Below are 72089 nucleotides of genomic sequence, written 5' to 3' on the forward strand. Positions count from 1 at the left end.
CTACTTAATGCCTTAATAGTGAGGAGGATATTAAACTTACCTCAAAGCATGGTTTTAAGGCTTAAATGAATTAAAAATGTGTACATATGGGACACTTAGAACACTAATTGATGCATGGTAACTACTTGATAAATACCAGTTATCATTATGTATGTGAGTTGGGAAGGCAGATCACTGACATACTTTTGACATTAAAAGAAATTCATTGTGGGTTATTTCTGAAAAACGTGGGGCTTACTAGTCTGCAGCAGATCCTTGCTTATTCAAAGAAGCCTAACTCAGTGGATTCCTCAGGTCCTCTGTTCCTCTTCCTACTCCCTTTCCTACTAGTTTTTTTTTGGGGGGGGGGGGTGGGGGTTGGTCCTTAGTTTATACATTGGTACCTCTAACCTGTATGTATTAATTAGGAGTTTTTTCGCCTAATTAATAGTGGTGTCAGAGAGGAAGATCTTCTTGCCCTTCAAAGTCCTCCTAGCTGGAATTACAATTGAACTGAAACAGATTAACAGGAAAAAATCAAATTTAATTGGTGTACATACATGGAATCTACACAGACATGAAATTCCAAAGACAATAAAGCAACATGAAGCTTATGTGAGCTAAGGAGAAGGGTATAACTAAGGAGCTGAGGCTACAAAGGGGAGGAAGGCCAGTAGCAGGAAGGTGAAAGGAGATGGTTTGAAAAACAAAGGTCTCCCTATTATGCAGATAAGGTTCTTAGGTAAAGGGGCATCTCTGTTAATACCTCTCTTCCTGGGGTGTAGGTTAAGCATCTGCCTTCAGCTCAGGTCGTGATCTAAGGGTCTTGGCATGAGCCAGAGTTGGCCTCCTACACTCAGTGGAGAACCTGCTTCTCCTCCTTCTCCCTCTACCCCTCCCTCTGCTTGTGTGCAGGTGCTCTCTCTCTCTCTCTCTCTCTGAAATAAATAAATTATTATTATTATTTTTTTAATAGCTCTCTTCCTGGTGCAGGCTCTCCTCTCCAATAGAAATTTAGGCAGTTGAAGGGGAGGTGGAGAGATTTTCCTACATCTGCAGAGTGTTGATTACTTTTAACTCCAAATAATGTTCATGCCAAAGTGGCCTATCTTGGGGCAGCCTGCCCTCACCCCTACAGTTGCTTAACCAAGTATTTATTTATTTCCCTTATAAGACAGTCCAAGGCTGGTACAGTAGCTTAATGATGACATCAAAAACACAGGCAATTTCTACATTTTCTCTCTACCAGCCTCAGATTGGTGGCTTTTTACTCATAATTGCAAGTGGCTGTTGTAGAGATAGATCCTGTATCTGTGCTGTAAACAGAGGAATATGGTGGCTTCAACAATGTCTGCTCTTCTGTCAGAAAAGCAAATGCTTTACTAAAAGCCCTAGAGAGTTCAATTTCCACCTAGTTTTTCAGGCCTTCTGATTGTATACATTTTGCTATTAAAATTGTGGGCTATGGGCCACTATATTGGCATCATATAGGAGTTTGTTAGAAATGCAGAATCACAGGCACTATCCCAGACCTACTAACTCAGAATCTGACATTTTAACAAGATTTCCAGGTGATATGTATGCACATTAAATTTTGAGAACTGGTTGTTCATCATATTGACCAGAGTTGGCACATTTTTACTTTGTGGGTCTGATTTTGATGCAAATGCATTATTATTAATCACCTCTCTGATAAGGTAAAATAGGCTTATTGTGGCATTCCTGGCACCCACATAATCCTTCATGCTTAACCTGGTTTCTTTGCTAGATTACACTTTGCATTTCTTTGGTAGGCATGGCCTTGTTCTTGGTACAGAGTCAACTTGTACCATTGATGCCTTTGTGTAACTTTCTAAATACTGTAAAACTTGCTTAAATGCTTCTGTTCTTTCTGGTTGATCCTTGCCACCTAAGGTAGAAATGGCTAGGACAGGAGTAGTTTTCTTTTATTAAACTGTTTGCCCAATTAATTACTGGTTGAGCTGCTTGTTTATCTTCTTTCTACATATATGTGCTTCAAAGTAATCAAGTTCAAAGTTACTGAGTTCCTTATTTAGTGAAATATATTGTTTTGTGCATTGGATTTTCCCTCTAGATAGAGTTCAAAATTTTAACCTACTGATATGCACTTTGAGATATTTTATTTGGAAAGTTTTCAAAAAACAGATCGATTTTAATTTTCTTTTAGGCAAAGTGCCCTTTACACTGAAAGTCAATAAAATCTGTTTCCTTTCTTTTTAAAAGTAAATTTCCTTGGGACAGTGATTAAAGCAAATGTATCTGTAACAGTAAAGTTATAATGACAACAGCATAATACCAAATGTTTTAAAATTTGCTCCTAGATTTATAAAAATGCAGTTCATAAGTAATATTTTCTTTATTAACATGCCAGTGACTCTCGGATACAGTTGCTTGGAGAGCTGGATGAACAGAATAAAGGTATAAACAAAATAGGATCAAAATGAACTATATCATTAAAGAGAGGACAAACACTAATTTAGGACTGACATGGTAGGAAAAAGCTGTGTATTGACCACAAAGTGTCAGGTATTTCAGCACCTCCATGTCACTATGCAAAAATGAAGAGAATTTTATCCTGTGGGAAATGTCCCTCATTCATATGATTTCAAGAACGTTTTCTTTCAGTTTAAGACTCACGAGTAGTTTGAGATTTAGAAGGGACTTAGAGTGAGCAGGAAAATGCACATTGGTCCAAAAACCCAAGGAATTTCACAATGAGATATCACTTTATTCTCACTGATATAGCTATTACCAAAACACACAGACACGCACACAGATACACACATGCATATATACAGAAAATAACCATCGGCAGGATGGAGAAATTGGAACCCTTCCCTGTGCATTGCCAGTGGAACTGTAAAATGATGCAGCTGCTATGGAAAACACTATGGTGACTCCTCAAAAATTAAGCACAGAATTATCATGTGATCCAGCAATTCCATTACTGGGTATATACCTTACAAAGTTAAAAGTAGGGACTTGAACAGATATTGGTACACTCATATTCACAGCAGCATTATTCACGAAAGCCAAAAGAGGAAGCAACCCAAGTGTCCATCAGTCGATGCATGGATAAACAAAATGTAGGGTATGCATACAATAGAATATTATTAGTCAGTTTTAAAGAGTAAAGAAATTCTGACCCATGCTACAACATGGATGAACCTTGAAAAATTATGCCAAGTGAAATAAACCAGCCACCAAAGGACAAATACTGTATGAGTCCACTTATGAGTCAAAATTATAGAGACAGGAAATAGAATGGTGGTTCCAGGGGCTAGGAGGAGGGGGGTATGGGCAACTATTGTTTAATGGTTATGGAGTTTTAGTTTTGGAAGATGAAAAGGCTGGATGTGGGTGTTAGTGATAGTTGCACAACAATATGAATGTAATTAATGTGGCAGTGCAGTATGTCTGAAGGTAGTTAAAATCATAAATTTTTATGTTATACATATTTTAGTACAATAAAAAATTAGGAACTTAAGAGGGTAAAGGTTTAACATTTTTATTTTATCTCACATATTTAAGTTAGTAAGTTTAGCATTTACCATAGTGTTCTTTCCTTTATTTGGCAATTTAACTGCAATTGGAGTTGCCAATAGTTCAACAAACACAAGGTGAGTCTCTACTGACTATAAACCAGGTACTGTGCAAGGCCTTAGAAATACAAAAGCAAATGAAGTATAGTCCTAAATCCAAAATGGGTTTCATTGGGCTGTTAGTAGAGCAGGTTTCTTCTGGAGGTGCTAAGAGAAAATCTGTTTAATTTCCTTTTCCAGCTTCTAGAGATTACCTGCATTCCTTGGCTCATGTCCTTCATTTTTAAGGCTCAAAATATAGAGTCTTCAAGTTTCTTTCTCTGTGTGTGTGTCTGTTTCCATCATCACATCATCTTCTCTGCCTCTCCCACTGCCCTATTTCCCTTATAAGAACTCCTGTGATTACATTGGGCCCCCTGGAAATCCAGGATAATCTCCCCATTTTGAGATCCTTAATTTAGTTACAACTGCAGAGTCCCTGTGCCATGTAAGGTAACACATTCACAACTGTGGGGACATGGACATCTTTGGGAGGCCGTTATTTTGTCTTCCACATTTACTTTTCTTTGTAGAATTCAAGTTCATTTTGAGTTTATTCACCTTTAGTATTTAGATGCCTCTACTATCTGTCATGATGGCTGCTTATCTAGCTCTACAAACTTGAACTAGTCCTTGTCCCACTTCCAGTAACATCATTAAATCTTTCTTGACCTCCTAGACCAAAGATATCTCTCTCCTCTGAACTCCTGTAATGCTGCTGTCTTGTTCATTTGCACTAATAATTCACTAGTGTAAACTCTCCATTCTAACAAATAGAAATTTTCCTCAAATAGGCTTAAAGAATTAAGTAGAAGTTATTGACTCAAGAATCCAAAAAAGGATTGGACAAGGAGTTATGGAATGGTCAAGGTGCAGCTACTTTTTAGGAGCAGTCAAAATCACGAACTAATAGATTATCTCTTCTTTCTTGCAACTTCTCTCAGTCACTTCCATTGTCTCCTATGAAGGCTGACTCTGTCCATATGACAAGAAACTAATATATATACTAATATATAATATAACACTATATGTTAATTAACTGGAATTAAAAGAAAAACAAAAATTAAAAAAGACTTGTGAAAAAGAAATATAATGCTTCAACTGCATGTTTAAGAACATATTGTTTGCTCTAGAAGATGTTTTTGTTCTTTGGTCTAAAGGGAAATACAAAATATTGGTTTTTTTTTTTTAAGATTTTATTTATTTATTTGAGAGAGAGAGAGAGAGAGAACACAAGCAGGTGGGGTAGGGCCAGAGGAAGAAGCAGACACCCACCTGAGTGGGTAGCCTGACTTGGGGCTCAATCCCAGGACCCTGGGATCATGACCTGAGCTGAAGGCAGACACTTAACCAAATGAGCCACCCAGGTGCCCCCAAAATACTGGTCTTAACTAACTTAATTCCTTAGCTATTAGCAAAAGTCTTTAACTCCAATTTCACAAAGAAAATAGAAGCTATTAGACATGAATTCCCCCAAATGCTTACCTTTACATCTACAAATATACCTTTATCTGGACTGTCCCTTTGTTCATGCCCCAGAAAACACTAGTAATTACCTTTTAATCTCCATGTACCTGTGCTCTTTGTCCTCCAATCTCACTCAGGACCTTAACAAAGCATCATTTCCCCCTCTTTTCTCTTTCTCCTTTTCTGCTGGCTTTCTGCTGATCTCTGCTCCATCTCAACAGCATTTGAAAGTGATACAAACCTTTCTCATCTTAAAAAAAAGGAACTCAGTAATGTGGGTATATTGTTTTATACAGTGAGTGAGTTGGGTATTTAATCTTACTTGACCTCTCTGTAATATTTGATGTTGCTGACCATTCCATCTTTTTTGAAACTACCTCCTGTCTTGGTTTACATGATATATTCCTGATTATATTGGCCAATCTCTGGCTATACCTTTTCAGTCTAGTTCACAATGCCTTTTTTTCTTTCTTTTTTTTTTTTAAAGATTTTATTTATTTGAGAGAGTGAGAAAGAGAGCATGAGAGAGAGCACGTGAGCAGAGGGGAGGGATACAGGGAAAGGGAGAAGCAGACTCTTTGCTAAGCAGGGAGCCTGATACAAGAACTTGATCCCAGGGAGGAGGGGGCAAGATGGCGGAAGAGTAGGGGTCCTCAACTCACCTGGTCCCACAAACTTACCCAGATAACTTTCAAAACATCCTGAACACCTATGAATTTGACCTGAGATTTAAAGAGAGAACAGCTTCTCCCTCCTCCTGTGTCTCTGCCTCTCTCTTTCTCTCTCTACATCTATCACTAATAAATAAATACATAAATCTTTAAAAATAATAATAATAAAGAGAGAGCAGCTGGAATGCTACAGAGAGAAAAGTTTTCACTTCTAACAAGTTAGGAAGGTGGAAAAAAATAAATAAAAAAGAATAAAGTGGGGGAGGGGCACGGCAAGGAGCCGGGTGAAAACAGAGCAGCAAGAGCCTCCAGAACAGGAAAGCCCAGCCCTGGAGAAATGGGAACTTTAAAAATCTGCACTGTAGTTTTCCCCAGGGCTTAGAAGGGAAATTGGGCAAAGTCCCAGGAGGGGCAATGAAGCCTCAAGATTCCCTGAGTCACTATAAGAGGAGGAGTGCCCAGGGAAAAACTCACCTCAAACCAGGGTCTGATATCGGTAAGGGGATGGAGTGCTGCAGGTCTCCGGGGCATTTGGGAAAAACCAGTCAGGTGGGCTGGCTCCAGAAGGAGGTGGCCTTCAGGAGAGGCGGCCCGTCGGAGCGTGGGTCCAGCAGCACAGGGCCCTGGATCCCAGGGCACCCAAGCGGACAAAGCTGGCAATCCTGTGTTCCCTCTGGGATGGGCAAAACCAGGGAGGGCACAGAACAGCGAGAACTCTTCTGCTGGACACCCCCAAGCTATGCAGATCAGTGCACCCGTGCAGGCCCAGGGAGCATCAAGGCCAGTGCGGACTGGGAGACTGCATTAAGTTACTAGAGTGGAGCTCGACCCCACTGCTGGAAATCTGGCTGCCTCCGTTGTTGTTTTTCCTTTTTGTTTCACTGTGTGCCTGGGAGAGGTGGGGCCACCAGGGAACAGAGGCCTCACAGGATAAACAGCTCCCACTGAGCCCGTCACCTGGCAGGGGGTAGGACATCTCCCACTCAGGCACACACACCTGAGAATCACCATAACAGACCCCTCCCCCAGAAGACCAGCTGGAAGAACAGGGGAAGACCAAGTTTATTGACCAAGCAGTGCTGGAAAGCTCCAGGACTGAGGGAAAATAGTATATAGAACCAGAGGGTCCCTTATATTTTTCTTTTCCCATTACAACTCTTTTTATATCAGACTAAAAATTTCTAATTTTTTTTCTCTTTTCCCACCTTAACTATAATATCTTAACAGTTCTTCATTTTTAAGTTTTTTTCCTCTTTGACTTTTATATTTCTACAATTACATGTCTTAGATATATTTTCCACTTCTGGATTCCCTTCAACATATTCAATTTAATTTTGGTAGATATATGAGATATGGGTTTTTGTTTTGTGTTTTTTGTTTTTTCTGCCTCATTTTGTTTTACAATAGTAGAAGTTAATACCTTCTAAAACACAACTAACATACATCCAGAACCAAGTGGAATACCATGCTGGTTCATTCTATGAGACTATATTCTCTCTTCCTTCCCATTCTGGCCCCCTCTTTTATCTTGTTTATGTTTTGGTGGTCAGTGTTGGGGCTTTCTATATGTATTGCTGGTTTATATAAATTTGGGATTGAGTATCTTCTAACATACAGAACAAAATACACTCAGAACCAAGAGGATCACCCTTTAGGACCTCTCAGGTAGACTACATTCTCTCTCCACTACCACTTCTTCACCACCACCATGCTCCAGCCCCCTCCTTTTTTTCTTCTTTCTTTTTTCTCTTTTCTTTACTTCTTTTTTCTTTTTCCTTCTTTCTTCTTTGTGGTTTTTGGCCTTTTATTTTTTACTACTTTGTTTTAAAATTTGTTTTTCACTTTAGTGGTCCTTTTGTTTTATCTTGTTCTGATCTTCTTTTTCATTTTCTGGTCTCTGACCTCTTTGAAATCATCTGGGTATATTTTACTTAGGTTGTGGTTGATATTTTTGACTCAGCCTGCTCAGACAGCCACTCTGCACTGGACAAAGGAAGAATTCACCACAAAAGAAAGAATTGGAAACAGTACTCTGCCACAAAGTTACATAATATGGATTTCAATATGATGTCAGAAAGTCAATTCAGAAGCACAATTATAAAGCTACTGGTGACTCTGAAAAAAAAAGCATAAAGGACTCTAGAGATTTTGTTACTGGAGAATTGAGATCTAATCAGGCCGAAATAAAAAAATAGATTAAATGAGATGCAATCCAAATTGGATGTCCTTACTGCTAAGGTTAATGAAGTGGAAGAGAGAGTGAGTGACATAGAGGACAAGTTGATGGTAAGGAAGGAAGTGGAGGAAAAAAGAGAAAAACAATAAAGAGACCATGGGGAAAGGTTTAAGGAAATAAATGATAGCCTGAGAAAGAATAATTTACATATAATTGGGGTTCCAGAAGAGGCTGAGAGGGAAAGAGGACCACAAAGTATATTTGAACAAATCATAGCTGAGAACTTCCCTAATTTGGGGAAGGAAGCAGGCATTAGAACTAAGAGATAGAGAGGACCCCCCCCAAAAAAATTCAATAAAAACCATTCCAACACCTGAACATTTAGTAGTGAAACTTGCAAATTCCAAAGATAAAGAGAAAATCCTTAAAGCAGTGCAAGACAAGAGATTCTTAACTTATATGGGAAGAAATATCAGATTAACAGCAGACCTCTCCACAGAGACCTGGCAGGCCAGAAAGGGCTGGTAGGATATATTTAGAGTACTAAATGAGAAGAACATGCAGCCAAGAATATTTTATCCAGTAAAGCTGTCACTTAGAATAGAAAGAGAAGTAAAGAGCTTCCAAGATAGGCAGAAACTGAAAGAATATGTGACCACCAAACCAGCTCTGCAAGAAATATTAAGGGGGACCCTGTAAAAGAAGGAGGAAACCCAAAGAAACTATCCACAAAACAGGGACTGAATAGGTATTATGATCACTAAGTTCAAATCTTTCACTAATTACTCTGAATGTGAATGGGCTAAATGATCCCATCAAAAGACACAGGATATTGGACTGGATAAAAAAGCAAGATCCATCTATATGCTGTCCACAAGGATTCATTTTAGACCTAAGGACACGTCCAGCCTGAAAATGAAAGGGTGGAGAACAATTTACCATTCAAATGATCCACAAAGAAAGCTGAGGTAGCAATCCTCATATCCGATAAATTAAAGTTTATCCCAAAAACTGTAGCACGAGATGAAGAGGGACACTATATTGTACTTAAAGGGTGTAGCCAACAAGAAGACCTAACAATCATGAATAATTATGCCGCTAATGTGGGAGCTGCAAAGTATATCAATCAATTAATAACCAAAGTAAAGAGACACTTAGATAATAATACACTAATAGTAGACTTCAACACGTCACTTCCTGCAAATGACAGATATTCTAAGCATAACATCACCAAAGAAACAAGGGTCTTAAATGATACCCTGGACCAGATGGATTTCACAGATATATACAGAACTTTCCATCTGAACACAACTAAGTACACATTCTTCTCATGTGCATGTGGAATTTTCTCCAGAATAGACCACATACTGGGTCACAAATCAGGTCTCCACTGATACCAAAAGATTGGGATTGTCCACTGCATACCACAATGTTTTGGAACTAGAACTCAATCACAAGAAGAAGATTGGAAGAAACTCAAACACATGGAGGTTAAAGGGCATCCTACTAAAAGATGAGTGGGTCAACCAGGAAATTAGAGAAGAACTAAAAAGATTCATGGAAACTAATGAAAATGAAGATACAACTGTTTGAAATCTTTGGGATACAGCAAAAGCAGTCCTAAGAGGGAAATACATCGCAATACAAGCCTCCCTCAAAAAATTGGAAAAAACCTCAAATACACAAGCTAACCTTGCACCTAAAGGAACTGGAGAAAGAACAGCAAGTAAAACATACACCAAGAAGAGAACTAATAAAGATTCGAGCAGAACTCAATGAAACAGAGACCAGAAGAACTGTAGAACAGATCAACAAAACCATAAGTTGGTTCTTTGAAAGAATTAATGAAATAGATAAACCCCTAGCCAGCCTTATTAAAAAGAAAAGAGAAAAGACTCAAATTAATAAAATCACAAATGAAAGAGGAGAGATCACAACCAATACCAAGGAATAAAAACAATTTTAAAAACATATAATGAACAGCTATATGCCAACAAATTAGGCAATCTAGAAGAAATGGATGCATTTCTGTAAAACCACAAATTATTAAAACCGGGGGATCTCTGGGTGGCTCAGCGGTTTAGCACCTACCTTCAGCCCAGGGTGTGATCCTGGAGTCCCGGGATCAAGTCCCACATCGGGCTCCCTGCATGGAGCCTGCTTCTCCCTTTGCCTGCGACTCTGCCTCTGTCTCTCTCTCTCAACCTCTCTCTCTCTCTCTCTCTCTCTCTCTGTGTGTGTGTGTGTCTCATGAATAAATAAATAAAATCTTTAAAAAATTATTAAAACTGGAACAGGAAGAAATAGAAAACTTGAACAGACCAATAACCAGTGAGGAAATTGAAGCAGTCATCAAAAACATCCCAAGACACAAAAGTCCAGGGCCAGATGGCTTCCCAGGGGAATTCTATCAAATGTTTAAAGAAGAAACAATACCTATTCTACTAAAGCTGTTCCAAAAGATAGAAAAGGACAGAATACTTCCAAACTCCTTTTATGAGGCCAGCATCACCTTAATTCCAAAACCAAAGACCCCACCAAAAAGGAGAACAAGAACCATATGATCCTCTCAGTAAGCAGAGGGGGAAGCAGGCTCCCTGAAGGGAGCCTGATGTGGGACTTGACCCCAGCACCCTGGGATCACAACCTGAGCTAAAGGCAGACGCTCAACCACTGAGCCACCCAGGCATCCCTATGATCCTCTCAATCAATAGATGCAGAGAAAGCATTTGACAAAATACAGCATCCATTCCTGATCAAAACTCTTCAGAATGTAGGGATGGAGGGAACATCCCTCAATATCTTAAAAGCCATCTATGAAAAGCCCACAGCAAATATCATTCTCAATGGGGAAAAACTGAGAGCCTTTCCCTAAGATCAGAAACACGACAGGAATGTCCACTCTCACCACTGCTATTCAACATAGTACTAGAACTCCTAGCCTCAGCAATCAGACAACAAAAATAAATAAAAGGCATTAAAATTGTCAAAGAAGAAAGTCAAACTCTCCCTCTTCACAGATGACATGATACTGTATGTAGAAAACCCAAAAGACTCCACCCCAAGATTGCTAGAACTCATACAGCAATTTAGTAATGTGGCAGGATATAAAATCAATGCCCAGAAATCAGTGGCATTTCAATACACTAACAGTGAGACTGAAGAAAGAGAAATTAAGGAATTAACCTCATTTACAATTGCAGCCCAAACCATAAGATACCTATGAATAAACCTAATCAAAGATGTAAAGGATCTATACCCTAAAAACTACAGAACACATATGAAAAAAATCGAAGAAGACACAAAGAGATGGAAAAACAGTCCATGCTCAGGGATTGGAAGAATAAATATTGTGAAAATGTTTATGCTACCCAGGGCAATTTATATGTTCAATACAATCCCTATCAAAATACCATGGACTTTCTTCAGAGAGTTGGAACAAATAATCTTAAAATTTGTATGGAATCAGGAAAGACCTTGAATAGCCAGGGGAATATTGAAAAAGAAAACCAATGCCAGGGGCATCACAATGCCGGATTTCAAGTTGTATTACAAAGCTGTGATCATCAAGACAGCATGGTACTAGCCCAAAAACAGACACATAAACCAATAGAACAGAATAGAGAACCCAGAAATGGGCCCTCAACTCTATGATCAACTAATATTTGATAAAGCAGTAAAGACTATCCACTGGAAAAAGGACAGTCTCTTCAATAAATGGTGTTGGGAAAATTGGATAGCCACGTGCAAAAAAATGAAACTAGACCATCTTTTACACCATACACAAAGATAAATTCAGAATGAATGAAAGATCTAAATGTGAAACAAAAATCCATCAAAATCCTAGAGGAGAACACAGGCAACACCCTTTCTGAACGTGGCCACAGTAACTTCTTGCAAGATTCACCTATGAAGGCAAAGGAAACAGAAGCAAAAATGAACTATTAGGACTTCATCAGGATAAAAAGCTTCTGCCCAGCAAAAGAAACAGTCAACAAAACTAAAAGACAACCAACAGAATGGGAAAAGATACTTGCAAATGATATATCAGATAAAGGGCCATATCCAAGATCTATAAAGAACTTATTAAACTCAACACCCAAGAAACAAAAATCCAATCATGAAATGGGCAGATGACATGAACGGAGATTTCACCAAAGAAGACATACACGTGGCCAACAAACACATGATAAACTGTTCTGCATCACTGGCCATCAGGGAAATACAAATCAAAACCACAATGAGATACCACCTCACACCAGTGAGAATGGGGAAAATTAACAAGACAGGAAACCACAAATGCTGGAGAGGATGTGGAGAAAGGGGAACCCTCTTGCACTGTTGGTCGGAATGTGAACTGGTACAGCCACTCTGGAAAACTGTGTGGAGGTTCCTCAAAGAGTTAAAAATAGAGCTACCCTATGACCCAGCAATTGCACTACTGGGTATTTACCCCAAAAATACAGATGTAGTGAAATGCTGGGACACCTGCATCCCAATGTTTATAGCAGCAATGTCTATAATAGCCAAATTGTGGAAGGAGCCTCGATGTCCTTCGAAAGATGAATGGATAAAGAAGCTGTGGTCTATGTATACAATGGAATATTACTCAGCCATTAGAAAGGACGAATACCCATTATTTGCTTCGACGTGGATGGAACTGGAAGGTATTATGCTGAGTGAAGTAAGTCAATCGGAGAAGGACAAATATCATATAGTTTCACTCATACGGGGAATATAAGAAATGGTGAAAGGGATTATAAGTAAAGGAGGGAAAATGAGTGAGAAAAATTAGAGAGGGAGACAAACCATGAGAGACTCCTAACTCTGAGAAATGAACAAAGGGTTGTGGAAGGGGAGGTGAACAGGGGAATAGGATAACTGGGTGATGGGCACTGAGGGGGGCACTTGATGGGATGAGCACTGGGTGTTATATGTTGGCCAATCGAATTTCAATTTAAAAAAAAAAAAAAAAGACTTGATCCCAGGACCCCGGGATCATGACCTGAGGCAGATGCTTAACCAACTGAGCCAGTCAGGTGCTCCACAATGCCTTTTTCATTATCTCCTCTTCCCACTTAAGTGCTGGCTTTTTTTTTTCATTTAAGTTTTATTTGCCAACATATAGTATAACACCCAGTGCTCATCCCATCAAGTGCCCTTCTCAGTGTTGGCTTTTTTCAGGAGTTCATTCTTGGTTCTCTTCTTTTCTCCCTCTCTATGTTCCAGCAGGTGATCTCACATGGCTTCAGTTATCCTTTGTACTCTGATAATAACCAACTACACATCTAGCTCAGACTTGTCAACAGAAATCCTAAGTGCAAGAAGCAATGGAATACTATTTTCAAAATATTAAAAGAAAAAAAATTGTCTAATATTTTAAATTATAACTTAAAGATTAGAGTGAAATAAAAATAGTGTCAGAAATACTAGGTCTTTGGGTACCTGGGTGGCTCAGCTCTCTCTCTCTCACGCTCTTTCTCAAGTATATAAATACAGTCTTTAAGAAAAAAGAAATACTAGGCCTTTGATTACCTAATACATCCTCTAAAAAAAACTCTTGGAGGAAATTCTCCCGCAAGAAGCAAAATCAATAAAGATGAATCAATAAAATATGGGTGATGAGAATGAAGAAGAGCACTCATTGTGATGAGCATTGAGTGTTGTCTGTAAGTAATGAATCACTAAATTCTACTCCTGAAATCAATATTACATTTTATTTTAACTAGAATTTAAATAAAAATTTAAAGCATTAAAAAATAAGATACAGGAACTAAATGCTAGTAAATAATCTAGTAAAATTTCTTGCTTAAATAAGCAATGAATAACAACAGTGTATCAATTTATAATTTAAACTCTGGAAAATATCAACATGAGGGAAGTTGGTGTTGGAATACAGAGAGAGGTAAGGACCGACTAAGGCATTTCTGTTGGAAGAGGGGAAAGTGTGATAGAGTTATTATCTATAGCTTATCAAGCTTTTCAGTTCTATTACTATAGGAAATGAATACATGAATAATAAATCTAAGAATAAGTCTTAATAAGTAGATATAACCACCAGAAGGCTAAAAGTATAATGTATGATTTTCAAACCGCATAGTAGAATTCAGTCGATGTAATGGAAGATAGGAAGGGGAACAGAAGAAACAAAAAGGAAATACACGAAGTAGAAAATATAAAAGAAGATGGCAGAAATAATTTTTAACAAATAAACCATTAAATTCACTTTTAGTAAGACAGAGACTCTCAGCTTAGATTTTGAAAAGATGCAGTAATATGCTATCCACAGAGACACACTTTAAACGATAATGTGTAAAGAAAATGTATTAAAGGTATTTGTAACCGGTAATGAAAAAGACAATCAGTTGACCCTGAAAGATTTTATTTTGCCTCTTTATAATTTTGTATAGTGACTCACCAGCTCAGATTGAAATCTCTGTCCTGCCTCTATCCTAATTCCTCTCAATATAGTCTACAGCACAGTCTTTCTAAATAAAACATGATCTTGTCCTGCTGCAGCTATTTTATTATCATTTCCCTGTTGCTTACAAGAAAAGATGTAGGATCTTTGTCATTTTGTTTAAGGCCTTCCTTGATTTGTAGCCTAGTTACTTCCTCGTTGTACTTTCAACCTCTTGCCCTCTCTTCTTTCTCCTTTGGGCACACAGAAACATTTATATTTACCTACAGGGAACACTCTAATTTTTATGCCTTTGCCTATTTGGCTCTTTCTGACTGGAATTTCCTTCTCTTTCTATTTGTCCTTCAAGACTTAGATGAGGTGCCACCTCTTCTGTGATACTTTCTCCTTTAGCTCCTGTAATTAATCACATCATATCACATCACATTAAAGTACTTTGTCTCTGTCCCTTAGTAAACTGTAAGCCAGTGGGAGAGCAGGGACCATGTGGCCCCAGCCTCCAGCATGGTACCTGTTATACATTATAAATTGTGCTCAATGAATCCAAGCTAGCAAGTATGTTCCAGGTGCTAGATGGTACTAGACTCAGACCAGTAGGTAAGAATCAAAAATTAGGAAATATGTTCTGTGTGTAAAGGTTACAACGAATGTTTTTTTTTTTCTTAACTCAAAAAAGAGGATTGAGATAAATTATTTTCTGAAATATTAACTGTATGAGTGTTTCAAGCTTACTCTTTGGTTGCATGGGACAGAAAACCAACTCAAATAAATTAGTCACATATATTTATATATGAAACAATATTAGGCATATTTCACATAGCATTGCAAAGGTGAGGTTGCCCCTATAGCTCAGGCTGGGTGGGAACTGGGGAAACTAGGGATACGAATGTAACCAGGTTTTTGCCCATCTCTTGGTCTATTGGCCTCACCATCCCATAGCAACTTCCCCCTTTCAGTGGGAAAAATGGACAGAGATTAGTCCTGAGCCTCACCATGCATAGCTTTGACCATTTTTCTAATTACAGTTCAAAAAATCCTGGAGAAGAGCTCTGATAAGCTTGTTCTGAGTCAAGTGCTTACGCAGGGTGAATCAACAATAACAAAGAGGGCAGTGTCAGACAGCAAAGATACGAGAAGGGTGGGGCAGTCTCAGTCCTTGCCTCTCAAATTAAGGTCCTCTGGTATCATCTGAAGGTTGTTAGAAATGAAAAATCTTGGGCCTTGAACCAGCTGAACCATAATCTGCATTTTAGCTAGTTCCCTGAGTGATTAGTAAAATTTGAGAAGCACAGGACACATTAACTAGGAACAACTGTTCTCTCTTTCTTCTGAAGCTGAGAAAATTACCCCTCGTTTTAAATGATTAGAGATGTCTCAAGGAGATGTCAGCAAGATCATCCTAAGTATTTGCACATAAAATACAGTATTTTGAAAAGTTTTGGAATTTTCTTTAGGAGCAAATTTTACAGAGAAATATTATTCACTGTTTTTTCTCTGGGATAGTTTATCACATATGTTAAGAGATAGACATTTCAACATCCTTTTACTGTCCCATTATTTTTATAGCAAACTTATCTACTCTTATAGCCCAAAGACTACGGGCTACTGGAAATCCCCATTTCTAAAATAGTGACCTGTTTTCTCCTTGGGCTCCACTCTTATTATGTTTTCCCCAGATGGTCCTGATGAAACAGTTTGGACATTGATCATGATAACCCCTAGAGTGGTCCTGTGGTGGTATCAATACATTTTCTGGGCTTGTATAACAGTGACCTGTGTCAACCAGTCAACAAACGTGAGACTCTGGGTCCTCAGTACTCAGGGCTGTATCTAGTGACTTAGAAGCTCCTTCTGGAAGGAATAAAAGGAAAGAATTCATTTGTACATCAAGCTAATAACATGTTGTTAAATATATCAATCTTCTAGTGCATTCCAGATGAGGTCTAAAAAATGCTTTTTGTGCAAAGCATTTGTTCTTTGGGTGGAGCAAGAAGCATTTCTAGGAATCAACCATTCTCTATCTTCTCTGCATATCAGGGCTTCTTAAAAAATCAGATTGTGTCTTAGATACTCAAATAGGCATCAATTACAAGCCCCCAGATGATTAAGGACAATTCCAGAGGAACAGTGAATTTTTACATAGAGTTGTTTATGTCACTTATTGTCAATGAATTCAATCAAAATATGATAGATTTTTTCTATTAGAACTATTTTTTAAATTATTTAAATCATTTTAGATGATGATTTGTTTTTCTTTTCAAGTGGGGAAATGCTAAGGATGTAAAACCATTTTCAAGATTCTGATTCAGAGATGCATTAGACTTTCCAACCAGCTAGCCCACAGTGATAAGGATTTAGCAAGATACTAGGTCTCTTGATTTAAGAATTATACCTATTATTATTATTTTTTTTTTTTTTTGAGAGAGAGAGAGAGAGGGCACCTGAGTTGGCAGGGAGAGGCAGAAGTGGAAGAGACTCTTAAGGAAGCTCTGTGCCCAGCATGAAGCCCCACATGGGGCTTGATCTCATTACTCTGAAATCATGACCTGAGCCCAACCCAAGAATCCAATGCTTAACTGACTGAGCCCCCAGGTGTCCCAAGAATCATATCTATTAAGGTAATTTTATTTTTTTTTTAATTTTTATTTATTTATGATAGTCACAGAGAGAGAGAGAGGCAGAGACACAGGCAGAGGGAGAAGCAGGCTCCATGCACCGGGAGCCCGACGTGGGATTCGATCCCGAGTCTCCAGGATCGCGTCCTGGGCCAAAGGCAGGTGCCAAACCGCGGCGCCACCCAGGGATCCCAAGGTAACTTTATTTAATAACTGTTTATGGCATAACAGGAGAGCTAATTAGGCTAATTAGTTTTAAATGCAAACTTTTGAGGGGATTTATTTATATACAAAGACAAATGGGGAACTGGCAGTTTTTTTGGATAACAAAATACGCTTCTGCACTGTGGCAAATGAGCAATTTTGTATCTGCCTTCCCTAGTTATTCTGCCCTGTACAAATGGCCATACAACTACCAAATGCTCTGTGCCACTTTAGGGAGACAGTGTTCAAACCTATGCAAGGGCAGCCAATTCCGTTGGATGCATCCCAAATGATACTGTTTTTATTATCTGTGTGCCACTGAATATGATTTATAGGACATTTCATAGAGGGTAAGAAGTGAAAGAAAAAGGAACCATACTGCAATAACAGACAGAAGAAATAGATACCATTGAGCTTGGTTGAATTATTATATGACCTGAAATCTCACCAATCTGGATGATTCCACTGGTACAGTAATTTTAAGGAAAATGGTTTGTCCTATGTTGAATCATTTCTCTTTAATTTTCTGAACTCATGGTTGTATGATTTCCAAAGCAGCAACTCGCTATTTGATTTATAATGAAAGTAGAGTAGCCAAGAGCCCTCTCCATTTGGTCCAAAGATTTACTGTAAAGGCAGCTGAATCATTTCTGGCTTGGGAAGTAAGTCCCTGAGAGAACTCAGAATCAGCCCAACTTCAAATTACGGATAACGCAGGTCTAATACTTGTAAAGTGCAAAATGTAATACAGATTAAGGAACAAATACATAATTAGTTTTGCTGCCAACTTTTTCAATCCAGATCAGATTTTGAAACCACCTGGGGGATGATTTCCTCAAGTCTAGAATGGTCTCAAGTGAAAACACCTTGGTTGGCAGATGTATTAGGCTATGGTATAAGCAGTGTCAGCCAATCTCATATTCCTTGTTATTATATTATAGCCTTGATTGTCTGTAATTAATCAGGAATAATTTCACTGAAATTTCTAGATAACTGAAGCCTAATTCATATAGTTTGAAAACTTAGTTTTAACTATTTTCATGCCTCTCTTTCTAAAACAGAATTGAGTAGGCTGTGTTGAAGATAACTTTGGCAATGTAATGGGGACCTGGTGAGTGGCAAGAATCTTTATGAATCCCCTCTAGTAGCCACCAGGATCATATATTCTGAGTCTTTATCCAAAGGAACAGATTTTATTGAGGCACACACATATTTTCACAGAGGGAAGTGACATATTTTCAATTATTTCTAGTAAGTAATATCAAATAAATTCATATGGTAGTCAGTGATGGGACAAAGGAGTGGAGAAAGAGCATTTACTTGGCATCTTCTCTGAGTGTTTCTTGGGCTTGCCTCTTGGTAGCATCTTTTAACTAATATTAGAATTTGTTTAGCTACTAACTTGGGTTCATCATGCTCTAAATCAACCTTTGGAGTCTCCTCTGGAGACCAGTACAATGTTCTTGGAAGTTTGCTGATCTTTGTAAAGGTCTATGGTGTCCCATATATCTTTACTATGGAACACTGGCCTCTGAAGGCACTGCTGAGATGTCCTTATGCTCCAGAACCGTAAATTCTCCATTTTCCTCCTTTCTGGCTCTGTTCTGTCTTCCTAGTGCTCATTCTTTGTTGTCATTTTGAATTTCTGGGATCACTCTTCTGTTTTTTTTGTTTGTTTGTTTCTCAACATGTTTTGGTTTTTGTACTGTGTAGATTATTTCTTTTTATGTATAAAATCTTTGTTCTGACTATAAGCATTTATTACTTAAAAATTGGGAAAAATACAAAATTTAAAGAAGGAAATTTTAATTACCTACTATTTTATATATACACATACACATATTTTGGCTTAACTATTAAGACTATACTTTGCATTCAATTTTGTAAACATTTAAAAACTAGACATAGTGTAAGCATTCTGCCAAAAGACTATTTTGGGTTTTCTATTCTGTTCTTCTGATATATGTGTCTGTTTTTGTGCCAGCAGCATACTGTCTTGATGACTACAGCTCTGTAATATAGCTCGAAGTCTGGAATCGTGATGCTTCCAGCTTTGCTTTGCTTTTCAGAATTGCTTTGGCTATTCAGGGTCTTTTGTGGTTTCATACACATTTTAGGATTGTTTGTTCTAGGTCTGTGAAAAATACTGGTGATATTTGAAATAAGGATGAAGATGACGATGGAAGTGATGAGGTAACTATTATTGACTTAGTGATTTCTCTGTCTCTGCAGGCCCTGGTCTAACCACTCTACTTATGTTCATTCAATTAATCTTCACATCAATCCTATGATAGGACTTATTAGTCTCACATTACAGATAAAGAAGCTGTAGGAGAGAGAGATAAGTAACTTGCCCAATATTCCATAACTAGTGAGGGAAATATATATTTATTTATATTTATATTTATATTCATTTTCTTATGCCAATAAAATATTTTATAAATCCCACTTAAAATAATTGAGTAGAATTTCGCCACATGAATACATCATACTTTACTATTATTGTTAGACATTGAAATTGTTTTATACTTTGGGTATCATTCAGATAATGCTACTATGAATATCTTCATTGGCAATTTAGTTATTTCCTCATGAGAGATATCTGGATGTAAACTGATGTGTCAAGGGGTAAAGATATTTATGGCCTTTGACATCGCTAATTGCTTTCTAGAAACACAGTGACTATTCACAAGATAGTATATGAGAGCATATACCTCACTGCATTAAGTATTAACATTTAAAGATATCTTTGTTCATGTGAAAAGTAAAAATAATGTTCCAAATATATATATATATATGAAGATTTTATTTATTCATGAGAGACACAGAGAGAGAGAGGCAGAGACATAGGCAGAGGGAGAAGCAGGCTCCTCACAGGGAGCCCAATGCAGGACTCAATCCCAAAATTCCAGGATCATGCCCTGAGCCAAAGGCAGATGCCCAACCCACTGAACCACCCAGGCGTCCTCATATATATTTTTAATTTAGTAGTATGGATTGTATTGTTGTTGTTACCAATCAGTGGGATTGCTCATTGCACACAGAAAATTAGGTCTAGAACATACCATTATTCCTAGTTGAGGAAACTGAATAAAACAATCAGTCCTGGTGCTTAGGCTCTTTGTTATTCTTGGTTACCTTTGTCATAGTTTATTATTCAGAACTGTAGTACACTACTAGATACTACTAGATAAGCACATTTGATACATGAATTCCCACATATATCCAGTCCTTCCTGGTAGTAAAACAGAGCAATAGTACAAACTACTGGACAACTAGGCTGTGTTATATTAGCAAATTTGATCCATATATATCCAGTGTTAAAACAGAACAAAGACACAAATTAATCAATGACCTCTGCACCCTAAATTAGCAAATTTGATTGACACTCAATTCTAAAGTTAATTGCTATGTTGAGAATGGTTTCTTGTAAGAGTTCTGTGATTCTGCAGGGTTTTCCTCTTCCTGGTTCCTGGATATACAGTAAATGTTGATAAGGAAGGTACATAGGACAATGAATTAAAAATAAAATATTTCCTCCATATGGAGCCTTGGCTACTGGCTACATGATTTAAAAATTGTATAGTCTATAAAGGTTCTATAAGGGGAACATTTAAAAATTATTTTCTGAAAAGTAAAATGTATGAAAAACTGGTTAATGTGAGAGGTAGTTATGTCAGATAAAATTCTGTTCCTTGGGGGATCCCTGGGTGGCGCAGCGGTTTGGAGCCTGCCTTTGGCCCAGGGCGCGATCCTGGAGACCCGGGATCGAATCCCACGTCGGGCTCCCGGTGCATGGAGCCTGCTTCTCCCTCTGCCTGTGTCTCTGCCTCTCCCTCTCTCTCTCTCTCTCTGTGACTATCATAAATAATAAAAAATTAAAAAAAAGAAAAAAAAATTCTGTTCCTTGTACTATTATTCTAGAAATATTTAGTGATCATCTTGTCTGGGTCAGTTGCTTTAGTTCCACCTGTCTGCAAACAGACCTCACTAATACAGAGATGGATCTATGAAAAGAAAAAATGATTCAAAGTAGTAGAACTGCCTGGGTTCAAAATGGCAACTTTGTTATTAACTAGCTGTGTGACCATACTCAATCTGTTGGACCACTCTGCCTCTGCTTCCTCATTTGCAAAGTGTGGATAATAGTATTATCAACCTCATAAAGTTTCTGTGAAGATCAATGAGATAATAGAGCAGAAGCTTGTAGAATAGGACCTGGCACATTGTAAATGCTAAATAAATATTTGCTATTATCATTATTACCACTAAATAATAATAAGTATTCTTGTTATTATTCTATGTATTTTAATTATTACTACTAAGGAAGGTCACTTGCCTCCTCTCTCTTCATCAAGCTAATGTTTTATGCATAGCAATGGTATAATTGCAACTATATTGCTGGAGCAAGCCTGTCAATGAATTAATCTGGAAGTTCTTTGCTGTGGGGAAAAGAATATCTGAAAATATGAGGCTTGTACAGTGTTGATCCAGTTCATACAACTAAGCTTCTATTTCATGAGGGTCTATAGTAAACTGATTAAAGAGGTTGGTGTCCAGATTTAAACTAACTCTGCTTATATACTACTTAAATCATTTGCCAGTTGTTGCGGGCAGCTTACTTAACTCTGAGCTTTACTTGTCCTTATATAGCCTTTTTTTTTTTTTAGAGAGAGAGAAAAGTGTGAATTGGGTAGTGAGGTGGGGGGAGGAGGGACAAAGGAAAGGGAGAGGAAGAATCTTAAGCAGGCTCCATGCCCAGCACAGAGCCCAATGCAAAGCTCAATATCACAATCCCGAGATCATGACCTGAGCCTAAATCATGAGTCAGATGTCCAACCAACTAAGCCACCCACGCACCTCTATATAGCCTTTTGATAGACGTTTCTTCCCTTTAGAGGGCCCTGCTCTGGCTCTTTAGTGGCTGTGTCTCTCCCAGGTCTGGCTCCACAGGCATGATCTATGCTGTCACATATGGCCCTCTACTCAGAAAGGTCCTGTGTTTGGTTTAATGCTTTGTTGTAGTTCTCTTGAAATTCTTATTAATTGTCTTTGAACTTGTGTTTTGTAAGTGAAGTTTGCTGGGACAGTGGTTCATGAGTTTAAGTAGAAGAAATACATGCACTATGTGCATCTGCCGTTCCTTGCAACCCAATTTGCATAAAGCATTCATACTGTCCCATAAGCACAGAATTCAGGTGAACCCACAATACATTGGAGTTCAGTGAGACTCAAAGTGGGTACCAGGTGAACATGTTATATCTATAATTAAGTAGGTGGCTCTCTGACAGCCCTGAACACAGAAAGAAGGCAATGATATTCTAAGAAACACAAACAACCAAGAAATTGTATTACATTTTTTCTTAATTTTATTATTTCCCTTTGTTAGTCAACAAAGGGAACTTATGTTGAAAATGATGATATAGAAAGAAGGTAAGGGAAAAAAATAGAGCCACCCATAGTTCCTTTTTCTTCAGTCCTCCTTATTCACAGGGAAGCCAAAGGTAGAGAACACATAACAAGATGTAAAATAAAAACACTTGAGTCTGTTTTGTGCACTGTTTTCACCGTTCTGCCAAGAATGAAATACACATGCATGTACAAGCTACAAAATACAAAGTGTGTGTGACACATACAGGATAGGTGTTCTTTTATTTGCATTTGAGACTCCCATTGTATAATATAAAGATGAATACTGAAGTCATGTAAGCACTTTAAAATTGTGATTTATCTTTATTTATAACAACTTTAAATAATCAAAACACCATGACAAGCTGAGAAAGACCATGGAAGAGAGGAAAAAACTTTGTATTTTAGTAACTTTAATGACTTTTTTTTTTTAACCACTGCTTGAACAAGGGGTTCTGCATTTAAATTTGAATCTGGCTTTGCAAGTCATAACAATGGTATGATTGTGAAGATAGGAGATAAACACATTTCAATAGCTTGCTAGCCTGATTTATAGTGTTTGCATATTTAGAGATATTTTATGGGGCTTTCCTGTTTGTACTTTTGCCCCAGGCCCCTCAAATGTCAGGGGAGGACCTAGATGTGAGTATCTAAAGCACTTATTGCCTAGCACTTAGTAAAATCCCGACAAATGATGCCTGTTATCAGTATTTGGTGACAGCAAATGATGACGGTGATAATGTTATACCTTTCTGCTCTTGGTCAAGACCCTGAAACCCTGCTCACCTCTCCTCCACCAACACTTCTTCTTCACTGCCCAAATCAGTGGGGGTGGGGTGATGGTGGCAAATGGAGTATTCTGCTTTCCAACCGCCAGATACTAAAAGCCTAGTACATAAATAGACTAGTTGTCTGGTTCCTTAAAGTATTGCTCTGGATCCCACAGCTATGCCTTCTGAGTAGGATTAGCTACTGCTGGAATCATGCATGAGCTTGCTATGCCCTCTACAGTGTGCATTGTGCTGTCTATTCTGTAGCTCATCACATGTGTTTTTTTTTTTTCCTAATGGATTTCAAATTACTTTTGATACTTAGGAAAAGATTTATCTCTAGCGACAATTAAATAGGCTAAGAAGAACAATATAACATGTTTCCCTTATCACATTGGGTGCCAGGAACTGGGTTAAATAGGTTTTTTTCAATTACAATAATATACACTGCTTAGGCTTTCTAATTCAGTGAATTTCCTGTCCTCATTATTTATTTTTTACCTGGATTGTCATCTTTGACTATTTCAGTGAAATTTTATTGTAAGCTTCCTTACACACTGTTTTGTTTATTTGTCTTCTCTGTGGTTTTATTTTTTTTTAAGATTTATTTATTTATTTGTTGCACACAGAGAGAGAGAGAGAGCGCGCGCAAGCAAGCAGAAGCAGCAGCAGGCAGAGGGAGAGGGAAAAGCAGGTTCCCCACTGAGCAGAGAGCCTGACATGGGGCTTGATCCCAGGACCCTGGGATCATGACATCCTAGGATCATGACCTGAGCCAAAGGCAGATGCCTAACGGACTGAGCCACGCAGGGGCCCCTCTTCTCTTTGGATTAATGAACTATTCTAACATGCTTGAATAGCATATTCTTTGGAAAGATTTTGGCATTTCCTCCAAAGTCTGAAACCATTTAGAATTATTTGGGAAAATGTAGAATCCATTCAGGCCACGTGCCAGGTAGTTTTTTAAAGTATATTATATTCTTATATTCTCTTTCTCATTCTTTTGCTGATGTTGATATCACCAGACTATCATTGAGTGAATGAAAATAATTTGATCCCAAAGTCACTCCAGATTGCCTCTGGCAGTAGATTTTGCCCAACCAGAAAGATGTAGTAATATTTGGAGAAATGGAAGTCTGGTTAGGATCATTTTGTTTCTTTTCTTTCTCTTGGTTTTTATGCTTATAGCCAGACATTATGACACTAGGTATTACTTCCCCTGGCAGATACCACATGTGGACTGGCTACCAAATTATGAGTTCTTAAAATAGACGCTTCTCCCAAAATAGCACTTCCATATCATACATTATTACTTGCCTGCTTGCTTGTTTATTGCCAGCTGGCTATAAACTCCTTGAAAGCAAAAACCGTACCTGGCTTGCTTATTCATTGCATCCTTAGCCTCTAATACAGTGCTTGGGATGCAGTGTAGGTACTTAAAAATTTTTTGTTGAATGGATAAATGACTGCCTCTAGCATAGGGACAACATGCTTAATGCAAAGCTAGGGACTTTCAGGGCAGGTGTGGTAACAAGAAAAGTAGAAGTAGATGAGGGAATTGAAGATTTTGTCAAGGGAGGACTTGAAATGACTGCCATATCAGAGCAGTACTGCCAAGGAGTTAATGGGCTGGGTAAAAGAGGCAATCAAGATGAGAGGTCATCATGAAATTGCAAAACCAGTTTCGTGGGTTAGGAAGTGAGTAACTCAGAGGTTAAGAGGCTGTGGCCAGAATAGGCTATAGGATTTTAAGATTTTAAGATTTTAAGGTAGGTGAAGTTGTTCTATGCCATTATTAGGTCCAGACTGGACCTTAGAAGTACCAGGTCAAGCCATGTGGAATTGCCAATATTCTCTAATTTTTTTACTTTTAAAAAGGCACTATTATGATTCAGTCCATTAGTTTGCTAAAGTTTACTGGTGATGGGGTAAAGATAAAGGAATTTTGAGGCTCAGATATTGATGGACTCATTCATATCGCTTCTGATACTAGGCAGAGTGATTTTAGGAGGCAAGGGGCAAACATTGTTACCCATGTGCCTGTCTTGGGTGAGATTGGTAGATGACAGTGAAGAGAATAGATAGAGGATATGAAGGTTTTAAACACACACACACACACACACACACACACACACACACACACACACAAGAGACCATAGGAATAATGCCCTAGTTTTTAAGTTGCAAAGGGGAGCTTAGAAAATACTTCTCTCCAGCTATCCCTGGTACTTGGGTAATGGAAGGAGCAGTCTCTTCTAGAAGAAAGGGAATCTTCCAATAAGGGTTCAGGCCATGGCAGCCATGTTCTATGGAGCTGAGTTGGAGACCTCAGATCCATTTTCCACATGGGGCAGGTGAGTGGCCCTCTGGTCAGGCAAGTGCCTTGGTTTGGTTTTGTAATTTACAGAAGAATTCAATTTGACCTTCTGTCCATTTGGTTGGCAGAGTACCTGGATGTGCCCTTAATAAGCATGTTTTAGGACATCAGTATTTTCCTAGCCTTAGAACTCTCTGCCATTCAATTATTATAGCAAACTTTTTTTGTTGTTATAAAATAAACTCTATCATCTGAGATTTCTAAACTTTCATCCTTCAAGGAAAACAGACATGTGCTGAAAAGCTGATGAATAGTCTGCAATGACATCATTTGAACTTATTCTTGACCCACATTCTTGACATTTTCTTCTAGCTGCTGCTGACTCTAGTTATCTACAGGGTGGGGGTAGGGAGAGGAAAGGGTTAGGCATCTCAAAATCATCTGTGAATCTAGGTATTGGTGTCTCTTATGTAGTTGTGAAATTTGCAGGTTGAAGGGCTGTGATTTCTGCAATTCAAACTATCCATTTGGAGTAAAAATCTAGAATGGCTGTGAAATCTGAGTCTTAGAGATGGAATCCTCTTGCTTTCAGATTTATTAAGGATCCATGGATAAAACTTCACATGGCTCCTCCTGAGCCTCTGGTGTGTTTTTCACTGTAGAATCTATTAGTCTGTATGTCTCCTTTTTCTGCCTGCTTGGAAGCTCAAAACGAAATATGTGACTGGACTGTAGCAATTATATAGAACATTATATTAGGCAATGGATGTACTAAATCTTCCTTTTATTTTTAGTATATACTTATTTCTCTTCATTTTAAAATTTTCTTAATTTTTTTTTTGTGTGTGTGTTTATTGAATGTATCTCTAGGGTACCTGAAATCCTGTTTTGATATAAGGAAGATCTACATAGAGATAAATTTTGGGCCTACATAGAAACAATCTCCTGGGTATTTTATTTTCAATCGGAGAGCCATCCACATCTTGAACTCTTTATGCTAATAAACTGAGAACTGGAAACACCTTCTACAAGAATACTTCTCCTGAGAGGCCCTGAATTTGTGATTATTCCCTATGGATTGCCATACTGCTAAGTTTATTTGGCTCCTTTTTCCCTTTTCTTCTCCTTTTTCTTTCATCTATCATACCTCTCCCACCTTTATTCAGTTCTTCACATGGTCCTCAAAGTCTCTCTTCTGAAGCATAGCTCTGATTATATCTGTCTCTTGATTAAAAAGAATAATAAATCCTCAGATATTCTTTATTCACTACAGGAAAAAGGCTAAGTCTTACTCATCTTTTTTGTACTCAAGACCTAGCATGAACCTGGAATATAATAGGCAGCTGATGAATGTTTGTTGAGTGAACTGAATTATATTACATAAGATAATGCAGATAAGGCATTATTAGAGGATGTGGCACAAAGTACGCAAAATAAGTTTATTTCTGAATCACCTCCCCTTCACATCTGGCTTGAACCTCCCTTTCTCATCTCATCTCCTACCACTGTGACTATAAGCATCACTACTTGTAATTTCATGCACATAACATACATTTCTATGCCTAAGGAGACTTCATCATGCTACTATTTCTTTCTGTAATGCAATCTCTTCCTGAAATGCATAATCCCTGCAAATTTAGAGAAGAGAATGTATATTCTTGGTAGTTTTGATTCAAATAACAAGCCTTGCCTTTTATATTTAAATAGTTTGACCTCATTGAACATTTCTGGCCTTTTTCATATGCAATTACATGTTCTTTTTAATTGGCAAAGCTCCTTAAAATGAATTAAAATATACTTTCATCTATTGATCCAAGCACCTCTTCTTTAAAATCATTAGTAAATGCCTGTACAATGATCGAACTTTTGAATTTAAATGGATAATCTTTATACATCTGTAGCCAGTTGTTTAATATTTTATTTCATTATATCGCCCTCTACAGGAAAGTTTAAAATACATTTTGGAGAATTTTATAATCAAAAGAAGGATGGATGATTTATTCATCTCGTGAAAACTCAGCCCTAGCCTAGTGTCAGCTGCAATTCCCCTAGCCACTTCCACATAATTTTTAAAACGTGAAGGCCAGGAATGGTGCTATTGACACTAATATCAGGACAAGGAGGAGAAGGAGTTGGTATCTCTGGAGGAGTCTCTGGGGGAATAAACAAAGACACTCGTGCAATATTAGAGATTTCTGACTTTAGGTTGGACTTATCAACAGCCTGAACAGCAATGAAGAGATCCGTGCCATTTTCAAAAGTGATGTCTTCTGGTGTAAAAACAAAGATTTCCTTAGAGTTGGCCTCCTTCGGGATGAGATCCGATGTGTTCACTTGAAGTGAATCATTGAATTTGTCTCTGAGATCAAGAATATTTGCACTTATTTTAATGATGTACTTGTGAGCTAAAAAGAGAAAAAAAGAGTTGTGATTTGTAATTGTCAAGTGTTAAAGAAGTTTTAAAGTTTATTAGAAACTCTATCACTACTCCATAAAGTTCCAGCGAATAAATGTAATTGATAGTCCATATTTATAAGTATTAGTATTCTTTTTACATTCTTGTTTGGGCATCTCAACAGAGTAATAAGTATAAAACTGAATCAGAGGGTGCCTGGGTGGCTTAGTGGGTTAAGCATCCCACTCTTGATTTGGGCTCAGGTCATGATCTCAGAGTGGTGAGATCTAGCCCTGATGAGCTCCATGCCACCATGGAGTGCTCTTAAGGTTCTCTTTCTTCCTTTCCCTTTGCCCTCGCCCCTCCCCGCTTATGCGCTCCCTCAAATATATAAATTAAGTAAGTAAGTAAATAAATATATAAATCTGGATCAGGCATGACCTTGGTCAGTATTTCTGTGCATGCCCCTGGCTAAGAGAGGAAGTCCTTAAATTACTGCTCATTGCTTCATTATTTATGGAAGATAAAAGTTGCTTCTTAAACTTTCATGTGCATATAAAATACCCAGGGATCTTAAAATACAGATTTTGGATTGCTAGATCTAGTTGGGGCTTGGGGCTCCACATTTCTAACAAGCACTCATGTGATACCCATGCTGCAATCTGAAGACTATACTTTGAGATAAAAATCTAGTAGAACTTGAGGTTTATTCCAAAGATCAGTTCTGCTCCCTAGATATCTATGCTCTATTCCCAATCCTTTCCAGGAATCACTGCTAAAAATGGAATTTATTAAAGGACAGCTTGGCAAGATTTAAAAAAAAAAACAACTAAAGATTGCCTGTTACTGGTTGAAACCTCTTAAAACTTAAAGTAGGTCAGTTTTTCAGGTTCTAAACCTCTCCTATTTAAAAATCCTAACCTTTCATTTCAGAAGACATTCAAGATCCCTTTTGCCTTCTGCCTTTGACATGTACCACAACATGTCTGCCTGCCTCACCTCCTGCTGCACCTCTGCTGGCTGCTTAACACCTTTACAGGGTCTACTACCACATTCAGCTTACCTCTTCCATGATCATAATCATCCCCAGGAGCTGTCCAAGTCAGATTAATAAATTTGTCCCCGTGGATTTTTGCCTGAAGGTCAGTGATTTGACAGGGTGGGAAGAGATCAGGTATGGGAGCTAGTGGGACGCCAGAGGCCACAAATGAACCGCCCGAGGATGTTCTACTGAAACACACTTGCTTGCCTTGAAGATCATTCTTATTAATTTCGGGTCTCGGTGGATTCCATTTTACTTCACCTGCATCACATCACATCACATCACATCACATCACATCACATCACATCACATTGTAAGCGACTATATGACTATACTTCCCTCTGTTTTGTTATCAGATTACTTTCTTCCTAGTCTTGCCTTTGTCTTCTTTCCTCCCACGCACAAAATTAATTTTAACTATTTGATGTAAAGATCCCAAATCCAGTTGCATCAGAGGAAAAAAAGCAAAAAGAGAATCAGTTTTGTTTTTTTTTTAATCTCACAGATACTTTCTGAAATAACAATTCTCATAATTTATTTTCATGACATTTGTCCTGGAATTCTTTCTCTTTCCATCTTTTTGGCTATCCTGATTCCTGATTTACTTTTCTTGATCAGTTTAAATCCTACCTCTGTTTTAAGCCTTCTTAGGCTGCCTCAAGAAATCTCTTTCACCTAGATAATACTGTTTGTTTTATTTTTCCTATTTATTTAGTAACTAACCATCTGGACTATCAAGAATTGCTTTGATTATTTCTTCCATGCATTTTTCTTTCTCTTTTTCCTCTGTTTGTGTTTAATCTTTCTTATTAGATTGCAGATTCTCATAAATTGCTTTATGTTAGGCATTCTAAAATTTTATGATTTTAAAAGACTTCTGATTTTCTCATTGAATACATGGGAACATTGTACTTGAGGCAATCTTAATTTTCTTCACATTCTTGCTGAAAGGTTGTATAAATGTAAGACTAGAATTCAAAGAATACCTCGGCCTGCTCAATCAGTGGGGTTCTCAGACTTTTATTTCAATAAAAATATTCCAAAATATCCGACATGGCATTACTTAGAATTTACTCTCTCATAAACTCTATTTCTTTAGCCCTTATAAAATTTTTATCTGTAAAGACAGATTGATCTTCATACCCATCAATCTGGTCTTGGGCAAAGATAAAGTTAGTATTCAATTCACCAATAGAGACCATCTCTCTCGATATTCAGGCACATCAAGAGATAGAGAGAAACATGGCTTTCAATGCCAAACTAGGCACTATCATGGTTAGTCCTAACAATTAGACCAATAACCTCTTGAGCCTGTTTTTCCATTTGCAAAATAGGATAATTAGGAGAATGTAATGTTCTAGTGTGAGTAAAACATTGAGCATGAAGCTAGATATGGCTGCTAAGCCAATCTTCTCCTGCCTTCTTCCCCTAACTCAGAAAGAAGAACAAATGAGAATAAACTAAGCTGAAATATGTGAAAAAGCTTTGGAAACAAAAGTGTCCTTTAAAGCATTTTTTTTTTCCTGTGATCACCTTTGCATGAGACACCACATGTCCTAGAATCCTTCTTTTACTGAGCACACACCCAAGTAAAGAGGGCAGTGGAAAGCTTCTTGGAGGAGCTGTTCTTATAATACACCAGACGCTAGGAAAAGACCTGCCCAAGACAGAGTAGAGATTGATGGAAAACAAGTCCTGGAACCCATCAGGACTGGTCTTGGTCCTAATTCCAGCTCCAGTCCTTGTCAAGTGTTTATTACCAGGAGTGGTACAGGACTGCCTGTTTCTTGGAGCACAATTCCCCACATGCTTACATGTGGCCTCAGTGTACTGGCTGGCATTAGGCTCATCTACTATTCTCTCTGGCCTGAGCAAGAGAAAGGAGACAGCAAGGCTTATGATACTGATGTATAAAATAAGCCCTAAATTCCTTTATTCTATGGATATGACAATATCAGTGGAAAGAGCTTCATTACAAAATGTTTTAAAATTTATTAAAAATAATAGCAAACATTTATTGAACATTACTATTTACCAGCGGCAGTTTATTAGGTGTGTTTCTTTGTTTATTCCTCATAACTACCTTATGAGGTAGTTACCATTATTATTCCTATTTTACAACTGAGGAAAGTGAAGCACAAAGAGATTATCTAAAATACTTTAGTTGGTAGAGGGCTAGACTGTGAACCCAGACAGTTGAAAGCTACCTTCAATCTGTTGGTTTTCAGCTGAGGGTTATTTTGCCTCCTAGAGGACAGTGGATGATGTCTGGAGATATTTTTGATTGTCATAATGGTGGGGGCTGCTTCAGATAACTAGAGGGTAGAGGCCACGAATGCTAGTAAACATCCTACCATGCACAGGACAGCCCCCACAACAAAGAATTATGTGGCCCAAAATATCAATAGTGTTCAGCCTGAGAAACTCTGCTATTAAATTACACCATTCTCTTTGTAGGCTTAATGGTTTTCTCTTGATCCCAAACCTTTAACTCAAGCCAGGTGTATTATTACAGAATACTTACCATTCTCAATCCAGCCAGGTATGTACATGGCTCCATTCTGCCTGGGTGTCACCTTCTGTCCAGCTGCATTTATTCCTCCCAGAGCCCACACTTTCACACTGTATCTACCATTTGTATCATAAGCCGTAAAATACCTTGAATAGATACCATCATCCTTAGTAGCATCAGCACCTTGACAGGAAAATGAAGGAATTAATGAATATCTGAAAGGTACATGGACATTTGTATATTTCCAATTCAAATGTGAGTTAAAAATTTTCAAAGCAAAGATAATTTTGCACTATCTCCAAGAGAGTTTACAATTTGATTGTGTTCAAGATGAGATCTACTTTTTTCTTTTATGCATGTGTGCACATGTATATATATGTCAGTGTGTGTGTGTAGCTTCATGTGTGTATATTTTGTCTTCCTGAATTATTGTCTTTCTTTTTGAAATTGGAGATCATGCCATGTGTCTGCTATATCTGATAGAGTGCAAGGTAACTATTCATTAAGTATCTGTTGAACTGAATTAAATTGCTGTACATTACTGCAGAGAAAAAAAAGTTATATGATTTTTTTTAAACTTATGACTTCTCACCAGGGTAGATTTAGATAGGAAATTCATTTACAGAATTTTTTTTTCTAATAAGGTTACTTGCATCAGAGTAAGTCATGTTCTGTCTAAAAAGAAATGTAGAATTCTATTTCTCTCGCTCCCTGTTAGATTTCCTTAAAAAATAAGGGGCTGGATTTTCATGTTGGGGGCAAGCTAATACAGGGTCTGCATACATATTACAAGGACATATAACTACATTTGAATTTATCTCTGCTGCTTTCTAAATGTGACAGCCTCAGTTTCTTCATCTGTAATGTAGGGATAATAATATCTCAAAAGCGTATGGTAGAGATAAAAATGAATATAACATAAGATAGTTATTAATATAATAACTAATTTTCCTCCTTCCCTTTTTAGGGAGTGTCTGACAACTCCCTAGAGTATCGGAATATATTGTGCTTGAGCCACTAATGTGTTTGGTCTTAGTGCTGAGGCAAAAGATAGGCCCTTCTTCATGTTTTCCAACATTTTAAACTATAGGCATTGTGAGGAAGTAGAGAACTCTCTCAACAAGACCCCCAGTAGTGGACTCCCTGCTTGTAACTGTCCTCACCACATCATGCCCTCCCCTTCTGTTCCTTGGTTTCTTTTTGAAAAAGAAAGATGTGTTTTCTGATTTTTTGACTAATTACCTGCTCCATTGTCCAGTAATTCCAAGTTAACTGTATTACCATTCACTGATTCTATTACAGCTGTGACAGTGGCCCTGAGGATTGGTGTGGCTCCTTGATGAACCTTTGCATAAACTGCCATTGGGCTAGGGAATTTGCCTGTGTCTTTGTTCATTTTAGAGGTCACTGTAATTGGAGGCAAAGTAGCACTTGATGCACGGGAGGTGACAGTCAGAGTCAGGGTTTGTGAGCTTGCTTGCAGACTGTAACTCCACATGCCAACCTGACCAAAACAAATGGAGACGTTTCCAATTAATGACTGTAGATGACACTGACCTGACCTTAATGTCACCTATAGGAAGATCTTATCTGATACAAGCATGGTACAAGCCTCTCTAAGAAGATCTCTGATACTCTGTCAGCCAAGGGAAACTTTGGTACATTTGGATTAGCCACATGGTTCTCACAGTCAAGAAAATCTTAATTGGGGAAAATGAGGTCAGAAAGCTGTGCCCTTATCATTTCCTTGGTTTCTAAAAAGCAGTATCAAATCAGTGGGTTCCTGGGTAGAGGAAATGTTTTTCATGATCCTGAAGTTTCAAGGACCATTTTGCATCTTGACTTTATACATGAAGTTTGAAAGTTCTCCCTTTCATACCTGGAGAAAATAATACCAATTTCCTTCCCTTGATTTGCTGTCATACTAATAAGATAGAGAACTGGGTGGAGAATTTTCTTTGTTCTTTCTTTCATTCAAAACTAACTCCCCTTTTACCACCCACATTTAAAAAGCAATGATTATTTTGTAAAAATTTTATCTTGTCAAATTGTGAGAAGGATAAAACCTGACCCCATACCTTGGCAGTGCCTGGGATTTGGAGGTAGGCCATTCTGGTGTTTGTGTCCATTACAAAGCCATCTTGTTTCTTTCCACTAGGATCCCGGAGAAGGATCTGGGGAGGCTGTGTTGTCCAAGTGATGAGAAATAAAGTGTCATTTCCCACAGTGCTGTCCACAAGGACTGTGCCGTTCATCCACTGATTGTTCTGGAGGGTTACTCCTTTACTTTCAAGCTGTTAAGGAAAACAATTCTTTACATTCTGGAGAATACCAGCCCCCATCACACAGTCTCTTCATTCTTCCTGATGCCTGTGTCATTGGTTTTGTATTTATGTCTTATCATTATCCAGTTCTAAATTACCTTTCTTCTGGCCTTAGCTTCCACAATGTTTATTCTTAAACCCAAGTCAGACTACTTCCCCATATGACACTCATGAATCCCTGACTCTGACTTTATCATACTCTCTGCTTTTTCTGAAAGTCTATACATTCATCTCCATTTATCTAAGCCTTGCCAGTCCTTCAAAATTCATTTCAAATGGCACTTTATGAAACTTTCTCTAATGTCCATCTCACTTACTAACAGAATAATCTCTCCCTCCTGTGAGTTCCTACAGAATCTTGATTCTAACCAGTTCTTTGATATTCTCGCAGTATGTTTTGCTTTATTTTTTTTTGAAAGACTTCATTTATTTATGAGAGACACAGAGAGAGAGGCAGAGACATAGGCAGAGGGAGAAGCAGAACCCCTGTGGAGACTCTGATGTGGGACTCAATCCTAGGACCCAAGGATCACAACCTGAGCCAAAAGCAGATATTCAACCACTGAGCCACCCAGGTGTCCTTTGTTTTACTTTATACCGACTAGTGTTTATATCCCATCCTGTTTACTAGTCTATAAACTCTTAAGGAGTCTGACTGGAACTTTTTTTGCAAATAACCAATTGCTAGGTCAAGTATTATTTCAGTCGCTGTGAAGAGAAATGAAATAAGTCAAGGGCCAAGGCTGATTTGTTGTTTGGAGCAGAATGACGAGTGGTTAGAGCAGGGACTGAGGTGGGGAAGGGTTAACAGGACTTTTACAGAGAATGTTACCTTGAAGATTGTCTCCTAGATAATTATTTCTTGTCCTGATAACTAAGAGAAGATAGAGTAGCTGGGTCATGGAATCAGATTTTCTAATTTCATAGGTGGATTTGATCTTGGATGTGAAGCAAGTAAAGGGCTCTTATATCTGATTCTTAAGGCAGGTGGGTAAATGAGTTCTGCTCATTTATCTCTCTCACTATTAAGCTTCTTAAATACAAAAATAATGGGCAGAACTACCTGACTGAATTTCCTTTCATCAATTTGATTACTTTTTTTTTCAGACACATTTCTCCAATTTCCAGACTGAACTCTTGAGTTTAATTTTCTAAATCTGAACTAGGATAACCCAAATGAGTATAATTGTTGTCTTCGTTATGCTACAGTGGTAGATCAGAAAACCGATTATTTCAAAATCTGTCACTGTTTGGCTTTGACATGACATTATTCCTTTACTTTTAGTCAAACTTTCACAATAAAATTGTGAGTTCACAACCAAATTATCAAAATAAAAATCATAATTCACACAGATGTGAGTTCTGATTGTTTACTCTCTAGCTTAAAAATTCATATGAGTAGCTTTTAAAACTTTAAGAAGAACATTTAAAATACATTTGCCCTTTTAAAGAATAGTCTCAAAGATTTTGAAAGAAAATTTAGTTTTCTTGAAATTTTAGAACCAGAAGGGCCCATATATGTTTTCTGCTTCATATCTGGCTGAGAAACTGAGGCCCAGAAAGCAGAAATTCTTAATCCACAGTTAGAGAGTTAATGGCAGGCCTAGGACCAGGATCCAGGTGTCCTGACTGACATCATGGGTTTTTCACAGAACAAAACATTTTTCATCCATTATAAGGAGATGTTGGCAAATATCAGGGATTTGAGGTAATGGAAAAAATAGAACAAGTAATCCCTGAACACTTACTTGTCCCAGAAAATTTGTGTTAAGATGATCTACTGTGAAGAAAATTTTGAGCCAATTATATTGCTACGGGTGCTTGTTAACAGATGTTGAAAAAGAATTCTTGGGCTCATTATGTTTTATGTTGCTGGTTTCTATGGAGAAGTCAGTTAGTATTATTTCCAAACAAGTAGACACTAATTACTTTGCTTAAGTAAGTACTGTTGAATTTTAGGAATAGTGTCCAATATCAGGCTAAAACTTCCATTTTTAATTTTAAATTACTACTAGAAGAATGTAGTACTTAATAAATTTAACCATTAAACTCTCCATCTTGGCTATGATTATTTATAAACATGAAAAACCAAAGAGTAAAAATTCTGACCTGGATTGCACGCTGGGAGTCAACTCCATTCCCAGATGAAAGGGCCCCAAAAGCATCAATGAGGCCATTGTTCTGAGCCTGATCTGAAGCATATGTCTGTAAACCGCCTAAAATACAATTATATTATCAGAAGCTGTTTTCTAGAAAGCAAGCATTTGCAGCATTTTAGCTATTGTTAGATAGCAGAATATGTGAAATAAATATTCTATTGCATTTTAAAGTATTAATCAATCAACCTCAAATAAGCATCCAGATTAACTCAGAAGTCTATACTAATTTTTTAATTCTACTAAATAAGATTCAGCAACACCTCAGTTGCCCAGCTGTGTCAGTTATCTGCAAAGCAGCCATGGATCTCTGATAGGTCAAAACTAGTATCATAAAATTTCATGGTTTAAAGGTCATGCACTTCATATAAGAGAATTTATTAAGCCTTAGTCCAAGTCTGTTGATTTATTCCTTTTTTAGATAGAATCCTAACAAGCTTGACTTTTGAATTTTCTTCTAAATCATAAAACATGTGTATGTAACAACAGCAAGAAATAACAGTTAACAAGGGACAGTCATAGAAAAGTATAACATGTAGTAAAAAAACAGATTATACACCAGGTCTCACAGTCTCAGGCTATTTAGAACATGTATAACTAAGGTATTTGATGTGAAAGCACTTTTAAACCATTAATGCCATCCAAAGTTTAAGGTAAGTACTTTGGTAATGCTCTCGGGGCATCACCCAGATACCCTTACCTATGCAAGGGAATCTCTCCCCAGCTACTCTAAGTGTTAGCTGCTAATGGCATATAGCTGCCCCATTTTTCCAGAGAATTGCTGTGCCAAAAGGGGCTATGCTTGCTAGAGAAATAACATGCTCCCTCACCTCCCCCTTGCCTTGACTGTCCATGGCCACTGACTGATGGGTGCAGTGGTACAAAAGGTTAGCCCTTTTGCCTTAAGATTATACCAAGTATGTGATGCAATTCCAGATTGAGAGCCGCCTGTGGGGTTAGCTTCAGCTAGACTCTAAGTTCACTTCTGTGCTTGGGTCCTTCCCCTGTCCTATCCTACTTCCCTTTCTCTCATTCTCCTGATAACTCTCCCTCTATAAATCACATTCACCCAAATCCATCCCTGTCTCAGGCTCTGCTTCTAGGAAACCCAGACTGAGATAGGTAGTATTTGGAACAAGCAGCCCTGTCATTCATTGTGGCTGCCTCAGAAGGCAACTCAGCATAATAATCGATATCCATAATGCTGGCCCTAAGTTTAAAAAAAAAATTGTGCCCACCTACTCTGCTAAAGAAGCCAAGCACATATGGAGTCTATTTTAACCATCTGTCTGTGTATGAGAGAAGCACAATATATTAATGTTTTATGGAGAAACTGTGTTGTTTTCTACATTTTCAGAGTGACTTTCAGTGTGATTCATTAGGCCCTTTGCTCTTCCCCTACCACTCCTTATTAGAGTCTCAACTTAGATGTCACCTTCCTGGACCCTTCTTTCCATAGTAAAGTCAAAGACTTTCTATTCTAGTGTGCTTTCTACTGTTAACAGATGATTTTTATCATGGTATTATATAGTTAGTGGCTTGTCCTCTGTCTTCCCTGGGTCTCTTAGCCAGTTGTCAACTAGAAGAGAGTGGTTTCTGGCTAACCTATTAGGTTCTTTGCAGTTCTTACAAAGTGTCTGGGAAGAGAAACCTGAGTCCTGACTAGAGGGCTGTGCTGATCCCATCTTTCTGCAGACTGTCATAATCCTAGAACTGAGGCCTTACAAGAAATGGAGGGTCAATTCTAATGGTCATTTGGAGGTAAAGGCAGGTAGTTAGTTAATAAGATTACCCCTCTCTATATATATGTCCCACCCTTCCCCTTCTCCCCAGTTCACTGGAGCCACAGTCCATTGGAAGAGACAATTTAGTGGGACACAGCAGCAGCAGACCACCCCTCACCTGTCATTTTAGATAGCTCCTCTAGTTCTTTTGCTGCAGAGGGTCCGAGGGCGACTGTGTGGATGATGGCTCCACTTTGTTTCACTTCATTAAAGCATGAGCTTATAGTGTTGTCCTCTCCATCAGTCAATAGCACTATCTCAGCTCCATCTGTTGGGTATTTCTTCTTAATAACCTAAGAACATAATGCAGGGCATGAGTTGTTAGGGTAGCCATAGTGTTTGAGAAAACAGCATTTATGGTTTTTAAAAATTTTTATTTATTTATGATAGTCACAGAGAGAGAGAGAGAGAGAGAGAGGCAGAGACACAGGCAGAGGGAGAAGCAGGCTCCATGCACCGGGAGCCCGATGTGGGATTCGATTCCGGGTCTCCAGGATCGCGCCCTGGGCCAAAGGCAGGCGCTAAACCATTGAGCCACCCAGGGATCCTGGGAAAACTGCATTTAAAGGGAACGAGAAGAGAAACTCCAGAGGGAATAAACAGAAGTGCCTGAGAATGGTCAAATATCTCTCTGTCTTAAAATGATATAATTTTAAATCAGCAACATTCATGGAACTTGACAGTAGTCTTTTCTCTCGGTTACCCTGTTGCAGAGCAGACTCTGTAAAGAGGGATACAAGATTATTCCAGGAGAAGAGAGCATTGGGGAAGCAACAAAGGAGGTTTTTCTAGTTTTCTTATATGACCTCTTCTTGACGGAGGTTCCCAGATGCTTTCAGAAACCATCCTCATTGAATAAGGATAATATTTGGGAGATATTAGATGCAGGGTGGATTTAGCTTGTATGATATTTACCATCTGATACTCACCATCTGAGTAGACCAACTGTTTATGGTTGGCATTGGTTCTGACCAATGAGTACTCAGATCACATGAGTTACTAAAATTTTTAATATTCCCTCTGATTAAAACAAATAATTTTGTTCCCATTAACCCCAGCTCCTAATCGTCTTGTGACATCTATGTTTCAACTATTCCTGATTAACACAGAATATAGTTTTTTACATTGTACAGAAAGCACACAGCTCTTACCAGTGTTGGATAAGATTATGATAGAAGGAAAATTAGATTTAAAAAATAATGTTACTCATTTCAGAGGAGGAAGGCAAGAGTCCATTCTTCCCCTAAAAAAGAGTAGAAGGAGAGACCCAGAAGAAGAGAAAACAAGCAAGCAAGCCTAAGTAACCTCCCTTCTCTGGACCTGACTCTTAGAAAGGGAAGGCATCTTAAGTAGGAAAGCTAATAGCAGAGGGGACTTCTGTCACCCTCTGTTTGATCTTTGAGAGGAGACTGCCACACAAGGGAAGAAAGCAGAACATGTCTGCTGCTACATGAAGGAGCCCAGAGCCCGGGATCCTCTCAGCTATGGCTGTGTCCTTGTTCTGACCAAGCTGAGAGGCCAGAGAAAGGGCTTAATTTGGATTCCCTTGTCCTACTTCTCCCCATCACTGCTCTGTGCCATGGAAAACATCTAGAAGTTCCCACATATCCCATAGGAAAGACATAAGTCAGCAGACAAGAGATTAAGTCATCTTGCCATTCAGACTGAGGGCTGTTCAGTCTGTCAGGGGTTGGATAGAGGACAAGGGGATGTTCAGGGCTGTTCCGATAGTGAGAGCCAGGGTGGGGCTGAGTCAGCCAGGAAGGATCACAGGGCTCTGATCAAGCCCAGAAAACAAAGTCCAATAGGCACCTCAGCAGAAACTGGAGCCCAGAACAGACCTGACAAGGGTCTTGGGGCAGGAACCAGTGGGGAACTTGAGGACAATGTAGGACCCAAGGCTCTTTACCTCATCACACACAAGCTCCTCCCCTCCCACATCTGGACTCCATTGGGCAGGAGGAGCATCTAAATTCCAGTTGTATCTCTCACGCTCTCTCACCCATCTAAGTGGAAATGCAAAACCAGAAGTTCTCTCTTCAACACCAAGCCATCTGGCATTACTCATCTCCCCTAAGGTTTTGCATAGTAGGCTTTTAATATAACATGTCAGCGATTTCACTGCCCATTCCCCTCCCTCATTTGCTTCTTTAATCAAAGCTTGGGTAAATGGAGTGATAGAGGCAACAGAATCCAGATGCACACAGGCATCTGGACAAGGGTTTTACAGCTGACTGTGCATACAGTGGAAACCACTTTTAGGGAACTGAACTTCAAAGATTGAATAAAAAGTCCAGAGGGACAGACTGAATTTGAGGAAATGGTTGTCTCTTGTCCACATGCAGTAATAGTGTGAGCTGGAAACTAAATGTTCCTGCTGCTGCTTGGGAATCTGGAACAGCCCTACTGACATGTTCTGCTCCATATCAGGCAGAAGGCTGGCCTGCCCAAGAATGCCACAGAGATTCTAAGACTTTAATTAGCTAGCTTCTTTCAGCCTCTTATTATTTGTGTCATGGGGGTAATAAATATCTTCTAAATAAATATAGAATATTGGATTATATATTTGGAGCAAATAAGCATCAGGTGCTATCAAAGAACTCAATTCAACTTTATTGAGAACCTTCCGTATAAAAGATACTGTGCAGCAGCCTGCAAGGTAAAGATGTAAGTCCTATCCCTAAAGAAATTTTGCTTGAGTGAAGTTTATGGTTAGAAAATAAGACAGAAGAGCCTAGAAGTCATAAGAAATGTTTTTGTTTAAGTTCATAGAATTTAGAAAGAGCAATTATATAGTTGAAAGAATCAGGAAAGATACTAAGAAGTAGGTGATGTCTGTGATGGATCTTTGAATATGATTTGAATTACGGATGAGGGAAGAGAAAGTATACTAAGTGGGAGCCCGGCAAAGGTGTGGAAGTGCTGAAGGTTAAATGATCCTATTTGCTTAAATGTAGGACACCTGGAAGAGAGTCCCTGTGACATAAACTTGGAAAGGTAGGTAGGCACTATATTATGAAAGAACTTAAATATGAGAGAAAATGTCACTTAATTTTGTTGAAAATGGAGAGACATTTAGGCAACAGAAATTGTAAACATTGACAAATGATAAGGAAACTTGTCTTACAGCAAATGCTGATCGAAGCCCGGAGCAGATGGACGTTCCTCCTGTGGCCACTGTAGGTAAGCTTTTGGTGAGTGCATCCCTTTCTGTGCCACTGTTTATCTGTATGAGTTCACTTTGTACCTGGGCAACACTGTCAAATGTCACCATTCCAACCCAGGACCCTTGCTCAACTATCTGCAGAAGGAAAAGTTTGCCGGCTTGATTCAGTCGTTTAAGGCGGTCACCAATCTGAATGGAGAAGTAGAAGAAAAGCAGTCAGGTTGGGTTTAGATGGGCAGACTAATAACAAAACAGTGTAGAAGAAATTTGGAAGTAGCTGTCTTAACATAGTGTAAACGACAATAAGCTTATTCAAGGCCTTTATATTAAATTTCCATGTTAAATTTCTCCTTTTAAAAAAAAGATTTTATTTATTCACGAGGGGCACAGAGAGAGAGGCAGAGACACACAGGCAGAGGGAGAAGCAGGCTCCTTGGGGGAGCCCAATGTGGGACTTGATCCTAGGACCTCAGGATCATGCCCTGAGCCAAAGGCAGACACTCAGCCACTAAGCCCCCTAGGCGTCCCTAAATTTCTCCTTTATATTGAGTAGCATCTTTGGGCAGAATTTTAGGGCCTTTGTTTAAATAACTCTAAAAGATCAAGCCAGATTAGGCTTTAGTTGGATCATTAGTTCATTGGTTTAGTACTAGTTCTATAGACCTACATCTTGTAGTGAAACATAAAAAATGTTAATCAGCAGATCTTGCTCATAAATTAAAAGCTCATTTAATTTGGCAAATGAGACACTTGCTGCTGAATTTCTCTTGAATAGAGTTGAGGTGGGTGTTTCTTATGGTAATGTTATTGTTGTAACTGTTCTGACTCTAAGGGTTGTGTTTATTCCCAGCTTGTTACAAATTGTAGATCATATCACACATAAATATGAGGGCAGCATCCCAAAGACCAAGACCAGTGAACGTACCGCCATGCTTCCAGACTTATCAAGAACTAAACACACAATTCTTTGTCCGATCTGCAGCAATGAGAATGTGGGTGCTGGTGGCTGTGTTGTCATAGGAGTGGTTTTCTTAAAATCCTCAGAATCTTGAATCACTTCCCATGTGCTTCGGAGATTGCATCTTTGGTTTTGTGGGTTTGGGGCATCTTTATTGTGGTTTTTTTCTGTACAGAATTTAACCACCTGGAATTGTCAATAAAATTACGGAGATAAACTGTAGAGAAGGATATTTAAATCCCTTGCCTTCCTTCCTAGTCTGCCCTGCTAACCCATGAACTTGGCTTAATCCCATAATCACTGCAGGACTCTGCTGGAGAGATTCACAATCATAATTCAGACTTCCTATCTCATACCACATCTTCAACCTCATTGGACCCTTGGTGCTCCTCAGCCATCCATTTATCTGCTCTTGGCTTCCTTCCTATGTCTCAAATTTCAAGCTATTTCAAGCCACTATCTTCAAAACACCCACTTCTTGACATTACTCTGCTGGTACCATCTTATCTCTCCATCCTTTTACTTCTCACTCACTTCCTTACTTCCCACTCACTTCCCAACACCCTGTATTCCAGCTCTTTCCACTAAAATGTCCCACCAGCTCCTCAACTTTCATGTGCTCATAACTGAACTTACCACTTTTCCTTTAACTCTACTCCTCCTCATGTATTTTCTAACTCGATGTCACTACTATTCACCCAGTCACTACATCAGGAAATCTATCTTCTTCCTTCTACAAAGTAACCAAGATCCATCTATTTCACTATCTCTCCAGTTCGTCATCTTTCTCCTTCTCCATTGGAATCTTCATAGTTCAAGCCCTCATGGTCCCTTCCTCAGACTATTTTGGTCTGTTATCTGCCTTTTTCATTTGCTTGCTCTCCAAACTGGTCCACTCCACAGCATCCAGAAACATTTTCTTTCTTACTCCTGTACTCAAGACCCTTTGGTATCTCCTCATTGCTCACACACTGTCATCTGGACTGCTTCACATAGCAAGCAGCAATCTCCATGATTTAGATTTTGCTTCACTCTCCATCCTCACTCTGGCTGTGCATTCCAAGTCTCTAATATCCCTCTATTGTAATCCATAAATTTTCAAACTTGCCTTGTTTTATATCTCTGTATTTTTGCTCATGGTTCTCACTTTGTCAAGGAATTCCTCTTCCTCTATCTTCTGAGTTGTGAACTTAACCTTCATGTTTTGCCCAAAAGGTCATTTTCAAAATGTTTTTTCATTTCCTACCTTCCCCTCAAAGAACTTCTATTCAACCCTCTGGTTTCACAGTACCCTACAGATACTTTAGTAAGACCCCTTTAAGATTGTTAATACACTATAAGCCCATCTATGGCAGAAAATAGTCTCATTAAATTTTGCTTCCTCAAAACTTGGTTCAGTATCTGACACATAATAAAAGTTCAATATAAGTTTGTTGTTTTTTGAGTGACCCTAAAATCTGCATGTCAGTTTTTCTTTTAACCTATAAAAGGGCAATAGTTATTACTGAATTACATGAGAACATGGAATAGGGTCCTTACTAACACAGTCAATAAATGAGTTTCCTCCCCTTTTTCTTAAGCATGAATATCTCTAGCATTCGGGGGATTAAAAAAGGAGCCACAGTATGCAAAGAATGTATAACCTCATTCCTCCTCTTAGACTATTATTCACAGTATTAGCACTCAATTAAAAATCCTAAAAATTCAGGATTCTAGAAATTTAGAAAGTAATCATTAGCTGCAAAACACTTATTTTTCTCTTCATTTGCATATCCCAGGTGATTTGGGCTGTTTCCATAACATCATACATAAGGCTCTATTTTAGCCAGAGATCTGAAACACATATAAACTGCGGACAAAGATTCCCAAATCTGTGCATCAAACTTAACTTTGTAGTTAATTTAAAACACATAATCTGGGGCCCCTGTTGAAAGTTTCTGAGTAAATCTAGAAACGGACTGCAAAACCAGACTGAAGGATGGGACTTTTGAACCATGTACATCACATTTTTAAAACTTATACCACGTTTTTATTGACAGACTCTTACAAGTTACTTTAACCTCATTCCAAAAGGAAAACATAATTTTATGTAAGAGACTAAAAAGGAAGAGAGTTGCCCCACAAAGTGTCTCCACTGACTTTAGTCTGTAATTAACTGATACATTTAGGTTTAGTTTGTGCAAATTTGCTGGTATTGTATATTTAGCATTAATAAGGATAATCTGTTGAGTTTGTTTTATGACCTGTTGGTCATTAAAAAAAAAAACATTAAGAAGTATTTTAAAGTCACTTAAAACTATTAAAACCATGTACAAACTCCTTACAGGCATCAATACTCTTAAAAAGATAGAAAATTTTAGGTAACAACCCAAAGCAAATATTCAGGCTGAAAATATTTCAGGCTGCTGATCATGTCCTTTTTAAGAAATAAAAAAAAAGTGTCTGATCCTCTTGGGTAAATTTATTATTTAACTAAGAGTTTTTGTGCTTGTCTGCCTTTAAGGATATTTGAAGTAATACTCAGCAATGAAACTATAAGCTTGTGGGAGGAAGATAATGGAGCCCTAAGAATGGACCTAAGGAAGGGGTAGGGGAAAGATAAGACTTTATCCCTGATTTTGTACTCCCAGCTTGTCCCACAGAGAATCAGCTGCTTACTGGTGATTTCCTAAATTTGATCCTTTCTTGTAGTGATTGGGGGATAAGAACTTCACTAAATTCATAAATGCCAAGAAAAAAAAAAAGAACAGGGTACTTACAGAATCAATACTTTGCGAAAACATTATGGAAGCCGGCTCAGTCTGCCTGTCATAAGGTATGAACTCACATCCTTCTTCATAGAGCCCTGTTACTTTGTCGAGTTTGCATGATTTGGTGATACAGCTGCCCCCCTGACACTTCTTTATCACATTTTTGCCACTAATACCTGCTGAACATCTGAAAACATATTAAGGTTAGATGTTTAGGTGCTGTAATCATTTCAGAGGGCTAGACTCTGTGGTCAGGTTGTTCTGATATCTACAATTTTCTCTTATAATTCAATGAACAAATAAATATATCACCTTAAATAGTAAAATTATTAAATTCACATCAGAGTCATTTTTAATTGGCAAAAAGTATTTGAAAGGTTCCCAAAATGGTATCAGAATTTGTTTCTATGCAGCGGAAAAGTTAAGTCTGGCTTATGACTGCTATCAGAATTAATAAAGATCCAAGTACTTAGCCACCTCCTCATCTAGAACACTCATTCCTAGAAAATCAGGAGCTCTCTTTTGTTTCCATTTAGTTTATATCATACAATTTTTGCATAGTTCTTGTATGTTCATAGATATTTTGGATTTTTCCTTCTATTATATGCTTCTGAGTTTGTGGCTACTATATATAAGTGGACTGCTTTTACCATGTATTTTATTTTTTGAGTATATAAACAATATATGAACACTATAGGAAATTTGGAAAATAGCAAGTGTCTAAAGAAGAAAAGAATCATGTCCCACCATCAGAAATAAAGCTACTTTTAACATGTTGAAGTATTTTCTTCTGTACATATCAGCATAACATTGCACATAAAGTTTTGCTTCCTGCTTTTAAAAAACTTAGCATGTTAGTATATTTAACATTTTAACATATTATTATATTTTATAATATCTTTCAAAATGTGATTTTAATATCTGTATGTTTTGATACTATAATATGAATCTAGTCTAATTTCTTGATTTGCTTTCCCCCCCAATTTGTCAATACTAAAAGTAAAACTTCAGTGAATTAATAAAATTTCACATAAAGTTTTATACTGTTTCCAAGTTTGCTGCATGATTGATTCCCAGAGTAAAAGTTTGAACATTTTAAAGTCTGTTGATACAGCCCATCCTATCATTTTTCTTAAAATGGATTTTTAAATATGAAATTGGATCAAAAAATAGGAAACATTTTATAGATTTTATGTGTCATCAAATTGCTTTCCAGGAAAGGTGTACCAGTTCATGCCTCTAAGAGCCATCTGTGAGAATACTCATCACACCATGAGTAACCTCACTTACTAGGTCATAAGCGATTCTCATCTTTGTCGAATTTGCACCTCTTTATAACTAGTAAGTCTGAACATTTATTATCTGTTTATTGGCCATTTTTATTTCCTCTCTTGCGAGTAATTTATTATTCTTCAGCGTCCATTTTTCTATTAGGGTATTGCTGTTTTCCTTCTGGTTTTTAGAAGTTCTTTTTGTGTTGAAATACTAAGCTCTTAAAAGCCTGGTTTCTTAATTTTTGTAAATACTTTGTTCTGTTTTTAGCTTTTTAGTTTGTTTGATTTTTGTACAACAAAAATTCTAATGCATATGTTGCCAAATTTATTATTTTTTTAGAATAAAAATGAATGATATCTTTTTCCGACTCTTGAATGCATAGAAAGACCTTCACTATATAATATAAGAGTTCAATACTTATTAATATTCATCTAGTTTTTCTTATTCATTTTATCTAATGAGTCTAACCAGTTGGAAGGGGGTCTATTAGTTTTTTTCCCTACACAGTTAAAAATTGTCCTGATATCTTAAGAAATTCTGTCCTTCCTCATAGCTTTGTAATTCTAGCTGTATTAAATTATTATACATGTGTCTGTCAGTCCACATTGTTTTAAGTAATGTAGCTTTAGAGTATATTTAAAATTCAATAAGTAGAATTCCCCTTTATTATTATTATTATTTTTAAAATGTGTTCTTAGCATTTTAACTAGTTTCATAAAACCTATATATTTATTTGGGTTGAATTTACTTACATCTTCCATGAATTAAAAGGCTCCCAGATTATCCTGATATTCTTTTAAATCCTTTAGAAAGATTTTGTTGTTTTCTTCTAACATGATTTTTACATTGGTTAGAGTTTCCCCTACTTTTAAAAATTATTTTATTTGTTTATTAGGTTTTTATTTTAATTAATTGTGCTTATTATGACAAGTGTACTCCTCAATCCTCATCACCTATTTCACTTCTTCTCCCACCTCCTTCCTCTCTGGTAACCATCAGTTTGTTCAGTTAGTTAAGAGTCTGCTTCTTGGTTTATCTCTTTCTTTTTTTCTCCTTTGTTCATTTCTTTTGTTTCTTAAGTTCCACATATGAGTGAAATCATATGGCATTTGTCTTTCTCTAACTTACTTCACTTAACATTGTACTCTCTTGATCCATTCATGTGGTGGAAAATGTCAAGATTTCATTCTTTCTATGGCTGAATAGTATTCTATTTATGTATATATAAATCACATCTTCTTTACCCATTCATCTATTGATGGACACTTAGGTTGCTTCCATAACTTGGTGTTATAAGTAATGCTGCAATAAACATAGGAGTACATATTTGCCCTTGAATTGGTGTTTTGCTTTCTTTGAGTAAATACCCAGTAGTGCTATTGCTAGGTCATAGGGTAGCTCTATTTTTAACTTTTTGAGGAAACTTCATACTGTTTTCCAGTTTGCATTCCCACCAACAGTACCACCAATACTTGTTGTTTCTTGTATTTTTTATTTTAGCTATTCCAACAGGTATGAGGTGTATCTCTCCCCTTTTATTACTCTCTTGAATGGAATATTGTTTTCCATTATATTTTTGAACTAGTTATTGTTAATCTATGGAAAGGCAATTTGAATATTCATTTTATATCTGATCACCTTATTGACTTCTTTTGTTAATTTTAATTTCTATTTATTTCCTTTGATTTTCTAAGTGGACTACATCTCACCTGCCTAAAAGCAATTTTCTCTCCTTTTTGAGTTAGCAGCCCCTCACATACACTTTTTTCAACATCTTCAGCTTAAAGTGTTACTGCACTGACTACAACTTTCTAAACAAGGTTAGATAACTCTGTTAATAGTGGTCATCCTTATTCCTGGGAATGTCTCTAGCATTTCCCGATTAAATATGAAAGGCTGTTGGCTTTCAGTTAATGTTCTGTATTATATTAAGGAAGTAACCTTCTACTGTGGGCAGTACTGCCATTTTTAAAATTGCTTCTAGGCCTTCAAAGCAATAAAAATATTTGAAAGATAAGAAGCAATAAATATTATTAATATGTTATAATTAAATTTCTTGTTAAGAAGACATGGTGATCATGTCAGCTTTGCTAATGTTATCTGTGGAAGAATATGCTGTATATGTAGATATGTTAGAATATATCTAGAAAGGACTATATACTAATCAGCTTTTCTCTTGAGGGACTATATAGTGTCTGGAAACTTAGAAAAGAGAAGTGGAAAATGCAGGTGTTGAGTTTGGGATAGAATCCACTGGGTGAGACTGGAAAGGTCAATCCAACATATGATCACATCAGGGAAGGGCCCCTGGTCTGTGGTCTATGAGATGCACATGGAATAAGCTAAAGGAATCAGTACTATGTCTAGTTCTAGGAGGCACTTAGTGTCTATGCCTGAAATGATGTAACAATGAGGGACAATATAACGGAAGTGGACCTCGCTAGCAGGGTTTGAATGTAGTAAAGAAAGGCAAAGTGGAAAGAAGTAATGCTCCTGTGGGAGAGATGGGAAGCCAGGGTTGAGTGCTGAGTCCAATTCAGCTCCCCTGGGAAACAGATGCACCAACTAGACAGTAATTGAACCAAATCTTAGTGCCTCCCCTTAAACAGCCATCAGGTAAGCAGAACTGCAAGCAGAAGTATAGAGGAGTGTTGTACCAAATTCTATCTTTAAAGGAGAGGTTGTTGTTTTTAAACTTGGGCATACATGTGCAAGGTTATCAAACTTTTGAGAACCTATTAGAATAATTATTTTCTTCTTTACTCAATATACTGTATTACTTAGTTACCCAATATCACAGCACTTTTGGATATCCTACTTGGCTTTAGTATGTTTAATAGTCCCTTAATTCTGCCAAATGTAATTAGCTATCCTTTTATTTAAAATATTTTTAGAAAACTGTACCTATGGAATTCTTTTTATGCCACCTGTCAGATTTTAGTATCCGAATTATGCTAGCTCTTTCAGGTAAATTGGAAAGTTCTCTGTCTTTTATGTTTGTACTAAAGCAGTTTATATTCACTGAAATTGAATTTACCCATAAAAATAATGGCAGTCAAGAGTACTTTCCAAGTATTCAGTTAGCTTTCTATTGATACCATGGAAAATTTAATTTGAATTGGGATAAATTTTGGTTTTTAAAAAATATTTGGATTGTCATTCATATAAGTTCCACAGTCCCTCTCAGGCCCGTTCATACTGATGAAGTCCACATAGATATCATTCTGTTCTCATTAGATTTGTTTATGTCCCTGATTCTGATATAGGAAGATGGAGACTTTGACATAGCACCTATGGATTTCTTACAGTTGCACACACAGGCAAGTGATTTGTAGCTACAGAGTAGAGAATTCAACTAATTGAAGCACTTATAAAATGAATAAAAGTGGCAGGTTTTTTGGAAGCTGAAAAAGAAAGCACTAAGAATAAAATAGAGATAAAAATAAGACAAAAAGCTTGATGTTTTTAAGGTCATCAATTCATGAAAAAATTGGTTGCAATTTAAAATACTTTGGGAAAAGTTATATCAAAATATACATACCTTACTGCTTCTTTTTTTCCGTTGGATAAATAAAATTTCTGGTCATTATTGTACTCATCATATACTCCCCATCGTAGATGAGCCCATTCATGGACAAAGACCCTTTCTGTGAGAAAATATTTTAAATACTTGATTACAATGAGAATGATAAAATTATCTTCTTACACTGGGAGAAAGTAATTTTTCTGAACATCATTATGCTTTGCTATGTTAATTTTTTTCACTTAAAAGTTTTATTTCCTTTGAAAAATTTAATGACAATTGCACATTTCTTTAAAATACAACACTTATTTTGGCTCATCAACTGTTAATTAGGGACTAGTTAAGTGTCAAGCAGTTACTTATACAAAGAAGCTTGTCCTTACACAGCTCATGGTCCAGCAGATGACACAAATGATCAGATAACTATAACCCCTAGTGATCTAAGTGTAATGATGGAAGTCAATGCAGGCTGCTGTGGGAGCCAGAGGCATTCACAGGTCAGCTTGGGCATCATCCTGAATATGTCCTTCTCCATCATGCCTCATATCTGGTTAACCCTCAAGGTCTGACTATCACACCTCTGCCCTTTTGCTTTGACCTAGTCTCATCTTTCCAGTCTTACTGCCACCTACTCCTGAATCATGGCAATAGCCACCCAATTGGCCTTCAAATCTCTAATCTTCAGTGGCACCGCTTTGGTGCTCAGGTGAAGTCTAGCTTCTCAACATGGCATACATGGTTCCTGATGATCCAGATGCTAATCCTCTCTATAGCCTCTTAGTGTTCTATAGCCTCTCTATATATTTCTTAGTGTTCTTCATCCACTTCCAAAATTCTATAATAACAGTGAATTCCTTTTACTTCCTGGAGTCACACCATGCTCTTGCTCATCTCTTGTTCTTTTCATATATTTTTCCTCTGGCTTACAATACTCCCTTCCTCTCTCTGTCTAGATAACTCCTATTCTTCTTTCAAAATCAGGCTTATATCTACCTAGAAGCATTCTCTGACATCCTCAAACTAGTCCAGATACCCCCTCCTTTGCACTTCCATTGTATTCCATTGTGGCACTTATCATATTATATTTTCATTGCTGCTTACATACTGATCTCTCACATTAGACACTTGTCTCCATAAAAATGGACACCATGACTTCTTTATTGTCTTGCCTTGGCAAATAGTGCCTAGAACTTAATAGGCACTCAGTGAGTATTTGTTAAATTTGCATGAATCTTAATGACTTGTAGTCAGCTCAGTTTTTCTGGAATGTAAATTCCTAAGTGGGGTGAATTTGGACGATTTTATGAGAAGGTGCAAGACCTAGACTCTCACATTCAAGACTTAGACTATTCTGTCAGTGCTGGGGGACAACTGATGGCTTCTTAAATGGAAGAGAAGGTTGTGGGAGAGCAGGCATGGAGTCACAGTACAGAAAGGAGAGATTATAAAGGAATGACATTATATGTGATGACCATGATGGCTGAGGTGGGCTCAGGAGTGGGATGGGGAAGTTAGGTAAATCAGTTCAACACACAGTGAGCCATACTTTGGGAATTTTCTGGTCATTATGGAGTTGAAATGGAGTGTTGTACAAGAACAACAAAGAGGTACATTTGTCTGACACCTCTTTCTCATAAGGTCTGTAAGTGCTCTAGTGTATTTGAGGGTGGAGTATGGAGGTGCTAGCACTTTTTTGTTTGTTTTCTCTGCCTTGCCTATTTAAATGAAGGAAATCAAACTGGTTCTAATCTTCTCAAGATTGTAAAGAAACTTAGAACTAGTTATTAGTTAACCTAATTATCTAAAACTAATCATATTTCATTATACTTGGAAAGTACATATTCTGTATACTCTTCTGCTTGTTTCTTTTAATATTTTCTCCAAAGATTGCTGTAAATAGCTCATGTGGGAATGATAGTTAATTTTGTGAAGGAAAATTGAACTTTGTCTTTAGTCATGGGTTTTAGAGCGCTGAACTGCAAGATATCTCTGGTAATCAAAGTGTGGTCCAGTATCAGAATCATTTGGGAGCTTATTAAAAATGCAGATTCTTGAGTCCCATCCCACACCTACTCAACAGAATCTGCATTTTAACAATCCATTTAGGATTTGAATGCACAGAAGTCTGAGAGCACTGTACATCTCCGCCATTTCATGGCTATGACCTGAGTTGCAGGCAGGTGGTTTAATTTGTTCAAGTGTTTCCCTCTACAGATCCATAGAAACCTAATACTACATATCAAACTACCTTACAGTTATTATCTCATACAAATATTATTCAATAACAATCTCTAAAAATTAAAAAATACTGATTTACATGTATGATAAATATGAAAAAATTAAATTTTAAATGAAAAATGCACTATTCTGAATCCCCATCTTAAGCAAAAGAAAGTTATAATAGCTTACTTTGCTTATATGTGCTTACTTAGATCATGTTCTACTTTGAACATAAAATAAACTGTGAGAAATATAGCAGAATAGTTTCTCTCTACCCCTACCTTGTGGCCCATATTGAGAAAACTTTTTTCCTGCTAGGAAGTCAAGAGTGAAATGAATCCTTTCACCCTTTTCTCCACAGTGTCCCATTTGCTCCGTGTACGGTTCATCATTACCTAGGGGATTCTGCTCAGCAACTAGAACATCAGCCTGAAATTTAAGAAAAAGTCATTATTACAAAAGTTTAGCAAATGAATTGACCTTATTCACACAGGAGTATTTTGAAACAATTTCATTTGATTCTAGAATATTTTGATGAAAAAAATCTGAATCAAGAGTATGAACTTGAATTTGAAAAAAGAACTTGGTATTCTTACATTTTTGTAGGTCTCGAGTTTTGGTCTCACATACTCAGGTTTTGTCTTCCATTTTTCAGGAATCAAAATGGCAACATTTTTGAAATAGAATCTTTTTTCTGTGGCTTCAAACAGATATGGAGATGCCTGGGTCACCATGTCCTGGGAAAACAGAAAACTTAAATAACCAGCACAATTATGGCAGAAAATAGGCAAAACTACCCATCATTCAAATTTACATCTTTTTTTCCTGTTTCCAAAGACTAGTTATTGATCAAAATGGGAAGGGGAAATATGGAATTACCTTTTATTAGTAATAATAGTTAACCTTTTCTGAGCATTTCCCAAATGCTGTGGATCACAGTGTAGTGGTTGACAATGCAGACTCCAGAGGCAAACATTAATTCTGGCTCCACCACTTATGGTAGGACATTGGACAATTTCCTCAAGCCTTTCTGAACCTCAGTTTTTACATGTATAGAGTGGAAAATATTCTACTGACTAGCTCATAAAGTTGTCGTGAGGACCAAACCAAGTCAAAAAAGAACTTAGAAAAAGCACAAGTGCTTATGAAATATTAGCTATTGGTTTCATTTCATTTGCTTTTTTAAAGGTCAATAAACCTGTAAGGAGAAACTGACAATTAGAGAGTAGAGGTCTCAAAGTCACACATCAAGTAGTACTGGGAGAGACACTGAAATTAAAATGGGCATGACTCAGCACTGCTGACTCCTGTAATAATTTGGGGGTTAACTAAATGTTATGAGAGCATTTATTTTTAGTAGAGTACCAGGTGTTCAGTATAAGGAAGTGGCATAATTAATTTCTCTTCAAGTTACACCTAACTTTATGTCTGTAAGATGAAAGAGCTAGAGTGTTAAATTATAAAGCCTCAGCAGATTCCCTGAGTTGTTTCATGACAAGATAGTGGAAGGGGGTATTATATGAGATTTATTATGCAAAGGGGCACTGGGTCTACTAGGACTGAAAAAGTGCAAAAGTGAGTATAGATAGAAAAGAGGGCTGAAGACTGAGCCCTGATGCCCCCAGCATTTAGAGATGGGGTGAGGAGGAGCCCATCAAAGGAGCTCAGGGAGCAGCAGGTGTATGAGTAAGAAATGAAAAAGCACTTTAAGAAGAGGAGGGTCCTTATTGGTGTCTAATGCTACTGACTGATCAAGTATGGTAAGGACTAAGAACTGAACAATGGAGTTAGCAACCCGAGTGATCCACTTTAGTGGAATAGAGACGATAGCTCCATATGAGTGAGTTAAAAAGAATAGGAGATGAGGAAGCAGAGGTGATGAATAAGTTCAATAAGGTTTTCTATAAATTAAAGAGGAATGGAGAAATGAAGAAGTAGCTGAAGGAGGACTTCAGGGCAACGGGGTTTTGTTTTGTTTTGTTTTTTAAGTGGGAACTATTATATGTATGTGCTAATGGAAAAAAAAATCACCAGATATGTAAAAAGAAAAAGGATTGTTGCAGGAGCAAAGTCCTTGCTGGAGCAGACCAGGGTGACTAGGCTCAGGTGCCTGGTGAGGTTGGCCTTAAGGAAGCAGGACTCTTGCATTGGTGCAGGAGTAACTCCTTTTCTGCCATTTCCTAACAGGATTAACTTGGGGAATTTATTTTATCTCTAAGAGCCTCAGTTTCTCTCTTTTCAGATAGTGAAAATAATGGTGAGCTGGAGAGCTTTCTAAAAGTTCTTGTAATGAATTGCATTTCCTTCTTCCCCAAAAGCCAGATTTTTAACAATCACTAGGAGAATTTAACATTGTATAATTTTAAAAAATAAAAACACTTAGTCAAAATCATCAAAAAAGTCAAAAAGTAGGTACGAAACTTCCTACATTAGAGTATTATATCACAAATTGACTTGTGAAATGTGAATTTTCAGTATCTCCTGGAAGAATTAAGCAGCATGAAATGCTCTTGTCTTCCATATTTTAATAGAAAAATTAATAAAGGATCTTTGCTTTGGCATCTGTTCCAGATTTTGAAAAGGTGACTTCATATCCAAATAGGCATTTAAACTTGAAGTTCGGAGAAAATTGAGGATAACAGTATATAGGACCTTTATAAGGTAATTCCTTAAGGACAAGGATAGTATATTGTTCATCACTAGATTCCTGGTACTGACATAGTGTAAATGCTCTGTAAATATTTGTCGGATGAATGAGTGAATTGGTTATGATGAGTGGTAAGCTGTCCAGGAATGCCAACACAGGAGGTACCTGGGGTCCCATGCATTGAGGAGACCCCAGACTACTCCAATTGTCCGATTGTGCATCTTTCGTGTGTGTGTGTGTGTGTGTGTGTGTGTGTGAGAGAGAGAGAGAGAGAGAGAGAGAGAGAGAGAGAGAGAGAGAGAGAGAGAGAGAGAACACAGGGTTTCTCCCTGACTCGCATTCCCACCTCCTTTTGCTTCTGGAACTACTACTACTGTGCGGTGAAGGTGCAGTGGCTAGGACTGCTGCAGCGCCATCTGCCGGTCCTGTAGGTGGTAAAATGGGGACTGTTGCTGAAGCCTGTATTTAAGAGCTGATGTAGAGACTTCTGTCCCCACAAGGGCGGGAAGGACAAAATCCTCTCAGAAAGTGGAGAGTGAGGGATGTCCAGGAAAGGCAGTAAAGCCCACAGTGAGGTCCCTCAACCCTGCAGATCGGGAACATCAAATAGGGAAGAACCCACTTTTATGAACTACTGAGAAACACTGAGCACACTGATTGCCCTTAAAAGTGTTCCTTTTACAGAGAAGATGTGGAAACCAATTTATCTTATAGCCCATGCATTTGGGACTTGTAAGAAAGACAATTTAATAATTGTAGTGAGAAGCACATTTCTCAGGAGAAAAACCCCCAAAGATAGTAAGTGAAAGCATTTTGAAAGCTCTAAGGCACCTATAAAGACAAATGAGCATTGCCATTCAAGATAAGGCATCTGGGTCCTCCTCCTGGCATTTCCTGAGCCCTACTAACTGTCCAGCCAGAGATGGTAACAGTGGAGGCCACATTTTTCTTTCACACTTTGTTGCTCCAAGTGGCTGCGTCACTTTTGCTCATGCCTTTTCTAAATTTAGAGGTAATTAAAAATTTACCCAAGGTTTCTGATACTGAGAGATTTCAAAAGGTGAATTTCTCTTTCACCAATGGTGGTAAACCTGATAGTCTTCCAGTTAAACAGGTAAGCTTCTCCTCCCCCATCAACTGCTGCATTTCTCCAACCCCAAACTACTCTTGGTGATAGAGACGGTTCTCCCTCAAACTTCATCTTTCTGGCCTTGCTTCTGCTTGGAGCAAAGAACCTTTGGGAGTGATCTTTGGAGCCCTTGTACTATTAACTTCTGAGCTCACACTCAGGAATTTTGCCCAGAAACAAGCTTTAGTCCATCTGGCTTGGTTAAGAGAAACATTTTCTATCTAGAAGGATTAAAAGTGGGACTGGCTATTGATGACTCTGCCTACCATTTATTGAGCTCTTAGAATGCATTAGACGCGATGCATATATTTTTGAAGTTTTTTCTTTTTAATTTTTGGAATAATTTTAGGCTTATAGAAGACATGAAAAAATTAGAGTTCGCATATTCCCTTCACTCAGCTTCCCTTATATTCATGCATTGCTAAATTTAATCCTCACAAAGTCCTATGAGAAAGGTACTTATTATTATTCCCATTTTATGACTAACACTTTTGCTCTTTTCACAATACTGCTTCTGAATGTGCTACAGCCCTTTATAAGGCATTTCCTTCTTATTCTTAGCTGTTTGCTCTTGCACATGACCTCTCTAATCTCTCCACCTTACAGTAGTTAGATGCTCTGCTGGAACAGGAAGACTGAGTCTTCTTCCCTAGTTTTTCCTTCCCCCCCATAGGAGAAATAACAAGAGAGATGAGGCCTCCCAGCAGCCCTGAGAGGGTTACTTGCATTGGGGCTGGTAAAATGCACAGTTTCCTTTTATTGGAAGGGTCAGGATTGTTCTTAAATCAGAGATTTGCATCCTGAGATCCTAATAACATACAAGGGAGTTAAAATTAAGAGAATAAAAGAATTTGATATAAGCCAATGGTAAAATCAAGCAAAGGAATTATCCTCCCCATATCTCACAATATCTGCCAAATGTAGCTGGCTCTACCTTAGTGTCAAACTAAATAGTTTTCAATGAAATTGTCCAGACCAAGTCATTTATTAAGCACCAACAATGTATCAAACTCTGAAATATGTGCACTGCATTTATTATCTTATCTGTCACAAGAATCCTTGTAGTTTAGTGTTATTATTTCCATTTTACAACTGAAGAAACAGGCTCAGACATGAAAATAATTTGCCAGTGTCACAAAGCCGAAGTTGAAGAACTCATGTTTGTTCTATCACAGCATTACACTTAATTTTTTTAAAGCGTGAATAATTATTATTTTGAACTTACCTTTATTTGTTGAATGATTGTTTCATCTTCTGGCACATTAGGGTCAATTGCTATGACAATGCCTTCATAACCATTATTATTCAGCTGAATGAGTGAATCACTCAGGGTCCCTTCCAGGAGATGAAGGACCAAGATGAAAACAGAACTCTTAAATGACCCCATTGCTGTACATCGCACTTTGATTTCTTCCTTGGAGAATGTTGCTTTTAGAGGTATCTTTCCATACCCCTATATATATATATAAATGAATATATAGACACACATTTTCCCAAGCTATCAGAGATGATTTATCACAGTATTTAACCCTTTGACCCAAAATTCTTTCACTATTGCATTTGTCTCCAATATAAGGAACTATAGCTTAGTCTCAAATTCTGTGTACTTACAAATATTTCATTTTGAAAGGATTATTAACCTTGCCTTCACCTGTGCCAGATGCTGGGAATGAGGGTGGGGAGCCCACATCCTGTTCCCTGGAGGGACTCACAGGTGACAAGCAGCTTGGCCATTGAAAGATGTTTACTTATTACAAATGTTTGCTGACCAGGGATACTGACCCACCCAACACCACCTTTCAAGCCTCACCTGCCCATGGAGGCCTGATTGTTCTATGCAGAACAGTGAGCATTCATTAAGCGTAAACTGTATACCCAGTTATCCTTCATAGTGGTCTTTTTTTTTTTTTTTTGTAATCCTCATTGATCTGGACATAGCTTCATTACTTCTTGGTGCTCCCTTAAACAATCATCCACTTACATCTAAAAAACATTAGAAAACAACATAGATATTATTGAATATTTTATAATGGAGAGAAAAGACAAAATTCATATCACTGTGCAAAGCAAACTCCCTCCAGTTTCCTCATCAGACTTCTATTTCTCTATTCTGTAGCTCCCATTGGTCAATATAATTAAAATTAACAACATTAAAACATTTTATTGAAACTAAATGTCTCTTAGAATATGAATTATGGACTGCCAGTTACTGCTCAGACTCTTTTAAGTTTGCCAACCCTCAGATGGAAACTCAAATTGATCTGCCATTTTTTTTAAAGATTTTATTTATTCATGACAGACACACACACACACACACACACAGAGATAGAGAGGCAGAGGCAGAGACACAGGCCGAGGGAGAAGCAGGCTCCATACAGGGAGCCCGATGTGGGACTCGATCCTGTGTCTCCAGGATCACACCCCAGGCTGAAGGTGGCACTAAACCGCTGAGACACCGGGGGCTGGCCTGATCCACCATTTAATTGTATTCAAATTACTTGAAATATCCCTTTATCCTTTGACTTCATTTTGTCTTTACATTGTAGTAAGCATCAATTTCACCTTGTCTGTCCCTTTTCTTTGACATTGGCTCGTGAAAATTAGATTAGTACTTGTAGCCAATAAATAGAACTTACTGCTTAAAGTACCTAATCTTTAAGTAATCCAAAGTGAAGTATTGAAACAGAGTGGAAATACTCAATTATAAAGTGGGTATCCTGACGATCTAAGTATGCTTTTACACAAAAATAACTTACTCAAATAAATGTATGCATTTATTATACATAAAAAATTTAGATCTAAAACATCTCACACTCCCAACTAAATATATGTCTTTCCTGGGTTCCCTAAAAAAACTGAGCCTTAGGCAAGCTTATGTGCTAGTAATTAGAGAATTTAACCCTAAAGCAGTGAGAATAAGGGAAAGGGAAAATAGGAGGAGGAGGAGTAACTGAGGTCCAGTGCACAGATGGAGCCAAGAAAATCTAAGAGGGTTCTGAGAAATTAATCCCCTTCAACGATGCAGACCCACTGTTGTCCTTCCATAATATTTACCTCCAATATTAGAGTGTAGAGTTTGCATTTGTGTGTGTGTGAGCACAAGCTATTTTGCTTTTTCTTTGAGAGGAAGCAGAAGTCCCATCATTCATAGAATCTCCTCCAAAGTGGTGGCCAATTGCACTCTCCTAAAATACCTAAAACAAGACAGTTATTAAAATAAATTAGTGTCTGCTGCTGGAGCTGATGTCAAGACTTGATCTTTTTTTTTTTTTTTTTTTTTTACCATCTTGATCTTAAAATAAGAGTCAGTTATTTTGTCAGCAAATGATTCATTCAGGAGTAATAGAGAACTATAATTTGGGGCATGCAAGCTATGGCAAAACCATAGGCAAGACCCCCCGCAAAAAAGGGGAAGGGAATATTATTTGAGGAAATTGGGACTGTTTTGAAGGAAAATCCATCCATTGGAGAAACTGTCTGAGTTGCGAGGTAGTTGATTTCTTGTAGGAGATGCCATGTGCATCTTTCCTTGTTGAGACCTGTAATGGATGATTCTTTCCTTTGACGATTCTCCGTTGGGGTCTATAATTGACAGTTCTTCCTGTAATTGTATGGTTCCCCCCTCTAGCCTCCCAATTCTGCTTTAGTAAAATTGTCCTATATTAATTTTCATAGCCAATATAGATGTTTATCCCCTTCTTTATCATCAATTTTCCTCACTTTTAGCCAGCATTTTGGCTGATCTGTATTGTTTGCTTGCCTTTTGGTGTAACCACAGCCTTCATTCGTGAGGGGTCAGAGCCCTTAGCTGCCCTGCCCTTATTGGATCGTGGCTTCTGCTGTTGTCTGTGACAGAGGTGTGACAGACCCAGTTTAGGCACTTTCCAGATTTACCTGACCTTCCCTGCTGACTGGGCCTTACCTGCTTGCTCAGTGGAGAGTCCATGCTGCTGCCATGACTGCCTCATCCTCATCTTCGTCTCATCTTCTCTGCCTCAGGGAGAGGGCCTAGTTTAGCATGGCCTCTACTGGGCTATATTGGCAGCTCCACTCTCTGGTGTCCAGCCTCAACAGATTCACAGAAGCTTTGGCTCAGATAAAGCATTGTAGCATGGCACGTGGGATCTGGCTTTGTTAGAGGCAGCCCAGATGGGCCATTTGACACAAACCAGAGGTGCAGGAGTTAGCACCCTGAGTGACAAATTGTGCCAAAGTTGCAAAGTATTTCCAGCATCCCAGAAGTGTCTTTTGTGCTCCCTTCTAGTCAGAAACCCCCAAACAGTCATCACTATTCTGACTTCCATTGCCACATAGATTAATTATACCTGTTTTTAGATTTTGTGTAAATAGAAACGCACAGCACATCCTCTTGTGTTTGGCTACTTTCATATAGTATTTGCTGCATGAAATTCAGTCATGTTGCATGCAGCAGCAACATATTTCTTTATCCAGTGTATTCCATTTTAAAAATATAGCACGGTTTGCTTACCAACTGCTGTTGATGAATATTTGGATTATTTCCTGTTTAGAACTATTGCAAATAAAACTATAAGCATTAATTTAGTTGAGTATACACCAGAGTGGAATTGCGGGGTCACAGGGTATACATTATATCTAATTTTATTTAGTTGATCTGCCAAACACTTTCCCAAGTGGTTTCACTGGCGGTTACACATTTCTGCCAGTATGTGGTACTGTCAGTCCTTATGATTTTAGCTACTCTAGTGGGAATGTAATCATACTGTACTATGATACAATATGCTTTAATATAATTTTAATGCTTTAATATATTTTTAAAGGATTCTGTTTATTTATTTTGGGGGGGGGAGGAGGAGAAAGCACAGAGGGAAAAATGAGAGGGAAAAGCAAACTTCCTGCTGAGCAGAGAGCCTGACATGGGGCTCACTCCCAGGACCCTGAGATCATGACCTGAATCAAAGGCGGACACTTAATCGACAGCCATCCAGGTGCCGCATGTACTCTGTTTTTAATTTGCATTTTCCCTGATGACTAATGTTGTTAAGCACCTTTTCAACTACTTTTGGTCATTTGGATGTCCTCTGTTATAAAGTGCCTATTAAAGTCTTTTTTGCCCAATTTTTAATAAGGTTGTCTTTTTCTTATTGATTTATAGTAGTTCTTTATATGTTCTAGATACTGAATCCTTTGTTGGATTTATGTATTGTAGATAACTTTTTCCAGTTTGTTGTTTGCCTTAATGGTGCCCTTGGATGAATAGAGAGTCTTAATTTTAATGGAGTCTAATTTAATCTTTTCTTTATGAGTAGTTGTTTTTTTGCATCATATTTAGGACAGCTTTTTCAAGTTCATGAAAACATTATACAGTGTTCTGTTCTGCTATTTTGTTCTACCTTTCATATTTAGGTCTGTGACCTATCTCAAGTTGTTTTTTGTATGTAGTGTAAGGTAAGATTCAAGATTTTTGTATTGTTTTGTTTTCCTTTATGGATGGCTAGTAGACCCAGACCATTTATTGAAAAGACCATACTTCCCCCCTGCTGAATGCAGTTGTGCCTTTGTTGTGAATGAAGTGGCTGCAAATGTGCAGGTCTCTTTTATGTTTCATTGGTATATGTGACTATCCTTATCTCAGAAGCATGTAGTCTTAATTATTGCTGTTTTGTATGTCTTGATATCTGGTATGACTCCAGATTTGTTTTTCTTCAAGATTATTTAGGGATATTTTAAGTCCTTTGCAATTTCAATATAAAATTTAGGATCAACTTTTCAATTCCACTAAAAAAAAAAATCTGTTGGGTTTCATAGGATTGCATTGAATTTATATATCACTTTGAGGAGAATTGACACCTTTATAATACTGAGTCTTTTAATCCATGGACATGACATATCTCATTTTAGATTTTATTTAATTGATCTCAACCATGTCTTACCATTTTCAGGGTGGAGGTCTTTCATTAGCTTTACTTCTAGGGTTTTTTTGGGGGGGTGCTATTATAAATGATATTTTTAAAAATTTTCATTTCCTAATTGTTCATTGTTGGTATATAGAAATATAATAGGTTTTCATGTATTGACCTTATATTCAGTGAGCTTGCTAAATTCCTATTATTTTTAGTAGTTTCTAGATTCTTTTGGATTTTGTATGTCTATAATTATGCCATCTGTGAATGCCACCTGATTACTTCTTCCTTTATTTTGTTTCTTTCAGTTATTATATTTGCTATAATTTCCAGTATAATGTTGAATACAGGTGGAGAGAATGGATATCTTTTTTCTTTTTCCCAATTCTGAGTGGGAAAGCATTCTATATTTCACCCTTAAGTATTATCTAGAGATATTTTGTAGATACTTTTATCAAAGAAAGTCTACTTCTATTCCTAATTTGATCTGACTTTTCTTTTTTAAGTTATGTATAAGTGTTGAATTTTATCAAATGCTTCTTATGCATCTATTGAGATGATTGTGTGACTTCTTTGTTCTGGTATGTGGTGATTTACACTGATTTTTCAATGTTAAATCAACTTTCCATTTCTGCATAAATTCTATTTGATCATGATATAGTATCCTTTTCAATTTGCTAATATTTTGTTTAGGATTTTTGCATCTGTGTTCCTGAGAAAGATTGGTCTGTACTTTTCCTTTATTGTAATGTCCTTGCCAGGTATTAGTATCAAGGCTATCTGCCTCAAAAATGAGTTGGAAAGAATTTCCTCTTTTTTCTGCTCTCTGGAACAGTTTGCCCAAACAGATATTATTTCTTTCTTAAAATTCCTTCTGACAATTGCTTTAGTTTCACTATGTAAGAAATTTTTGATGTGTCACACTTTAATTATCATTCAGTCCCAAGTATTTTCTAACTTTTGAGTTCTTTTTCTTTTTCTTTTTTTAACATATGAGCCATCTAGAAGTGTGTTGTATTGCTTAATTTCCTAGACATTTGGGGATACTTTAAGTTATACATTTCTAGTTTAATTTTACTATAGTCAGAAAACATACTCTAAAATTTAAATACTTTGAAACTTGTTGAGCCTTGCTTTTTGAATCAGATTATGGTCTCTTTTGATAAAATCTTTCATGTGCATTTGGGGAAAATGATCATTCTGTAGTTGTTAGGTCTAGTGGTCTAAATATGTTAGGCTAAGTTGGTTAATCATGGTGTTCAGATCTTCTTTATTCTTATCAATTTCATGTCCATTTGTTCTTTCAGCTAGTGATGGAGGTGTGTTAAGATCTCTGAGTATGATTATAAATGTGTTTCTTTTTTTTCTTCTTTATCTCTCTTTTTTTTTTTTTAGTTCTGTCAACTTTGCTTTATGTATTTGAAACTATGTTATTTGGTGAATACAAATTTCAGATTTACATCATTGTCATTATAAAATGTCTTTTCTGTAGTACGTAAATTTTCTCTAATATTATTTCTTGCATAACATCTACTTTCTATGACATTAGCTGTGGTATACTGGTATTTGAATATTGAAAAAAATAAAGCAAAATAAATACAGTGCAGCTAGCACAATGCATGACACATAAAATCTATTTAACAAACAAAAAAACCCCAAACAAAAATTTAATAAGCAAAAAAAAAATTATTTAACAAACAAATAATATACTTCCCCTTCTCTTCCACCTACCCAAATCTTAGCTTTGTGGGGAGAGATGGGGAGAAACCAACAAGTTGGCGAAAGCTGGGGCTTTATATTAGATGGTATCAAGAATGACCAGGGAATATTTTAAGGACATGGATATTTAAAAGTCAATTTTAAGCTGTTTGTCATGTAGTACAATCCTGCCTCCACCTCCTAGTTCATTACCTCTTTTAGTTATGGCCATTAAGAAACAAACATTCATACCTTATCGATGGTAGAAAAATTGGAACAAATGCTTTGAAGGGAAATGTTCATCAAAATTTATGTGTGTACATATTTTTTGTAAGATTGTATTTATTCATTTGAGAGAGGGAGAGCACAAGCAGGGGGAGGGGCAAAAGGAGAGGGAAAAATAGACTCCCCACTTGGCAGGAAGCCCTGATGTGGGGCTCCATCTCAGGACCTTAGGATCATGACCTGAGTGAAGGCAGATGCTTAACCAACTGAGCACCCAGGCACTATATCTTTTAACATAGCAATTCCACTCCTAGGACTTTTCCCTACAGATAAACTCACATAAGCGCATGAGATTATATGTACAAGGGTAATATAATTTGTCCCTTAAAGCCTACTTTATAATAGCAAGAAACCAAATTACTCAAATGTCCTTTAATAAAGGAATAAATAAGTAAATTTATTTATGTCACATCTATTTCTTTTATCATATCCTACTTAACCATCTGTATTTTTATAATAGTGTGTATTACTTTTGTAATTGAAACAAATTTACACATAAAAATTACAATTTTGGACTAAATAAAGACCATTATTTTGAAATCTCAACATGTTGACATAAGAGTCTTGTCTTCTCTACCCTAAATTTCTAATTTTTTTCATTACTTTTCTATTCCACTATGTTTTTTTTTTCCCTTTTATCTTCTTCATGATCTTGCTTCTTCTTTCCTTTATTAGAGTGAAGTGAGATTATGTCAATTTTAGAAAAGTTCCTTTTGAATATTTGTTAAGTTATATTGCTTCTGCCCCACAAAGCCAGGGAAGTAGAAAGCAATTGGCCACTGGGCTCGTTATCTCCCTCCTTCTTGTGCCCTTGAGGCAACTGTTCTTAGGAAGCAGCTTTTTTGATAAGGCTCTTAGCCTGTAGATAAGGAGTGGGGAGTAAAATTGGCCACCATCTGGGTCACTCTCCACCCAACCCAGAAGCATCTTGCTGATAAGAGATATTCTAAGTGCAAGAGGGATTTATGGAGGGAGGCATTCCCTTTGAGCTTTGGAGTCAGGCCCTAATTACCTCCATGGATTGGATATGAGGATATGTTTCTGTATCCTTGAGTGCTTCTCTTTCTATCATCATGTACTCTTATAATCAGTATCCTTAACTTCCATGTTATTTCATCTCTGTTCCCGATCTGTGCTTTTTCTACATCCTTAGATACACAATGAACCAGATTCTCATTTCATCAGAGCCCACCTCTTATCTGACTTTACCTCTGCTTCTATTCCTCATTTCCCTATATTTTACATTCATAAATCATCACACAGATCTTAATATGTAATGCATCATCCCTCAACTTTATATTCATTCACCTTTTTAATTTTTTCATCAGTTATCTTTTCTGCCAAATTTTTGAATTTGGATCCTCTAACATGGATCATCTTTATTTTATTTAAAATATTTTTCAGGGGATCCCTGGGTGGTGCAGTGGTTTGGCGCCTGCCTTTGGCCCCGGGTGCGCTCCTGGAGACCAGGGATCGAGTCCGCATCGGGCTCCCTGCATGGAGCCTGCTTCTCCCTCTGCCTGTGTCTCTGCCTCTCTCTCTCTCTTTCTCTCTCTATTGTGAATAAATAAATAAAATCTTAAAAAATAATAATATTTTTTTACTTCATTCTTGTCTCTCAACTTCACTTAAATCTGCTTCACAGTTTTGTGTCCCATTGCCCCCTCACTAAGGCCACTTTTTATTATATTAATGTATCAAATATCCTTACAAATGACTCCTTTCACTTCTTCTCTATAGAGCAAGGTTTCTTAATCTTGGAACTATTGACATTTTTTATTGAGTCATTCTTTGTTGTAGGGGCTGTCCTCTGCATTGTAGGATGTTTAGCAGCATCCCTGGCCTCTACTCACTAGAGAACTAACTTGCCTATGAAATAAAAAATGTCCACAGTTATTTCCAAATGTCCCCTGGAAAAGCAAAATCACCTCTGGTTGAGAACCATTGCTATAAAGGTAAGGAAATAATAAATTCATTTATATTGTTTCTTTTGAGGTAAAATTTTTTTTCTTTTGAGGTAAAATTTATAGATCAAATGTACACAGATAAATGAATGCTGACAAATGTATACAGCCATGTAAACCACCACCCCAATCAATATATATATAAATTTTCATTGTTCCAGAAAGCCTCCTTGTGCCCTTTACAACCAACTCCAACACTTCTGCTGAGATCAATCAAGCGATTGATTTCTGTGTCCAGAGAATATTATTGTCCTTGAATTTATAAGTACAATCATACAGTATGTGTTCCTTTGAGTCGGCCTTCTTTAGCTCAAGGTAATCCTTCTGAGACTCATGTTCATTGTTGCATGTACCAGTTGTTTGTTTCTTTTTGTCCCTGAATGGTATTACCTTGTGAAGTCATACAAATAGCAACATTTGTTGTATCCATTCTATTAATAGAAACTTGATTGTTTCCTGTTTGGGTTTATTATGAATAAAACGGCTATAAAAATTCTTGAGGAAGTCTTTTGGTGGATATCTTCTCATCTCTTTTGAAGCAGAATTTCTGGGTCAAAGGTTAGATATATGCATAACTTTTAAGAAACTGCCAAGCAGTATTTCAAAGTGGTTGCACACTCACCAATGTAGGAGACTTCCAATTGCTCCACATCCTTGTTGACATTTCTTATTGTCAGTCTTTATACTTTAGCTGTTCTGGTGGGAATGAAGAGGTATTTCATGATACTTATTATTTTCATGTGTTGATGATTGATAGTGTTGATACCCTTTCTATGTATGGGTTTATTGGTCATTTGTATATCTTTTTTGTCAAGTGTCTGTTTAAATATTTTACCCATTTTTATTTTTTTTTACCTTATTACTGATTTATAACATTTTTACATATTCTAGATATGACTTCTTTGTCATAAGTATGTGTTGTGAATATTTCTTCCACTTTGTAGATTGCCTTTTCATTATTAATAGTGTCCTTTCATGAGCACAGATAATTTTTGTTGTTGTTTTTAAGATTTTACTTATTTATTCATGAGAGACATCGAGAGATTGAGAGAGAGAGAGAGGCAGAGACACAGGCAGAGGGAGAAGCAGACTCTATGCAGGGAGCCTGATGTGGGATTCAATCCCGGGTCTCCAGGATCACGACCTGAGCCGAAGGCAGGCGCTAAACCTCTGAGCCACCCAGGGATCCCCAGATACTTAGTTTTGATGCAATCCAACTTATTTTTTCTTCTATGTTTAGGGTTTTCTCTGTTCTAAGAAATCTTTCTATACTATAGTTGTGAAAACATATTTTTTCTAGAAGTTTGTATCTTAATTTATTTTCATATCTATGATTCATCATGAATTCATATTTTTATAAGGTAGGAGTAAAACTATTTTCCCAAACATATATATAGTTGTTCCAACTTTATTTATTTATTTATTTATTTATTTATTTATTTATTTATTTTAAGATCTTGTTTATTTATTTGACACAGAGAGAGAATGTGTGAGAGAGCACAAACAGAGGGAGTGTCAAGCAGAGGGAGAGGAAGAGGCAGACTCTCCACTGAGCAGGGAGCCTGACATGGGGCTCCATCCCAGGACCCCAGGATCATGACTTGAGCCAAAAGCAGAGGTCCAACCAACTGAGCCAACCAAGCGCCCCCAAAATCATTTATTGAAAAGAACTCTCCTTTATCCATTGAGTTGTCTTCCCACATTTGCCTCCCCCACGTGCTTTTGTAGAAGATCTCTTGGCCATATGTTTGCAGGTCTATTTCTAGACTCTATATTCTGGGATATGTTTCATGGTCTAACACATGATCTCATGTAGTGACTGTTACATGAGTACTTAAAAAGAATGTGTACTGTGCACTAATTAGTTGCAGTGTTATGTAAACATCAAGGTTAAATTAGTTGATAATGTTCAAATTCTTGTTTCATTTGAATGATGTTCTATTCTTATTGAGGGTTCTACCTAGTTGCCTCAATTTTCAATAGTGGGAAATTTTTGTCTCCAAGGTTGATTGTTGGTTTGTCTATTTCTCCCTTTAGTTTTGCCAGTTTGTATTTCTGGTTTTTTGAAGCTCTGTTAATAGGCACATGCACATGTAGGATTGCTATATCTTCTTAGTGAATTTATTTTTTTGTCATTATAAAATTACACTCTTTTCTTTCCTTTCTCAAGGCCAATTTTGTCTTATATACTAACACTGGCTATATTATGCTTAGAATTTGCATAATATGCCATACCTTTGTTTCATTTTCAACTTCTATGTCTTTTTTTTTTTAAATTAATTTTTATTGGTGTTCAATTTACCAACATACAGAAAAACACCCAGTGCTCATCCCGTCAAGTGTCCACCTCAGTGCCCGTCACCCATTCCCCTCCAACACCCGCCCTGCTCCCCTTCCACCACCCCTAGTTCGTTTCCCTGAGTTAGGAGTCTTTATGTTCTGTCTCCCTTCCTGATATTTCCCAACATTTATTTTCCCTTCCTTTATATTCCCTTTCACTATTATTCATATTCCCCAAATGAATGAGAACATACACTGTTTGTCCTTCTCCGATTGACTTATTTCACTCAGCATAATACCCTCCAGTTCCATCCACGTTGAAGCAAATGGTGGGTATTTGTCGTTTCTAATTGCTGAGTAATATTCCATTGTATACATAAACCACATCTTCTTTATCCATTCATCTTTCGATGGACACTGAGGCTCCTTCCACAGTTTGGCTATTGTGGCCATTGCTGATAGAAACATCGGGGTGCAGGTGTCCCGACGTTTCATTGCATCTGAATCTTTGGGGTAAATCCCCAACAGTGCAATTGCTGGGTCGTAGGGCAGGTCTATTTTTAACTCTTTGAGGAACCTCCACACAGTTTTCCAGAGTGGCTGCACCAGTTCACATTCCCACCAACAGTGTAAGAGGGTTCCCTTTTCTCCGCATCCTCTCCAACATTTGTTGTTTCCTGCCTTGTTAATTTTCCCCATTCTCACTGGTGTGAGGTGGTATCTCATTGTGGTTTGGATTTGTATTTCCCTGATGGCAAGTGATGCAGAGCATTTTCTCATGTGCTTGTTGGCCATGTCCATGTCTTCCTCTGTGAGATTTCTCTTCATGTCTTTTGCCCATTTCATGATTGGATTGTTTGTTTCTTTGGTGTTGCAGACACATAGATCAATGGAACAGAATAGAGAACCCAGAAGTGGACCCTGAAATGTACGGTCATCTAATATTCGATAAAGGAGGAAAGACTATCCATTGGAAGAAAGACAGTCTCTTCAATAAATGGTGCTGGGAAAATTGGACATCCACATGCAGAAGAATGAAACTGGACCACTCTCCTGCACCATACACAAAGATAAACTCAAAATGGATGAGAGATCTAAATGTGAGACAAGAGTCCATCAAAATCCTAGAGGAGAACACAGGCAACACCCTTTTTGAACTTGGCCACAGTAACTTCTTGCAAGATACATCCACGAAGGCAAAAGAAACAAAAGCAAAAATGAACTATTGGGACTTCATCAAGATAAGAAGCTTTTGCACAGCAAAGGATACAGTCAACAAAACTAAAAGACAACCTACAGAATGGGAGAAGATATTTGCAAATGACATATCAGATAAAGGGCTAGTTTCCAAAATCTATAAAGAACTTATTAAACTCAACTTCTGTCTTTATATTTAAAATGAACCTGTTGTAAATTCCATATAGTTTAATCTTGCTTTTTTTTATCAAGTCTGAAAATCTCTGCTTTTTAAGTGTTTAGTCCATTTATATTTACACTTGATCTTAGCCAAAAGACTGAGAGAAGCAATTGGTCCATTTATATTTAATACAATTATTAATTTAGCTGGGTTTAATCTACTGTCTTTCTATTTGCTTTCTGTTATTTTCCTCTGTTCTTTATTCCTTTATTCTACTTAACTTGTTTTGTGTTAATTGGTTAATTTTAGTGTTTCATTTTATTCTATTTATTAGCATTTTAGGTATATCTTTATTATTAATGAGTGGCAAGGGGGTTATAATATACATCCTTAATTTATCCCAGTCTACTTTAATATACAACTTGAAGTGTAATTTAAGTACCTTTCAACCGTATGAGTCCATACTATTACCTGCAGTAATAGTCACCTGTCTATTCTGCTCTAGCTGTGATGTCTTAATTCTGTTATTAATAAAATAATACATTGTTTTTACTTTTACTTTAAACAGTTAATTGTCTTTTAAAGGAATTAAAAGTAAAGAAAACCAACAATATATTACATTTACCTAGTTATCATTGCCAGTGATCTTCATTCCATACTGTAGCTCTGTATTTTCACCAGACATCATTTTTCCTTTAGAGTAAAGAAATTTGGTATTTCTTGCTGGTGAACATGATTTCAGCTCTTATTTGTCTGCTTCATTTTGAAAGGAATTTTTGCTCAACATAGCATTCTACATTGACATATTTTCCTTTCAGTAATCAAAGATGTTATTTCATTGTCTTCTGGCCTCAGTTGTTTCTGATGAGTAACTAGTTCCAGTTCCTATGATATACTGAAGTGTTATTTTCTTTGCATAGATCCTGTGTTAGATTTACGGAGCGTCTTAGGTCCATGGGTTGATAGCTTAAGTCAAATTTGGAAAAATTTCAACAAATATTTCTTTGAATATTTTTGTGCTCCATTTTTCCTCCTTCTATCTGTGGGACACATTTATATGTATGCCAAACTACTTGATAATGTTCCACAGGTCATTTTGACTTTTCCATTTTTAAAAAATGAAATGCTTCAGTTGCATGATTTCTATTTTCCTATTTTCAAGTCATCTGATCCTTCCTACTGTCATACCAGTCTGTTGTTAATACATTACAAAAATCTTCTTTCATCCATTGTTATTTTTCTATTTTAGTATTTTCATTTGCTTATTTTTAAAGAATTTTGGCATCTTTCCTGAAATGTCTTCTCTGTTTGTTACTTACACCTATCTTTTCCCATAATTTCTTTATCATATTTGTAATACTTATTGTCAGCTTATTGTCTGCTAATTGCTAATCTGGATCAATTTTGCATCTTCTGTTGAGAGATTTTTATTCTTATTAATTATGGGACCCATTTCCTGCTTGTTGGCATGTCAGTTTTTTCTTAGATACTGCATGATGTGTTGTAGAGACTATATGTTTTCTTTTTCTGAGTTATGTTCTAGCAGTAGTTTAATTATTGTGAATCATCTTGATTCTGTGGAGACTTGATTTTAGGCTTTGTCAGAGCAGATCCATTTGTTTTGCTCTTGTTCTAGGGCATAACTCTTAGTCTGAGGATGTGGTTCTTACCCCTAATAGGACCCTTCTGGAGCTTCAATGAAAACACAAGGTTCTTACCAGGGCTTTCTAACTTGAGTGGGATTGAACTTTAAACATTTTCTCCCCAGAACTGGGCAGTTGCTGAAATCTCTGGTTAGCTCTTTTCACCTCCAAGCTCTTGTTTTCTATTAGATTCCTTTGCAGTTTAGGACTCACCTAAGTATTGTGAGGATACAGATTGAAGAATTGCCTTTTGTGATTTCTCCCTTTTTGGGATTTCCTCCCTCAATTTCTTTCTTTCTTTCTTTTTTTTTTTTTTTAAAGATTTTATTTATTTATTCGGGGGGGGGGGGGGGCGGGCAGAGAGAGAAGCAGGCTCCATGCAGAGAACCCGATGCGGGACTCAATCCAGGGTCCCCAGAATCATGCCTTGGGCTGCAGGCGGCACTAAACCACTGCGCCACTGGGGCTGCCCTCCTCCCTCAATTTCTAAATGCTTTGGCAACCCAGAGCTCTTACCTCTGGCTTGTCAATCCAGTAAGTCTGCTGCTTTCTGCTTAAGCTCTATCCAGATGCTGTGATCAAATTGGGAATCCCTTCAGAGGGAAAAGCTAGTTAAATGTGGATCTCACCTGGATTGCTTCCTTTTTTTCAAGGGTTTCTACCAGTTTCACCTAATTTTGCTGGTAGCTAGTACCTTCAAAGGGATGTATTTTTTTAAGAGTATGGCAAGAGGATTAGTTTGATATGAGCAACTCTGCCATTAGTGCAATTGGATTTGTCACATTGTTTTAAATGAATGATATTTTTAGGGATAAATACTTCTAAGAATCATTATATTGTAGCGGAAGACAAAACCTAAAGCAAATAAAATAACTTTTTGACAGACTTTCTGGTACTAACATGCAAATGTAAATGTATTTTTGGGGCAGTGAACAGTGCACACATCAGCAATCTGCTTAGTGCATAAGCTATATTAACCCAATCCCTAAATTTTTTTTATTTTTCTTTTTGAAGATTTTATTTATTTACTTGAGGGGAGGGGGAGTACACAAGCAGGAAGAGTGGCAGGCAGAGTGAGAGGGCCATAGAGCAGGGAGCCTGAGGCAGGGCTTGATCCCAGGACCTTGAGATCATGACCTGAGCTGAAGGCAGACACTTAACTGACTGAGCCACCCAAGTGCCCCCATCATCCCCTAAAATTTGTCTATCTCTTACTTCTCTCTCACTCCCGTTGAGATCTAACCTTCCTTTGCTAGCCCTAAAAGAATAGGGCAGAAAATAGAGGGGATATTCCCCTCAGTTTTTAAAACAAATTTCTATTTATTGCATAACAACAACCATCCTGGTATTGGAAGATAATAGTAATACCTGCTTATGTCACCTTCATTCCCTAGACTTCTCTTTATTCTCCCAGATAATTGAGTATCTGGCTCACATTTTTCCTCCTCTTACAATCTCAGATCAAATC

At 37.4% G+C, this 72089-nt stretch overlaps 1 protein-coding gene across 1 annotated transcript; it reads right to left on the reverse strand.

Moving 5' to 3' along the window:
* Nucleotides 1–27531: 27531 nt before the first annotated feature.
* On the reverse strand, nucleotides 27532–57146 carry CLCA1 (chloride channel accessory 1). Its single transcript, XM_026004708.2, has 14 exons — nucleotides 56738–57146; nucleotides 52333–52473; nucleotides 52018–52165; nucleotides 49535–49640; nucleotides 44728–44905; nucleotides 41936–42154; nucleotides 40972–41199; nucleotides 37963–38137; nucleotides 36014–36120; nucleotides 33659–33874; nucleotides 32823–33084; nucleotides 31593–31763; nucleotides 29090–29329; nucleotides 27532–28036 (listed from the first exon to the last, which is right to left on the reverse strand). Exons 1-14 carry the CDS (start codon nucleotides 56897–56899, stop codon nucleotides 27654–27656), a joined length of 2736 nt encoding a protein of 911 aa, XP_025860493.1. The 5' UTR covers nucleotides 56900–57146; the 3' UTR covers nucleotides 27532–27653.
* Between the last annotated feature and the right edge of the window lie 14943 nt (nucleotides 57147–72089).

This window comes from Vulpes vulpes, chromosome 3, assembly GCF_048418805.1.
Source record: "Vulpes vulpes isolate BD-2025 chromosome 3, VulVul3, whole genome shotgun sequence".
In the NCBI taxonomy this organism is placed as follows: Eukaryota; Metazoa; Chordata; class Mammalia; order Carnivora; family Canidae; genus Vulpes; species Vulpes vulpes.

What these genes read in the sequence shown, in the direction of transcription:
- CLCA1 (XM_026004708.2), bottom strand. Translation starts at nt 56,899, where the DNA reads ATGGGGTCATTTAAGAGTTCTGTTTTCATCTTGGTCCTTCATCTCCTG. An exon ending in TTTCGCAAAGTATTGATTCT is followed by an intron (nt 42,155 to 44,727) that starts GTAAGTACCCTG and finishes TGACAATTCCAG; the next exon opens with GTGGTTAAATTCTGTACAGA. An exon ending in ATAAGTCTGGAAGCATGGCG is followed by an intron (nt 41,200 to 41,935) that starts GTACGTTCACTG and finishes TTCTCCATTCAG; the next exon opens with ATTGGTGACCGCCTTAAACG.